We start from the raw sequence: 71437 nt of genomic DNA on the forward strand, positions 1-71437 counted from the left end.
GCAAAGCGAGACAAAACAAGAGCCCATAATTTTGGGAATCGCAAGGGATCAGGGAGAGAAAATGAGGTGCGTGGGGGGAAGGTGGTTGCCATCTGATCAATCTAAAGCATATACCCAAAGGATTCAAAGGATCAAAATCTAGAAAGTTCCCCTTAGTTTTGGGCGGGTGAGCAGAGCTGTCTGCGGAGATGGGGCGGAGCTGCAGTCGCCCCAGTTTACAGCAGGCCCATCGCTGTGGGCCTGGAGAGGGAGAAAGGGAGCACGTGGGGCGGGGATGGGGACTGGGGTGGTGGGGAGTGAAAGAAGGAGAGGGTTGGAGCACTCCAGCCGCCCTGGGCTTCAACACGCCCAGCTCTCAGCAAGGCCCGGGAACTAGTGACTTGGATCTTGGATTTTCTTAACGGATTAAACGTGGCATTCCCTCCGTCCTCCCATCCGTTACAGATCTAAAAATAGCTCGTCCCGGGGGTGCTGGGAATAGGCTCCGCCTCTCCTTGGAATGGTTGGGACGCTGCGGAGGGAGCGGGAGGCACCAGAGACCCCAGGCCTGGAGCTGCTAGCGTAAGGAGGCGATCTCGGCCCCTGACCACTGCGGGTGGACCGCCCTGGGGCGGCGGGGGCTAGCCTTCTCCCCGCCGCGGAGTGCGCGCAGCCCGGCTCGTGGTGGCTGGGGAAGCAGCATCCCTGGGCTGCGCGGGGCTCCGGGCTGTCTCTGGGCTGTCTGGGGCGGTGAAGTGAGTCAGGCGGCGGGCCTGGGGCGAGAAGGAAAGCTAGAACCCCGAGACCTTTTCCGCTGCCCCCAGCCCTGGGTGAACCCCTGGTGAGCCTGGCCGCCTGGGAAAACTATGCCAGGAATTCAGCCCGGGAGGGGAGCGGGAAGGCGGCGTGGCTGCAGTCGGAGCGATCCGGACCGTGGGCGGAAGGAGGTTAAACCTTGGCTGCCCTGGTGTCCTGCAGGGGTCCAGCCCCGCGCCGGGACTGCCGGCTCTGCCTCCCGACCAGCGGCTCCCTGGGCTCCGCTGGGCACTCCGCGCCAGCCCCTTTGGCCTGCTCCGGACTGAGGTACCCTGGGAGGGAAGGACTCACCCGGGCGTTGGAGGCGCGGAGCGGGAACGACTGATCCCCCAGGCCTCGGCTTCCCTGGGAGGCCTTGCCCTTTTACTTTTTGGGAAAAAAAAAAAAAGGAAAAGGAAAGAAAAAGAAAAAAAAATGTGATTTAGGGGGCTTGATGATTTGAGTTCTGTAGTTAAAGAGAGATCTGTTAGCGATGAGACGACTTTTTAAACAAACATGTTGGCATTTCTATTTACTCCCGGTTCCACCCCTGGGCTGGAGTTTAGCAGCAACAGGATTGTCGATTTTAGGTGGTCGTGGAAAAAAGTCCACAGGAGATTTACTTAGTACTGGGCAAAGGTGTAAAAAGCAGATTTTGTTTTTTGGTTTGTTGTTTGACAATTCTGCAACTCGGAAGATAGGGCATTCAGTCCTCAAGTCTAAAATACTTCCAAGGGGCATCAGTCAAATCTCCACACCTACTTTTATTTTAAAGAGAATCTTTGCGTGGCAAAAATTTACAATAGACTTTTGACAAAAAACGTAAACACTGTCTTTTAAAAAATACCTCCTTGGGATTGGGGCTACAGCTCAGTGGAAGAGTTGGAGATTAGCATGTGCCAGGCCAAAGGTTCATTCCATAGCTCCAGTGCACACAAAAGTGAATAAATAAAATTAAACTACCTCCTTAAAGTTACTGGGAATAGGAGGCCAGCTGCAAGGGAGAGAGCTCTATTCTTGGTGGAATGGATCTCTCCCTCTTGCTATTTGAAGGTAGTGACCATGGGTGCAGCCCCTATGAGAAATAGGGAGGAGCAGGAAAGGGGGTCTCCTTTTTTAGAAAAGGACAGAATTCAAGATCAAGTCTAAAGTTTCTATACAGTAGTGCTCCAGGAGAGCCCATGGGTCCCTGATCTCCACCTGGTCTCCTGCACTCCCTTGCCTGTGCTGTGTATAGAGCCTGTTTGCAAACTGTGGGAAGGTTTCCTTGGCAGCCATAGCAATTAGCACTAATGACGTGCCCCAGTTTCCCCAGGCAGGTTTGGAAGCCAGGGCAGGTTTGTAAATGATTGCTTGGCAGCCCTTCAGAAGCTTGGCACCCTCCAGAATCTCCTCGTGGGGGCTTTCTTGAGGGAGAAAAGACAGTACAGTGTTGTTGTTGTACTGCTATCAAGTTAAATAAAAAAACCAGGCATTTGGCCAATTTTGTGGAAGTTATCTTTGATCGATTTTAGGTGGGAAGATTTCAGAAGAAACGTAAATTCTCCAGGAACTGTTCACAGTGTGATGGCTGCCTTTCTGGGTGGTGACCAGGGGTGTGCAAAGCAAGGGTGGTAGATGGGTTTTCCCTATTGGGTGTGGGATTGCCATGGTTAGAAGCCAACTCTCCAACAATAAAGTGCTAGCACAAATATTCTTTGGGGTTATTAATTCATGGTATTGGACTGGAATTGGGAAGGGAAGTTTCCTAGAGCCCCATCAAAACATGTAGAGGTGGATGACACAGCTTCAGATTTCCTAATGACAGTCATATCTACCTCAGTGTCTATTCCCAGATGTGGAGAAAGCACTGTGCTGATAATTCAGTCAAGAGAAAGCACGTGTCCTTGTCCCTAGAGCACGTGGTTTCCAGGTAACCTTACACACTTTCATTTGGCTTATCTTCTGTCTACTGTAGCCAGAAAGCAAATTGTAGAGCTGAGTCGTGTTCAGACTAGCCCTGCAGACACGGGGAGATTTTAAGATCTCCAACACTGATCCTGTCATGATTTGCTGTAAACCCTGTCAGCCCTTGCACTTTGGTCAGGAAGTCTCAGGTACTGTAATTTCCATAATAGGAAATAATTTATATATCATCATCATCACTCCCCGCCCCCATTCCATTATTGGGAGTTAGTTTGGCGTAATTCAAAAGCTTTCAAGATAGACAGAAGTTGGTTGCTTAGTAGCTGAGTGACTTGGGGCAGGTCTCTTAGTCTCCCTGAACCTTGGTTGCATTTGTCAGATGAGGCAAATCATAGCTACTTAACAAGGGTATGTGTGGGCTGGAAATAGCACTTTTAAAGGCTGGTACAGTTTCTGGAATATAAATGTCTGATAAATAATAGCTGCTGTCATCATCATCTTCCAATTCCCACAGTTCTGCTTTACCTTTTAATGCCAGAGCCCTAGGACTTCTGAGAATTGGACCCTTGGGGTTCCAGAGGGAGAGAGGCATAGTATTTTGGGGGTACAGTAAAAACTAATTCAAAATCCTGCATAACTGGGAGTGAGAATGTTACTCTCTATGCTCAGAGTATGAAGGCAAAGGTTTAAGAGTGGCTCAGGATGCAAGCTATCACACCAAGGGCACATAGTGACAGTGTGGTACTGGGATGCCTTACTGGTGTGCCTGAGCCCACCCACAGGGCTCCTGCACTCTCTGCTTTCATTAGTAGCCATTGGAGTCAACCTGTGGACACAGGCGGTCAACAAATCTAGCATTTTACTCTGCTATTTCACTCCAGTGAGTGCACATGAAGGACTCCTAACTTCATTTTTACTCTTTACCCTAATTCTTGGTGGTTCATAGCTTCATTTCTTCAAGACCCCAAGAAGGTAGGCAGCTATTCTAAGATTTGGACAATGTTACTCAGCTCTATAGCAATCTGAGCTCAGGAAAATTGGTCAGGGGCTGGAATACAACAGATAGGAATGAGTCCTGGTGAAGGTCCTGGAAAGCTTGGAGTTGGAGGAGGAGAAACAGAAATATTCTGGTAAGGGACCTTCCTTGGTGCTCCCACAGCACCCTCTCTTAACTCCTTCCCTGGCACCTACCAGTCTGTGAGTAATTTCTGTGTTTTTCTGCCTTTTTGGAGAACAAACTCTGGAGCCAGACACTGCAGTTGGCATTGTGTGAAAGTCATTTCCTCTCTGTTCACTCTCTCAGTTTCTTTGTCTGTATGATGGGTTGTGAGAATTGAACCAGATAACACACATAAAACTTTAGAACTGTGTGTAAAACAGGTTGGATTCCACAGATGTTAACTCTTTTTATTGACAATGGCAGGGACTGTTTGCCTGGGTCACTATTCAATCTGAATGTGAGTTACGGTGCCTGGCACTTAGCAGGGGCTCAGGAATCCTGTGCTGATGGATGGATGAATGAATATTACACAGCCACCCCACATGGACTAGACTGTACACTCTGTGCTCTGGGACACTAGGAGGGCCAGGATATTTTGACTGTGGGTCTGGAAGGGCTTTCTGGTGGTAATCATGATAAGCAGGGCTTTCAGGCATGCATCCACCCTCAATAGGATCAGAAGGAGGTGGCTGAAGCCCTATAACAAGAGGTGGTGCTCAATAATGGCCAACAGTCCTGACCAGAGGTTACCTGCCTAGGTTTGAATCCAGCCTCTGGACCTTGGTCAGGGGTCTTTACTTCTCTGTGGCATAGGTAATAAGCATACCTCCCCAAGGGGTTGTTCTGAGGATTACATGAATTCTACTCTGTAAAGCTACTGAAAAACAGTGCCTGAGACTCAAATAAACACCCAGAGGTGTGAAAGTGTGTACAGAAAGTAACTCCGTGGTGGAAGTTACACTTAGAAAGGTGGTTTGGAAAGAGTCATAGATGTAGTCTTGGGATGTCGTTCTTAATGAATTTGCAGTCAGCCTACAAGAAACACCGTTCTTTTCCAGATGGCTGAAGTTCAGTGGTGGCTGCTCTTTTTAAACAGGGCACACCCTCCTCCCTCCTTTTCCTTTATCCCAGCACTATCTACTATGCTGGTTCTGAACCCCTAAGTGTGGGAAGCTACATTTCTAACAAGTTCTTGGGTGCTGCTGCTGCTGCTGCTGATGGTCCAGGGAACATACTTTGAGAACCACTGCCTTACTTTATCTTGGACTCTAAGGTGGGGAATCAGTTGCCATTTATCATCAAACTTGTGCTGTGCCTTCTCCCTTACCTGGCCCTTCAGGCATGTAATGCTACTTTCCTGGTGTTGGTAGCACTTGGGTTTGCAACTCTAGGTATATTCAGTTTAGAAGGATTGGGCCTTAGGGTCACAAGAGAGAAAGGCCAGAGAGAAAGAGATTCGGGGGTGTCTGAGGCTCATACGAGAGCAAGCCTGTGGTAGTTGAAGCTGTATTTGTGAACTCATCCCCAGGACAGTGTGCAGGGAGAATGAATCATGGGTGAACAGAAAAATCTCAAGGTTACACTGGCAGTCCTGCTTTAAGTGAAAGGTGAAAGAATAGTCACTGTTTAAAGAGGAGGCAAAGAGGTGGGAGGAGAGCTGGGAGAGTTGGTGATGGGCAGTTATTGGCCTTGTTCTTGCGGAGGACTGCTGGCAAGCAGCTGAGGCCAAAGCTTAAATAGTTAAGCAGTGAAGTTTTCAGGTGAGCTCATGGTCTATGGGAGGACAGGAAGCAGGTGTCCTGTTACCCTTGCCTGCAACATGCCTGGTAACCTGCTGTTGCTCTGAGGCACCGCTTGTTGTGAGCAGTTGTCTCCGGGGCTCCAGTGGTGCAGTTAGCTTGGAGCTAAGCATGGTGAGTACCATGTCACCCAGCTCCTTTTTTTTTTTTTTTCCTTTTGTGATATGTTAAGTAGGCCATGGGGGAGGGGTGTGTGTTTATTCAGGATGGCTGTGTTTTTGGGGTATGTTAGGGAAGAGGATCCAAGAAAAGAAGGAAAGATGGGAGCTGAAACTGAAAAGGTGGGTCTGCAGCATCCTGTGGGCAGTGTCAAGACCTGGCGAAGAGGCCTGCACTTGGTGCTGTGACAAGAAGGAGCCACACTGAGCTGGACAGTGGGGAGCAGGTGTGTGGTTGATACATCTGGGAAGCCCCCCAGTGCCTAGCATAGGGCTGGGCCCACGGAGGTGTACCTTCAATGAATGAATGAGTTGGAAGTTTGAGGGAAAAGGACTGAGATTCTAATCAAAGTAATAACCCCAAGAATCAGTGTTTAGTAGTTCAAAGTCCACAAGCTTTGGAACCAGAGGCCTGTGTACTAGCACTTCAATGCTAATCTTTCTAGCTGGGACAAGACACTCAACCTCTCCAGACATCAGTTTCCTTGTTTGTGAAATGGGAATAATAATCCTGTGCCTGTTTGTAAGTTCGTGTGTAGACTCCCTGAGTTGTGAGTGCCATGCCCTCGCCTCTCTTCCACTTCGTACAGTAGCCTGTCACTGCCTTTCCCAGATGAAGAGCTCAGCAAGCCCAGGTGCTTTCCTGGAGACCCTTCCCCTGTGCCAACCCAGCCTCCCCTCTCCTCGAGGACTTTCTCCTTCCTGAGGTCAATGGCCTTTCTTCTCTTTCTACTATATTTTCATGTCTGAATCACTCAATCCAGAAAGAACTTGATTAAATAGGGTAACATGTACCTCAAGGGAACTGCAAATAACTTAAGAGAAGTGGAAAATGAAAAACAGAAGTCCTCCAGCCTCCCTTTCCATTCTCTAGAGGTAGCCATTGCTGACAGTGTTTTGTCCATCTTTCAAGAATTGCCCATGCGGCCTGGGGTGGTGGCTCAGTGGTAGAGCGCTTGCTTAGCATGTGTGAGGCACTGGGTTCGATTCTCAGCACCAAATAAAAATAAATGAATAAAATAAAGGTCCATCAACAGGTAAAAAAAATTATATATATATGAAACCAAATTGTCCATGCTCATGAAGTCCTGTAGATAAATGAATTTATGCATGAATAATAATTATATATTTTATATAATTATAACAGATACAGATTATTCAAATTATCTCTGGTTTGTGTAAGGCCTATCTATCTGACCACCTCCTATCCATGCCATATCCATCAATTCATTTATTTATTAATTTATACTCCCATTGCCCTCTTCTCATAGGTGACCATTCCAGTGTGACATATATGTAAATAATTAATATTTATAAATATTGTTAGTAATTAATAATAAATAATTTTGTGAGCTAGTAAATATGATTATATTAATATATCATTAAACCAAATGAAATATTTATGTATATACATTAATATATGAGATTATTGTTACATATCAGTATATGTAAAGTTTTTATTTTATAACAATTCCTTTTGTATTCCTTATGGTCTTTTGCTTTCTTATTTCCTTGTACTTCATTTTTATAAACAGTATTACAATGACAAATTTTTCTCAAGCTCCTTTACACATGTGAGTTTGTCTATAAATTGTAGTTCTTTTTTAACAACCTATTTTATTTATTTACTTACTTTAAATTAAATTTTAATTTTTATTTTATTATTTTACAGTGTTGGGGGTAGAACCCGGGGCCTCGTGCATGCTAGGCGAGTGTTCTAACTCTGAGCTACATCCCATCTAAATCAAAATTTATAGTATTCACTTTAAATTCCCTCCGGTATCATCAAACTACTATTTGGCTCAATTCCTAGCACAGCAAAAAATTGAAGGAAAAAAGCTCTTTCTGGATTGAACATAATCTGTGCAGAGACATGGCAGCTCTCTTGAGCCCCTCCTGGCAGAGGTAGATATCATTTCACTTGCATTCCACGGGAGAGAGTTTAGCTATGTCATCACACCTCACTGTAGGGGAAGCTGGGAAATGTAATCCACCATGCTCCACTGGAACCCTGTGATGACAGAAGGCAAGGATTGGGTGGTTAGTAGATGGTTCTGCCACCTATGGCAAGTGGTTGGACATTGTCCTGAGACACATGTAGGGTTGCAGAAGGACCCAGTTATACATTTGACAGCTCTACCTGACAAAGTTCTCTGCCAGGGACTCCTGTGGTGGGTCTGGAAGGGTTCTCTGAGTACCTACTGTGTGCCAGCACTAGGCTGGGTGCTTCACCTGCCTCATTCCTTATCTTCTGATAAATGGGTCTTCTGGTCCCTTATGTATTCAGGAGGCTGAAAGGGAGGGATCTTGCCCAGACAGAGGTTTCAAATCTATACCCATGCAATTAATTGCAAGGCCCACACCCTTCCTTTCTACGTCATGTGTTCCTTATATTGCAACCACTCGCCCACTTGGTCTGATGCTGACCAGCTGCACAGTACATGCAGCCACACACACCTTACTTAACTTGGACTCTCTTCTCAATTTTCAGGCTCTCTTCCAGTTCCTTGGCCAGCAGCCGTGGCCTTGGTGGCATCACAGCCCGGTGGTCAGTCCAGGGTTTCTCCCCTCCATGCAGTCCACAGCCGCTACTACTGAGGGTATTAGCAGCCCCCACTATGGGGTCTACACACTCCCCACTTTCAAGTTCCAGCCTCGCAATGAGAGCCTAGACTGGAGGCGTATTAGCGCTCTGGATGTGGACCGTGTGGCTCGGGAGCTGGATGTGGCCACTCTGCAGGAGAACATTGCTGGCGTCACCTTCTGCAACTTGGACCGGGAGGTGTGCAGCCGCTGTGGGCACCCTGTGGACGTGGTACTGCTCAAGGTGCTGCGCCTGGCACAGCTCATCATAGAGTACCTGCTGCACTGCCAGGACTGCCTGAGTGCCAGTGTTGCCCAGTTGGAGGCACGGCTGCAGGCCAGCCTGGGCCAGCAGCAGCGGGGCCAGCAGGAACTGGGCCGCCAGGCCGATGAGCTCAAGGGAGTGCGGGAGGAGAGTCGCCGACGTCGCAAGATGATCAGCACCCTGCAGCAGCTGCTGATGCAGACAGGTGCTCACAGCTACCACACGGTGAGGAACCACCATAGTGCACAGGGTGGGAGGGTGGGGTCTGTGTGCCCCAGCCACCAGGCCACCTGGCCAGCACATTCCTGGGCCATAAGGCCAGTATGGGTCATTCTCACTGGTTAGGAATAGATTTTAGAGATGTTGCTTGTGGTCTGAGATACTGAGCATGTCTGATCAGGTTCTACTCTGTGTGTTTATGTATGTGTGGTAGCTGTACACATGTGAGAGCTATGTATGGAGGTGGTGTACATGGAGTATGTATGTGTATAAGCACATATACAGGGTGCATGTCTAGTGTGTGTATTTGTGAATGTGTGGAGGATATGTGTATGTGTGTGGATGGTGTGAATATGTGTGTTTAATGTGTGTAGGTGAATCTTGGAGGTACTTCAGCAACTGATATTTGTGTTTATGTAGAGTATGTGGCATGTCACATATGTTTGGACCGGTATATCATGAAGGGTGCAACTCAAGAGTGTATACATAAAGATGTACTTTGTGTGAAAGCATGGTGCATAAGTGTGTAAGGAAGTGTGTTTGTACTTATGGAGGGTGTGTGTATGGACGTATATGTGAAGAAATGAAGGACATGTAGTGTATGTACCTAGGTATGTGTGCATTTATGGAGGGTGTGAATGTGTGTGTGTGTGTGTGTGTGTGTGTGTGTGTATAGAGAGAGAGAGTGCACTGTGTAAAGATGTAGGTGTGTAGAATCAATGTGTGCCAAGGGAATAGTAGGCCTCATTTTTGGAAGGGGGCTCCACTGTTTACCCAGGTGATGGTTCATTACCCTGAGCAGCTTTTGAGCATTGGAATCTGTCTCCATGGAAAATGCAGACTGGAGACATTGGCCCTATAATAAATTGTCACAGTGGCCAGGCCCTGAGGTTTTGGGCACAGGTTATGTTGGTTTACGTTTCAAGAAACTCAAAGTTTGGGAATGAATGGGTGACTTGTTTTTTTTAGTCCTCGACAATACTTTTGACACTAGGTTCTCGTCCCCACATCATCAATTCTTCTTTTTTTGCAGGGGGAGGGTATCAAAGATTGAACTCAGGAACACTCAACCACTGAGCCACATCCCCAGCCCTATTTTGCAATTTTCATTTAGAGACAGGGTCTCACTGAGTTGCTTAGTGCCTCACTGTTGCTGAGGCTGGCTTTGAACTCATGATCTTCCTGCCTTAGCCTTCTGAGCTGCTGGGATTATAGGCATGCGCCACTGCACCCAGACCCACATCAATTCTTCAATACCAGCTGAAAGACTTCTTTTTTTCTGGTGGTGCTGGGGAATCAGAATAAGGGCCTTGAGCATGCTAGGCAAGTGCTGTACCATTGAGCCACACCCCTAGCCTGACATTGGCTTTTTTTTTTTTAGGATTTAAAATCACATATATTTCAGTTATGTTTTATTTTTTAATTGATTTTATTTTATTTTTTAAATACACTACAACAGTGGAATGCATTATAGTCCTTATTACACATATAGAGCATAATTTTTCGTATCTTTGTATATAAAGTATGTTCACGTCAATTTATGCCATTATACATGTACTTTGTTTTGCATTCTTAATATACATATATACCACAATTTTTCATATCTCTGTTTGTATATAAACTATGTTGACACCCAATTCAAGTCTTCATACATGTACTTTGTTTTGTTTTGTTTTAGAGAGAGAGAGAGAGAGAGAGAGAGAGAGAGAGAATTCTTTAATGTTCATTTTCTAGTTTTCGGCGGACACAACATCTTTGTTAGTATGTGGTGCTGAGGATCGAACCCGGGCCGCACGCATGCCAGGCGAGCGGGCTACCGCTTGAGCCACATCCCCAGCTCCATACATGTACTTTGGATAATGATGTCCATCACATTCCACCATCCTTGTTAACCCTTGCCCTCTCCTTTTCCCTCCCACCGCTCTGAATTCATCTATTCCTCCCATGCTCCCCCTCCCTATCCCACTATGAATCAGCCTCCTTATATCAGAGAAAACATTCAGCATTTGTTTTTAATGAATACTTTTTTTATGAAAAATTTGAAACATATACCAAAGCAGAGAGGATGATATGGTGAACCTTCATCTACGTACTGTTAGCCCAGCAGTTCTCATCTTGTGGCCAACGCCATTCCATGTGTATCTCCACCCACTTTCCCCCACTCCTGAACTACCTTGAAGTGTATTGGTCTATGCTTGTATCTATAATGTTTCAGTATGTATCTCTAAAGGGCGAGGAATCCCATTTTGAAAGATAAACACATCCCTATCATCACATCCTGAAAAATCAACAGAAATTCCTCAGTATCATTCCCCAGTACCAGTCAGTGTTCAGAGATCCCCATTGGCCTTGCATGTGCTGAGCATGTGCTCCATCACTGAGCTGCATTCCCAGCTCCTTAAATTCTTTGTTTCTGAAGTAGCCCAGGGGGTCCCAAGAGAAGGGGTGTTTTGATATATGGAAGATGTCTCAGGAGATTTAATGCCAAAATCCCAATTGCTTCCCTTCTGTGTAGTGCCACTTATGTGACAAGACATTCATGAATGCCACTTTCCTCCGGGGTCACATCCAGCGCAGGCATGCAGGAGTGGCAGAAGGAGGTGAGTCAAGTTGCAGTCCCCCTGACCCCACCACCCGCCAGGAACTGAGGAAGGGCATAGGCTGGCATTCAGTGGACAGGGGGACCCTGTACACCCATCTGGGCCCTTAGAGTCTCACCATCCAGATGCAGATGGGGTGACCTACTGTCCACAGAGGGGGATCCCACGGGGGGCTGGATGAGTTGTTGACTGCCTGTATGGGGAAGATGAGATGGGAGTGGATGGGTAGTTTCCAGTCTTAGCTTTGTCCCTATCTGTGATGTCATCTTAGTCATTGCTCCCCTTCTGGATTTCTGTGGACTTCCCAGAGAATGGGACAGGCAGATGAGGTGACTTTGAAGGACCCTTGCCTCCCAGCTGTCTGTGAATATGCAGTTCTATGAGGCTTGCTAGGAAGGAGCTTAAATGGGGTAAAGGAGCAGTCAGACCAGATTTTTGACTTTTCCATATACTTGAGCTTATCTTGACTTAACCACTTAAACATTTTACCATTTGAATTCCCAAATGAGTGCCAAGACTGTGTGTTGTTCCAATAGAGATCATCATACTTTATGTCTACTCTTTGAAGTTCAACAGACATAGCTAGCTGTACAAGTAAGATAAATCTAAATATGTAACATAAATATAAAAATCCCATTAAAGAAAACCTTTTTTATTTTCTATTATTTGAATTCCCTTTTTAAAATAGTATCATATACCTAGCCTCTACCTCTATTATGTGTCTAGTTGTTGGTGCATTGCAGGCTGCTAAAGTAAAACAGATTTCCATGTCTTAAATACTGGTGTGTTGATAAAAGTATATGTCTTTGATATAGAAACTTTAAAAATAAGAATATAGGAAAGAGAAAATAAAAACCATGGACAATATCACCAACAGTTAATATTTTGATATACTCTCAGTTTTTTTTTCTGTGTACATATGTAATCATAATATGCATTTTTTTTTTTTTTTTTTTTGGTACTGGGGATTGAATTCAGGGGCACTTGACCACTGAGCCACTACCCAGCCCTATTTTGTGTTTTATTTAGAGACAGGGTCTCACTGAGTCGCTTAGCAAGTTGTTTTTGCTGAGGTTGACTTTGAACTTGCGATCCTCCTGTCTCAGCCTCCTGAGCTGCTGGGATTACAGGCATGTGCCACCACGCCCAGCTTCATAATATGCAATTTTGACTATTACTTATTTTCATTTAAGAATATATCAAGCTTTGTACACTAAATTATCTTTGAAAATAGAAATTTTGATGACTAAATTCTCTCATGTGGCTATCATAACTTATTTCATAATATTCTCCCACTGAATATGTGGGTTATTTGAAATTTTCCCTATTATATATCACAGGATGATTGATATTCTCATATGTAAATCTTTGTGCATATCTCTTAATATTTCCTTGATGTAAGGAGTAGGGAAATATGTTCTTGAGGCCACTTTTGCTACATGAATGTTCATGGTGTTTTATTCTCCAGGAGTGGGCTCCCCAGAGGCCCAGCTCTGCTATTCCACACTTGCCAGAAATCTCCTTATTAAACCAAAATAATTTATACTCCTTCTAAAAATCACTTGTTTTCAAAAAAAATCCAAACTGAGAAAACCACTTCTTTTCAAAGAAAAATATTCAAACTTTTATAACAGTACCATCTATTTAGAGATCACTATTAATACTTCAAAACCTAACAAATGATTAGACATAATTGGTGTCTTTATTAATCCTTAACTCTTGCATTTATTTGTATGTACTGCAGTTTAAAAAAAATTTTTTTTGGTTGTAGATGGACACAATACCTTTATTTTATTTATTTTTATGTGGTATTGAGGATTGAGGCAAACGCTCTACCCCGAGCCACAATTGCGCCCCTGTATTGCAGTTTTATAATTCATTCTAGATTATTTTTTTAACTTAAAAAATTGGAAGTAATGCTAAGAGAGAGACTGTTATGAGTTCTCTCACATTGGTGCCCCAATGAGATAATACATAGTTAAATTATCTACATTTAATCATTTCACAGTGTGTATATTCTTCAAAGCATCACATTGTGCATGATACATACATTCGATTTTGTCTGTCAATTAAAAATTTTAAAGTAGACACTTAAAGCAATGTTGGTTAAAATTTTTTCCATGCTGCCTTTTTTTTTTTAAAATTGAAAATTAAAACTGTACATTTAAATAATATTACTTAAAAAAGACCTTAAAACTACACTTATGTTTAATTTCTTTACGTTTCCCTCTGCTGCAATGATACCCAGAAATGTTTCCATCAATAGATGGCATATGCATGCTCGAATTCTGTTTCTGGTACTCTAGTAATTTTGCACTTCCATGTGACAGTATTTTCAGAATGCTTATTTTAAATGACAGTACAATAATAGTTCCCATTTATGGAGCTGTCATGAAGGCACTATGCTGAGCATTTGCATTATCACATTTCATCCTCACTAACCCCTTCTGAATTGGGTGCTGTTGTGATTTCCATTTTGCAGTTTGGGAAACAGGGTCAGGAATGCTACGTGCTTTGCCCAAAGTCAATGTACTAGGTGGCAAAGCTGGTCCTGAACTGAGGTGTGACTGCAGAGGCAAGAAACTACCTTTCTACCCTCTCTTGTCATGAAGCCCCAGGAAAACAGAAGCAAGAGAAGCCTGTGGAGGAGGTGTTGGAAGAGCTACAGGCCAAGCTAAAATGGACCCAAGGGGAGCTGGAAGCTCAGAGGGAAGCTGAGAGGCAGCGGCAGCTCCAGGTGGGCACAGGAATCGGGGAGACTTAGGTCGCTGGCTACTTAGACCTCTGAGGCACATGAACCCCACAGGGCTGAAATTCCAGCTGTCATCAGAGCTGGGAGTCAGAGCTAGAATGGCACCTTCTTGGATGTGGCAAATGATTTTAGGTAGTTTGGAAGGGAGAATCAAATTATTTTGCCAGACCTGTGTGGCCAAAAGTAGAGTGGAGAGTTGCAGAATTCTTGCATTAGTCCGCACCCCCCGAAGCCATTGATCTTGAATTTTAACTCCTTACTCTATCCTCTTAGTTGGTTTTCTGAGAACAAAGACTGGATTTGATTCCGAAAGTTCCAGAACCCAGACTGGAAGAAATGTTTAGTAAATATTTGCTGAATGAAAAGACAAACTTGCTGCTCATTCCTTCATTTATTCATTTGTTCATTCATCATTCATTTTCTCTGCATGCATTTATTGAGCACCAACTATGCCAGGCATTGCCAGGAGTATAAAGAAAGAGAAGACAAGTCCTGTTCTCAAGGGACTTCACAATTGAGGTTTGGCTGATTTAGAATGGCCAGTTCTAGATCCAAACAACAATGGGACAAATACCCTTTGTCTCCATGGTGACAAGCATGAATGGGGGCCTTTGCAAATTCTCAGCAATATTTGCTATATTGTGGAATTAATGATTTACATTGTTCTTGCTTTTTTCTTCTTTCTTTCCTTCCTTTTTTTCTCTTTGTTCTTTCTTTCCTTTTTATTTTTGGTAGGAAGCAGAGTTCACTCGTCAGAGGGAAATAGAAGCTAAGAAGCACTTTGATGAATGGAAAGAAAAAGAGCGGACCAAGCTTTATGGGGAAATAGACAAGCTAAAGCAATTATTTTGGGATGAATTTAAAACCGTTGTCAACCAGAACTCTACGCTAGAAGAGGTAGAGTAAAAACATAAAAAGCATTTCAAAGTTCTTTTGTTGAAAACCTGTTTATTCTCAAAAATTCATTTTTTAGTTTACATTACTTTTATTTATTTTTATACAGTATATGAATGGGTATGTGTTGCTTTTGTTAGTGCAGTAGTGGTGTATATAACCACAATAACCACAGGTAGGTGGAAAGACATTTCTGTCTCTTTGTTGTTATTTTATTTTTTTAGTTGTAGTTGGACACAATACCTTTATTTTATTTATTTATTTTTATGTGGTGCTGAGGATTGAACCCAGGGCCCCACACATGCTAGGAAAGTGCTCTACCGCTGAGCCACAACCCCAGCTCTTTGTTGTTATTTATTTGGTGCCGGGAATTGAACCAGAGTCCCATGTGTGCTAAGCAAGTGCTCTGCCACTGAGCTAAACCCCAGCCCTTGGTGTTTCCTCTTTGATCCGATTTCCTGTGCCTTTTCCTTCTCATACTCTGCTAGTTCTGGAATCAGTGGACTGGGCTTTTATGTGCAAAACCAGCCCTTCAGGTGACAGGACTTTTTGTTTTGTGGAAGAGGGGAAGGAGGCCTCAGGGGTGGCCTGGGATGCCTGAGTCCTTCCCCTGAACTCTAAGAGTGTGGTTCTCCACAGCATATTCCAAACTGGGGAAGAAATGGGCAGCAATCAGGTGAGCTCAGGGTTTTGAGTATGGCAGAATTTTAGTGGAATTGGAAGTATTCTCTTGGGTTCTGTTCTTCCCTGGGAGCTTGCTTCCCCTGTGCAAGGGCTGAGCCCTCAGGACAACCCTTGTGAAGGGCAACGCTGATTCATGTGAACATTTACAGGCACGTGGGTGCTTAGTGAAGACTAGTTGGGGGTTCGTGGGTGGGGTAGGTTGTGCCCTTCTGACACTGTATTGGCATAAGGTGTAAAAGTCAATGAGATGACTAGATCTTCTTCTAAATGATATTATGCCCTGGCCTTTTCAGAAACTGCAGGCACTGCGGTCTCACAGTGCAACAGAGTCCCACCTCGGATCGCTGCGGGATGAGGAGTCAGAGGAGCGACTCAGGCAGGCGCAGGAGCTCCAGGCCCTGAGAGAGAAGATGGAGATTCAGGTGATCATGCTCTGTGCAGTCCAAGGTTCTAGAGCAAGCCCAGAACCTTGTTATCTCCAACAAAGCCTCTCATTTTTTGCCATATGGATTTAGGGGAATTGCAAGACATCAAAGGTCTGTATTTTCAGATCTTGTGCCAACTCATGAGAGGGTAGAGCAAGGTTCTCAGGCAAGGCTGGTGCTAGGTGTCCAAGGTCTGACTTGACTGACATATTTCCAAAATATATACAAACATATATGGGGTGACACCTTTGTCACGATTTTTATCCTAACCCAGTTGAAAACAATTCAGAAAGTGTGATGGTTTCCTGGATTTGAAGATATTTAGGATGGACCCACTGGTGTGATGGTAAATGAGAAACTAAACTAGCTCTCTGGAGCTAAAATACAGTTTTGATTTGTAGCATTTGCCATTTGCTGTGGTGTAAATACTCCCACTGTGGCTGATTTCATGGTAGCAAGGTGAGGTGACGTCACTGAATGAAACTGGGTAAACTTATGCACCATCTGCTCTGACCCAGCTGGTGGCTCTGGCTGGTGGGTGAATCTTACTCCAGTTCAATTACAGGTGGTCTGTGTCACTGATAATTCCATGGTAGGGAAGGACAGTTGACAGTCATTAAATCACAGGTGCTTCTGTTTCTGCTCTCCAAGGTGGTTGAGACAGAGCTTCAAATTTAACTCTCAGCAATGCAGCATTTCCACCCATAGATACTTCACAAGTTTCCCATCATAAAGCAGCCATTCTTTTTCTATGAACTTCTTTGCCAATTTTCTATTATTGCCAATTTTTCTATTATTGATGTTTTTCTTGCCCATTTGTGGGTAGTGTGTGGAAATTAGCCCAGCCCTTTATTGTTCTAGTTGTGGCTATTTTCCGAAGTTTTTCTCTTTGGTCTTCAACTCCATTTATTATGGCTTAGCCATACAAAAATAAAGAATGTTTTATGTCATTAAAATGATCAAATTATCAATCTTTTCTTTATGGCCTTTCCTACTCTTGAGATTTAAAAAGAAATGATTTAAAAAGAATTTTCTTTCAGTACTTTTATGGCTTTAATTTTTACATTTAATTCTTTGACCCATCTAGAATTTATTTCGGTTTAAAATATTAAATATGGATCCATGTTCATATTTTTTCTAGACAGATAGTACTTATTTGAACATCATTAGTCAATAATCCATCTCCCCTTTCCCTCACCAACTAAGTTTCCATTTTTTCCCCCCTCTTTGTCCGAGCTTTCTATTCTATTCTATTAGTCTGTCTGCCTAATCATGAGCCAGTACTTTTTAATTTCTGTAGTTTTCTGATATATATTTAATATCTAGAAGGGCCCATTTAATAAGCTTTTAATCTTTTTCAGAATACAGAGTGGAAGAGAAAAATGAAGAAACTACAGGAAGAGCGTATGGCTGAGAGGAGAGAGGTAGTTGTCCCTGGGTGGTCTGGGGACATGGTTCCCGTGACCTCCTCTGATGATTCCGCATCCTTCCATTCCACCTCTTCCACCCAATCCCACCTATAACTGGATGGCAGATATTTTCTTGCTAATATTGTTCCCAGATGCTGGTTGCTATCAATATAAAGAATTGGTCAGCTGATGGGTTAGTAGTTTTCCTGGGCAGGGGCTGGGGACTCCAGGCCTTGTCTTCTGAGCCCAACAAAGTCCTTCATTCAGTGCTGAGGCCCTCTTGTCTTATAAACCTCAGATCAGTCACCTGGTCCATGTTTGGGGTTTTCCTTAAAAGCCCCCAAGCCTAGAGAACCAGGTGACAACGGACCTTAGTGATATTACACTGGGGGTCCAAATGTAGAGTTCAGTTCCTGAGCCCAGTACAGGCCTCAGGGCAATGAGAACTGCTTCTGTACACACGTCCATGAGGAGGGGGTCAGTTGAGGAGGTCACTGGTTAGCCAGGGACCCAGGTTCTGCCGTAGAAAGCTCAGGAGATGACAAGGCTCAGGTCAGAGCCCGGCCCATGGCTGATGCTGCTCCCCACTTCATCATAGGGGTGTGTGGTGGCCATGTGATGGGTTTTATTTTATTTGAAATATTTTCAAATAGAAAACATACTCAAATTGGTTCCAAAAGCAGAAGAAATATACTAAGGTACACGGAGAAGTCATTCTCACCTGTCCCCTCTCACAGGTGATGACTTCTATTGCTTTCTTGTATATTCTTCTAGAGTTCCTTTATCAAATATTAATAAATAGATTCATTTTGCTTTTGCTATTATGTTAAAAGTAGCATGTTAACACATTTTCTTCACCTAAATCATGGCATTGAATGATTTTTTTTAATGGTCTCAATTTACCCTCAATGGATAATCACATCTGTCAGAGGGCCCTTTCTCTCCTGGTCTTAGGGACCTGTGTTCCATTCTTACTCCTTAGGAACACCCCACAAATGTTATTAGAAAGCCACCTGCCCAGCTCTAGAAATCCTCTACCCTGGTTCAAGTGAACCCTTTACCAGTATTTGTCTCCAGAAACAGACCCTGTGGGCACCAGACACTCTGAAGTCCCTGCAGACATTTGACCTACCAGCCATCCTTGTGTCTACCAGCTGCAGGAGGAGAATGAGAGGCTCCAGGCCTCCCTGTCTCAGGACCAGAGGAAGGCAGCTGCCCAGTCTCAGCGCCAGATCAATGCCCTCCGGGCCCAACTACAGGAACAAGCCAGGCTCATTGCCTCCCAGGAGGAGATGGTAGGTCTCTCCTCCTCCCATCAGGCCCTGCTGCCCCTAGGCCTTTTTTTCTGCAAGGATTGCTTTGGATTCCTCTGGGCTCTTTAGGTTCCTGGAGGGGAGAGAAGAACTCTTTGGCATAAGGGGCACAAAGCAGCTCCTTCCCTCCAGGCTGAAAAAGTGTCCCTTCTCTGAAAAGGGGTCATTCTTACCTCTCCACCTTGGGGAAATGGAGTGGGCTGTCATCTGGGTTGTCCCTGTCCCACCTGAGCTCCATCCCCTTTCACATGTGGACTGTAAGAGGTGTGCCAGGAGGCTGGGGCAGTGCATCTGAGTGTCTTCCAGTTTCAGTGGGTGGCATGACAACAGTGGCGGTCCCTTCTTCACCATGCTAGACAGGTCTACTGCTCAGAGCAGGATCCCCACATGTTCTTACCAGACTCTAACCTGCTCTGTTCTACCTCTTACAGATCCAGACCTTGTCCCTCAGGAAGGTGGAGAGTAAGTCTTCAGGGAATTGTTTTTACCAGTCTTGGGTTCTTCTCCCCGCAACCCCCATCAATTTATAGGCAGAGGATTGGTGACAGCGGTCTATGGGACATGTCGTGTTAGGCTTTCCCAGGGAGCTCCTGGGGCAGACGACACTGAACTTTGAAGACTTTCCACCCGCTGGCAGGCTTTCTCTTCTCTGTAAGAGTATGGAGGCAAAGGGGAGGGGCAAGGATCTTGGGGGCAGTGATTGGTGGACTAGGGTTCATGAGTAGGTTTTTAAACTCACCTTGCCTGAATTACACTATATCATGTTATCTCCACAATTTACTGTAGGGTGGGCATTATCTTTATTTTCTAGATGAGGAAACTTTGGCTTATGGAGGTTCAAGGACTTTCTATCTCGTGCTAATGAGGGACAGAGCTGGCATGTGAACTCCAATCATTCTGCCTCCATTGTCCGTGGTTGTGACCACTGCTCCATCCTGCCTCTCTCTAATAAAGATGAATTGACTGGAGGGCTTGCTCCTTCTGACCAGTAGTCACCTGGGGTGCTTCCCTTTTGTCTAAAGTTGGGATGGGGTACAGGGTACTGGAGCCACTAACTATATCTATTCTTTTCAGGGACCCAAGAGGTGCCAAAGGCTGTGGACACAGAGGAGGACTCTCCTGAGGAAGGTGGCGCTTCTTCTTTTCTGGGTGTTCAGTGCAGAAAACAGCTTTGCTGCTGTCTTGGTTGTTTAGTTTGTTTCTACTTAGCTGTCTCTGGACACTGAAGCTAGGGGTGGAGGGAATTAAGAATGTGAAATAATGTCTTTAGTACCTGTGTGTGCCAGGTATGTCACATGCATGCATTCACATGCAATCTTCTGGTTCACTGATGGCGAAACCCAGGCTCAGACAAAGTTTGTGGCTTGCTCTGAGTCTATTGACTTAAAAATGGCCTTTTCTGTTTCACTCTGCATTGTGAGTGTGCTGCGGATGGTTCCCACAGGGCCTGACTATGTGCAGGAGTCTGCCTTGCTCCCTGTTCAAAGGACTGAGTACCTGCTGTTTTCACACACCTCATTTGCTGACTGATTCTGATTTGCAGAGCTCTCAACCAGATGTTGTGAGGGGATACATAAGAGAGATGAAAACAATAGACATGCTTCCTGACCGAAAGGAGTTTCTAAAGCACAGCAGAGAGAGGAAGCTCCCTGGGGAAACAAGAATGTACTCTTTCAGGGCAACCTACTGACCAAGGCCTGGGCACTCAGTGAGACTGTGATAGGACAATTCCAAAGTTACCCAATAGATGTATCTCCAGGAAGGGTTAGACTTCTGTCACCAGAGTTCATCACAGCTTTTTTTTTTCTTTTCTTTTCTTGTACCAGGGGTTGAACTCAGGGGCACTCAACCACTGAGCCATATCTCCAGCCCTATTTTGTGTTTTATTTAGAGATAGGGTCTCACTGAATTGCTTAGTGCCTTGCTGTTGCTGGGGCTGGCTTTGAACTCCTTATGCTCTTGCCTCAGCCTCCTGAGTCGCTGGGAATACAGGCGTTTGCCACTGTGCCTGGCCTTATTTTATTAAAAAAAAAAAAAAAAAAAAAAAAAAAAATATATATATATATATATATATATGTAATTTTTATTTATTTCTTTTTTTTTGAGATAGTAGTCTATGCACTTGGGAAAAACAGTGCGAGAGGAAGCTCTGCTCCAGAGCAGTAGGCAGAAGCCTGACTTGGGAACTTGTTAGAAATGCAAATTTGCAAATTCTCAGGCCCCATCCTAGATAAACTACAGAGATCTTAAGGGCAGGGCCTAGCAGTCTGTGTTTTCATGTGCTCCAGGGCATTCTGATTCCAGTGGCTCTGTACAACTGGCTGCACATTGAGAATCACCAGGACCTGGTCTCCAGCCTGGGAGCCCAGGGCTACTGACTCCTACTCCTAAGTGTCCCCCTGGGCTGGAAGCTGGGGTATTTCTGCTCCAGGGTACTACTGTCCCAGATCTGGGCTCAGTCAGTCCTGCCACAGGTTAGCTTTTGGTCCCCTGCTTTTGGTCCCCTGCTTCTTGAAGCACACCATGTAGGGGATGCCAGGTGATTCTGATGCACAGCCATGGTTGAGGTGCCTGTCCCAGTGCAAACTTCATTGAGGAGAATCAGCCGTGGAGGGTTGGGTTGGGTTGGGGGGTTGGTGATCATGGGGTGGGGGTTGTTTTCGTGCAGATTGTTGGGCCCCACCTGCAGAATTTTTGATTCAGTGGATTTGGGATAGGAGCTAAGAATCTGCATATCTTGCAAGTTACTGGGTGATGGTGTTTGTTAGAATGTTCAGGAAGTTTTAAAAATAAACATCCAGGGTTGGGAACCCACCCTTTGAAATTCTGAAGTAATTAACCTGGGTTGGTTTCAATGTGCTGTTGAAGTTGAGATTAATCAGCCCTGACCTTGAGCTCTGTTAGAGGAGATGGATTTCTTCTATGTCCCCAGCATCCACTCTAGCCTGTTCATACCTTTGTTCTACTTGTGTAGTAAATGTCTGTTGAGTGAATTTCAGGGGTTGGTTCAGCTCTAAGCATGGTGCCTTCCTGACTGATTCTGTACTGCCCCTTTGTAGCAGTTAGCATGTTTTATTGTAATTGCTTTTTTTTGTTACCTTGTGGATCTGTATTTATAAATGTGCAGCCCATGGCTCATCTCCATGAGAATCAGGGCCTGTGGAAAATACAGATTTCAGGGCCGTTCCCCTGACTTGTACAATCAGACTCTGGGCAGAGTATAGCCAGGGAATGGGTATTTTTAACCCAGGTGATTCTGATACATGCTGCAGTTGGAGGGAGAACCCCTGATCTAGACAGCGAACTTCAAAAAAGCAGAGATCTGTCTATCTTGCTCACCAATTTGTCTCCTGAGCCAAAACAGAACTGGACCTGGCATTGGGATGAGGATGGCAGGTGGAGGATTATGGAGCTGGCAGAACAAGAGCCCAGAATTTGGGACCAGAATGGAGCTCAGGATCAAGTTACTTTCAGGGTTCAAGTGCAAAGCCCAAACGAGTTAACCTGTGGCAGGATTGACTGAGCCCAGATTTGGGAGGTCCAGACAGAGAGGGAATGAGCATACTGAAGGGTCTGGGACAGTGGTACCCAGGAGCAGAAACAACCCAGCTTCTGGCGCAGGTGATCACTTTGGAGGAGGAATTAGTGGCCCTGGGCTCCCAGGCTGGAGGCCAAGATCACTGGCAGCATGAGGGCCTGGCAGGTGCATGGGTCTCTGCAAATGGGGGTCTCAGGTGGACACGCTGACCTTGGTGATTGTTTTGGGCTACAGAGCTAGAAGACTCCCCACACGAGCAGCAGAAGGTACTGGCAGCTCTGAGGCAAAACCCTTCCTTGCTGAAGCAGTTCCGGCCCATCCTGGAGGACACCCTGCAAGAGAAGATGGAAGACATGGGGATAAAGAGGGTAGGTTCTAGGACCGCCATTTAAAGGGCCACACCTACAACTGAGTCACAAAGTGTTCTCAAACTGACAAGTGATCAATTGTTCTTTTCTTTGTAAACTCATCCATTCATTTGTTCTGACCTGGGCTCCTTTGATATGCATGAAGGGAAATCCACGTGCCTTCCAATGGCATCTTGTGAGTGGCCTTATTTGGCTATTGGTGGCCCCTACACCTTGACCCCTTAGTGTTCTCCACTCATGGGCAACTTCTGGGTTTCCAAATTGTCTGACAGAGGGAATTTAATTGGCTCAGTTTGGCCTATGGATAGGTCCCCTTTGGATAAATATCCATCTGTGAGTCCATCACCTGTGACAAACATACTATGCCCACTCAGTTTGTGCCTGTTGGTGGGACAGGCACTGAAAGCTGCATTTGCTGCCAGATAGTATTTGAGTACCATTGTGTTTAGCCAGAGCATTTACATTATCATTAATGGCACCAATGAAATCTATTATTAAGTAAAAACATCTTGTTATTAAGATTAGCTGAGCATGGCATCATTGAAAATGCCATTTGTATTTCAATGAGTGAGATTAGAGAAAAAAATAGACTCATAGGTTTAATTCAGGAAGGATGTTCACTAACTTGGACTGTTTTTTTTTTTTAACTACTGCTTAATCTAACCTTGCTCCTATATTCAGACTTAAAATATTTCTAAACTTGGATGAATCCCTGTCTTGGAATCAGAAGTCTCCGAAGATGCTCTTATGGGCTCTGGGTAGATGCCAAAACCCTTGGAAACTTCCAGTAATTTATGTTTTGCAGTTTAGTTATTCAAACATCTTTATCTGGGGATAGCATATGTGAATGGTGATAGTTCGTGGGGGTTTAAAAAAGAGCAAGTGACCGATCATCTTAGGATTCAGTGGGTATTGGAAAAGTTTGTCCCAAATAAAGCCCCTTATGCTGTGATATGCATGGAATTGTGACACAACCCTTTGCAGTTATGTTACTATGCACATTTTGGTGGGGCTCCCAAGCCCTAAATCACCACCCTTTGAGCAACCTGTGAGGCCCCTGCTCTCCCTCCTCTGCCACCTAAAACATATCAGGCGCCAATTACAGAGACCCCCAGGTCAGCCGCTACAGGCATGAGAATAGGGGAAGAAGGGCAGCTTCTGTCTGCAAAGGTGAATTTCTGTCTCTGCTAGGATGCAAAGGGAATCCCAGTTCAGACCTTCAAACACCTGGAGTCCCTACTGAGAGCCCAGCGGGAGCAGAGGGCCCGGAAGTTTTCTGAATTTCTGAGCCTGAGGGAAAAGCTTGTCAAGGAAACCATCCGCAGAGTGAAGGAGAGACAGACCGAGGCTTCCGTGTTTCATCAGGATGGTCAGCCTCCAGGTAGGCTGGGGACAGGGCTTGCTTTGGGACTGTGACCTGGGAGGATCCTGTTCTCACCAAGGCTTGTTGGCACATGAAGAGGGTGTGCAGTTCCTCCCATGAGGCGTTGCCATGAAGGGCTGAGCTGATCCTCAAGGGCTAATAAGTCCAAAAGTCTTGTTCTGGGAAAATAATTAGGAATTGGGTTGAGGGGCCACTTGTCCAGGGGTCATTCTAGCTGGAGGAGATGCAGAGCTGGAGCTTGTGGCCAGTCTGACCTCCTGCTCAGACATGAGGCCTCCCTTGCATCTGGCCTTGCTTGACTTGCTTTGATCATAGGTTCAATTTTGCTCCAACAGACAGCAGCCCAGGTGGTATCTGCCTCTGCACACCAGGCACGCCAATGTGGGAGACAAGCATTAAGGTAGCAGGGTGGAGCAAGTATCAATCAAATCAAAACTTCCTCATAGTGCAGCGATTCTCTGCCTTGAGCAGTGGCACAGAAGCTGGGCTGGGCTGAGCTGCTTTCAGACAAATCTTCAGGGCTCAAGCTTTGTTCCCTGCTCAAGTCAAAGTTATTGCTTTGCCAATTGTCCCTGTTCCCATGGGTTGACAAGGCGAGACTCTGTGTTTTGGTGGAAGATTAAAATATATGGACAACAACACTCAGGTCTCTTCCCTCAAAGATCTTGTGGACTAGGGAAACTTTCCTTCCTAGATTTGAAAGGCTGCATTTCTAGAGGATTCCTAGGTCCACTGTGTTTCTGCTGACCTGGAGGCTCTATGGAGGGCTTCTGTGGGCCTAGGTCTATTCATGCAGACGATGCTCAGCTTCCTTCATATCATCTCCTTAGGTGTGGACACATGTGGCTCAGAAGGAGGCTAATTCTGGATCTCATGTCTGGACAGACCCAATCTGAGCTCCCTAGGCAAAGAGATTTTGTAAAGTGTGGTCTGCATATTTCTGGAAACAAGATGGAAGATTTTAGCACTACACAAACCAATCTTTTTAAAATTTAAGGTTTATTTTTCTTCACATGAATTAGAAAAAAAAAAGAGTATTTCCAATAGAGCAATCCTGTGAGCTCATGCAAATTATTACTTGGACAAGTATAAAACAGGTATTTTATGTTTACAAGTGCTGTCATTTTATATAAAAATGTTAAATAACAGGACAGTTGGTATGAGAATGGGATAAAAATTATGTGATGATCGGGGAAACTATCCTATTCAGTATAAACTGCTGGTCTTGTCAAATCTCTAAGGAAAGGACAGATCTTGCCGTACATAGACATCTCTCACATGGGGTATTTGTTCTGGTTACTAACATGCTTTTCATGCTTTGGTTTGCTCATTTGTACAAATGTCCACTCATTAATTCATCTCCCCCCGCCCCCCGTTTTCATTTTAGTACAGTATTTGCTGAGGTTGACTTTGTGCCGGGACTGTCCCCTTACCTGGGAAACTAGCCAGGACTAGGTGATACAATGGAGCCAGGCACAGAGGTGGTGGGACTTCTGAGGAGGGAGGGGACAGTGACTCAGGGAAGATGAATGGAAACATCCTCAGAGCGCCAGCTTCCAAGAGAAAGGAAAGGTGTCTTTGTCCCTCTATGTGCCACCCACTTTCTCTTGACCTCTCTCCTTCCCTGGCTCCAGGTCCAGAAAACTGAGGTGTGAGAGGATGGCACTGGTTTATGGTACTTTGTAATCATTTCCTTCCAGCTCTGAGCCCACGCTCTCCTCCAAGACCCCACAGATGCTCTGCCAACGCTCTCTTCCTATCTCTGATCAGACCATGCCTCTTCTCTTGCTTGGGAGTGGAATTGAGGGATGCAGCAAAATTGGCATCAGGGGTGAATATTTGGGGCAGAGAGACTACCAGGGTTTGCATCTATCACTTTCTTCCATGGAGCTATGGGCAAGTTCCTTAATCTCTCAAAGCCCCTGTAAGGCAGAACAATGCTGTCTGAAGATGCTCTGGCCACCGAATGGATGTTGTATGAAGTGCTTTGTTTGGACCTGGTACACAGCAATTGTGAACAGTTGTTGTTTTCCTTCAGCAAGTTTGTTTTCACCTTTCCCTTCTCTTCATCTCACTCTTTGCTAGGTTCACTTCTGAGTAAATGCATTCTCTGAAAGCAGTGTATTTCAAATGTTTTTTACCTTGAGTTACTGCAGTAAGAAACTCTATTCAAACATATACGTTTTATGGAGAGCACTTGGACTCTCTGTGATGCCCTTTCTGTCCTATTCATTTCATAATCAACTGTTGGGCCCTCCCCCCACCGCCCCACAACAGCGAATCCTGATGCAATTTGGAAAACGGAGGGGTCTATCTAATTGCCAGGCACATGGTGGCCCCAGGCTGCATGTGGGAGGAGGTTGCATGTGGGAGGAGGATGGCCCATGTAGTCCTGCGGCGACCTCTGGTGGCAGCAGGACCTTCCTGCAAGGTTGCCTATATTCCAGCAGCAAGTAGGGAGGGAACATTGCCAAGACCAAGGTCCAGCTCTAGGACAGCTCAGGGTGCTCAGACCTGCTGACTCCTGTGGGTCTCCTGTAATGACACCCTGCTGTTCTCTTAGTCTGATGAAACTGTGGAACTGTGCTCCCCTCAGAGGGACTCCTGGAGTAGGGTAACTTAAATCTGCTGTGGTTATTACTGCTCACTGCAACTGAGTGCCTTGCCCATCTCCAGTGTGTCGGACCCTCTTTCTATATCCTCTCAGGCTTGAGAACCCAGCACAGGCATGCTCTAAAAGTCATTCTTTTCTGTATTTCTAGTCAAAAGCCAGCAGAGCCCACTGGATACCGGAAAGGCCCAGCCAAAGACCAGGACCCTGCACAAGGTGTTGCCGTCCAAGCTGGCAGAGTCACCCACACCAACCCTTCAGAACCGCAGCAGCCGTGGCCTTGGCCTGGCCCAGGTGTCCACCCCTACTCCACGCCCCAGGCTACACAAACCCTCCAGCATCCCTGCTTCTCCAGGGCCCGGGTTGAGGTGAGCCCTGAGCTCAGGCCTCTTACTGGTGGTGTCCCTGGCCTCAGCCACCCCTGTCCTGGGCTCCCTACAGGCTTCTGCAGAAAATGGGTTGTGGGGTAGAGATGTCATTAGGAGGTGCTTCAGGTGGGGTCCAACCCAAGCTGGGAATCCTTTGCTCCCAGGCAAGACAGGCCTATCCTCCCCTTCCCCAACTCTTCCTCCAACCCCGGTTGCTACACGGGAGGATGGGGTCCTCAGGCCAGCAGGGCTGCCTCCTTCTGAGCCCCTTCTGGAGGAGAAGCTGGTGTGATGGGTCCACTCCTGTGCAGCTCCTGGCTATCATCAGAACCCAAGGGACAGAAGAGGGCTAGCTCTAGGAAGACCAAACCATCTAGCAAGGTGGTTCACTTTGGATTTTAAAATTTTCTTTCTGGTTCATGTATCCTTCATTTCTTCTCCTTCATGCAGCAGCACGCCCCCATTCAGTTCTGAAGAGGAGTTGGAGGGGGACACTGGGCATCACGTGCCTCTCCAGCCTCCACGGACTCCTTCCAGGACAGTGCCCAAGCTGGAGGATTCCTGGGACTGGTCTGACACTGAGACCTCAGAGGAGAATGCCCAGTCCCCTGGCAAGAGCTCAGGTGGCCTGGCTTCCTCGGGTGAGTGGGACCCCTCGGGTAGCCCTTCTCTAGGACAAGTTTCTTGGGATTTCTGACTTGGCATCTCTTTGTTTGTTTAACTTGGAAAATGTGATCCTCCTTCCCCTCAGATTTTTTTTTTTTTTTTGGGGGGGGGAGGGGATAGAGAGATCTCAGGAAAAAGCTAGAACATGGGTGAGGTTTATTTGGTAGGTTTATTTGGTACCTTGTGTTGTCACTGAGTTGTTTAACTGTTGGATGTTGGAGGAACCCACTTCTTTTCTCCTCCACATTCTTACAGGTAGAGAATAAACACTTTCACCAGATACATTGAGATCAAAGTCTCATTCTGTTAAGGATGATAGGGTCCAGGAATATCTAAGGCATTAGATAATATCTAAGGCATTCCTGTTAGGGCTAGAGTGAAGAAACAGCCTAAGTGGGGTCCCCTCCAAGCTCCCCAAATCTAGATTCTGAATGTACCTGTGCCAAGGGTTGAGTTGGTAAAGCAAACCTGAGGGGCAGAATCTTAAACAGGCAGCTGTGGGAATTTTCCACTTGACCTCCAAACCGCGCCACAGGTGCAGGGAGAGGGTCAGACAGAAAGAGTGGCATTGTCACCGCCCAGGGGATTTTGTCGTTCCTCCCTTCTTCTTGGCTTCTTTTGTGGGTAGGAGAGAACAGGGTGGTGTGGGGAGAAACTGAGTGGGCACCTCTTACCCATCCGGGTGGATGAAGAAGTTCTTCTGTAGAAGCTTGAGGCAAAGAGAAAAAGTTTCCCTCTACATTTATTACTGAGTACTCACCACAGGCCCAGCTCTGTGTATATCTGTCCACAGAAGACTCTTGTTCACTCCTCACAGCCCTGACAAAGGAAAGATGTGACCCTGACTTACCACGGCCTCAGGCAGCCCTGTCCTGGGCCCCCTATAGGCTTTTGCACAAAAGGGGGAGAAGAGACAGATGTGAACAGGAGGTGCCTCAGGAGGGGTCCAACCCAAGCTCTTAAGCAGAGATGGGGAGCCTTTGACCACAGAAATGAACAGGAAGTCTTTTCAACGGGCTGTCTCAGTCTCTTCCATCAGCCTGTGGAGCACAGCAGCCCTTCAATCATACAGGAAAGGTCTTTGCCCTTTATGGCAAAGAGACAGATAGGAATTCAGCTTGTTGGTGAACAGAGCATCATACAGATGTGAGTTAAATAATATGGTAATTAGAGTGCTTAACTATCCCTTAAACTTACCATCTCCTGTATAACAGGCTACAATGACTAGTTGAGCATTCTTCTTCTCAGAACACCTGTATCCTTTCCATTCTTGCAAGTTTTTCTTATAAAACTGCTAACAGAGGACTTCAGTTGCATTTTCTCTCCGTGGCTGAGCTGAAGAGTATAGAATTTTATGTTTCCAGGGTCAGCAAGAAAAGCTTTTGGATTTTGGATTTTTGAGAGTGACTTGGAGATCTCTTCCTCCCAAAGCTCCTGTGTTAATGCAGAGGTGAAATGATTGGAATTTGAGGGCTGTAACCTAATCTGTCCATCCCAGTTTGAACTGGGATGAATGAATAGTACCTGTAGGCAGGTATGGGTGTGGCTGGAGGAGGTGGGTTACTGGGGGCGTATCCTGTAAGAGTTCTTCTTTTTTGGGACACTCCCTTTACCCACTCTTCCTGGTCACCATGAGCATAGCAGCTTTCCTCCACTGTACCCTTTCATCACGATGTTCTGTGTCATCTTGGGTCCAAAGCAATGGAGCTGGCTGACCATGGACTTAATCTCCAAAACTATGAGCTCAAAATAAGCTTTTCCTCCTCTAAGTTGTGCATGTCAGGAATTCTGGTCACAGCAATGCACAGCTGACTGACCCATACGCCTAGGTTTGCAATCTGCAAGTCCCTGTCCTTAATGGACTCTGCAGTACTTCAGCATAAGTCAAGCCTGTCAGCCCATGAGAATCCAGTAGAACTGGATCCCTGGAGAAGTGTCGATGCCCTACCAATCAGGGCCATAGACTGGCAAGGAGTCAGGAATCTCCTGAGGCAGTTCTGGCTCTGTCACTTGCTACTTGTGTGTCCTGGTGCATAGATTTTGGTTCCTTTGTTGTAAAATGAGGTGTTTGGACAACATGATTAGTAAGAGGGTAAGGAACACATAGTAAGCTCTTAACAAACATTTTTTAAATGAGTCAGTTAGCCAGGATCTATTGTAGCTTAAAACACTTTCTCAGGCCCCAGGCATTTGAGTCCTAGAAGGCTGTGTGGAGTTAGGTCCCTGCTTCCTGGTCAGCCTTCTGTCTCTATATCACCTTGGTTTCAGGCATCAGGGCCTGATAATGATCTCCATTTCTGTTCAGTTCCTGTTTCCTACATGGAGTTCACAGAAAGCCTTTCTCTTCTTCAGTCCTCCTGTGCTAATTCATAATTAATATTTATTCTTGTCTCTTGTTTTGAAGAAGAGCCCATCTGCATGTTAGTTCTTGCATCACACTGAGCAGGGGTCCACCTCAGCCTCCACTGAGAGGGGAGGATGTCTTCCTGAGCCACCATCAGCTACAATGTCAAGTCAGCACAGTGACACATTCAGAATATTCCAAGCCCCTTGGAACTGGGCATATGCGGGCCTGGGCCTTCTATCTCCTTGCCTTTTTTCTTTGTGGTTGCCCTACATTCTTCCTCCTGACCCTCTCCCCACTTCCTCTATCACATTGTAGTCTGGATGTGACCCATAAGGATGAAGCATTCACTCTCCAGCTCTTTCCAGTGACAAACCACTTGTCCCCCTTCCAGGAACGCTGGTCCAGTCGATGGTCAAAAACCTTGAAAAGCAGCTTGAGACTCCTGCAAAGAAGCCTGCTGGAGGGGTCAGTCTGTTCTTGAGGTCCAACACAGGGCTGCAGAGGGCTTCCACGCCAAGAGGGAAGCCTCAGGTAGGATGCGGGATGCTTGGGGTAGCCCTGATATTTGAAGGGCCTGGGGTGAGAGTTGGGGGGAGGGTCCCACAAGTGTCAGCCTTGACCTTCATAGGATATTGAATGTGACATTGTCTCTCTATACCCCTACACATGTGGAGAGATGGCCACTTTAGAATTCTTTTTGTGTCCATGTTAACATTAGAATCCTTTTGAGCCAGATGCAATGGCACAAGCTTATAATCCCAGTGACCTGGGAGGCTGAGGTTGGAGGATCACAAGCTCAAGGCCAACCTAGGCAACTTAGTTAGACCCTCTCTCAAAATAAAATATAAAAAGGGCTGGGGATGTAGCTCTGTGGTAAAGCACTCATGAGTTCAATTCCTAGTACCACACATGCAAAAAAAAAAAAAAAAAAAAAAATCCTTTTGGTTCATTATACAAGCATCCGTTCAGTAGGTTTAATTCTTAGTCATCTGCCTCTAAGAGTCTGGGAACTGACCACATATGGTTTCTGTTGTGGCTGCTTTATTCCTGCATTATCTCTTCCATGGTGGGCTCCTCCCAAGCCCTCACTCTATCATAACTCAAGGCTGTGTACAGAGCAGAACCCTTCCCTGCAGGGGTAGGCCTTAGAGTGGTACCATCAGAGGCGACAATGTAAAATGGCAATATTTAGATAATTTTGTTATTCAAGGCCATGGCTCATCACTAAGTGACCTGATGGCCTTGCTTCCATCAGGCTGTAGCTGCCATCAGACTTTTAGACTCAGATATGGCACTTCCCCTACCATTACCAGCCCCTTATCACCTTCCACACTCCTGTTATTTCCTTAGGTAGGAAAACTTAGACCTCACTAACTCCACGCTCCTTTCTCACCTTCTTAGTCAAAGAGGTGCATTTTGGAATACTCAGTGCTAATGCCCTGAAGCCAGAAGTAGTGGACAATCATTCTTTGTTTGTTTCTTTTCTTTCTTTCTTTTTTTTTTTTTTTTAACAGTGCTGGGGATTGAACCCAGAGCCTCATGTATGCTAGGCAACTGCTGTACCACTGAGCTGAACAACCAGCTTCTTCTTCTTCTTTTTTTAAATAGTATCCCCCTGCTCATTCTTCTTATTACTTAGTGTATTTGGTTTATCATATCCCTTTTCCCACCTCATGAAAGAGGACCAACTGTCCAAAACAGATGGAGGCGCTGATCAGAGCATACTTGCAGTTCAAGGCCCCAGGTGGTTTCTGATTGGTTGGCCTTACATGCCAGGAGAAAATACATAGAGTGTCTAATATTGAAGCCCAGGTGATCAGCGGGGGCACCAAGAGGGGAAGGCCTGGCCCGGGCTGTTGCTGTGGTCTGTGGTTGCCTGATTCCTCTGTGAACTCTGAACCCTCATTGTCTGCAGTTGAACCCCTTTCAAACTGAAGGGTCCTGTGTCCCTTCCTATGGTGCATTCAGCTCTAGAACTTGCAGAGGTTGAGGTTCTGATTTCCAGTTCTGTCCATATGGGGAGTTAAAAATCTGCAAAAATTTGAATGAAAATGCGAGCAACAGATATACACACAGATCTTTCCAAGGTTTGGTTAGTAGAGTTCCAGGGGTATTTGAAATCTCTGTGGCCTCTGAGGTCTCTTGAGCAGGTTCTCTTGAGAAGGCAGGAGTAGTGTCTTCCAAATCTGCATTTGTCCTCATTTCCGTCCTGCATGGTGCTTACCTTTCTATTGTTCTCCTGCATTTATCAAAATGCATTTTCTTCTCCCCTTACACCCCACAGCTTTCTGAAGATGAGAGTGACTTGGAGATCTCTTCCTTGGAAGATCTTCCCCAGGATCTGGATCAAAGAGAGAAAACAAAGCCCTTGTCCTGCTCAAAGCCACCAGAGAAGTCTGATGCCGGTCCTTGGAGCTCTGGCAGACCCAGGGTTTCTGGCTGGTGATCCTGACCAGAGCCTGGCTGGCAGGAAAACCAGCCTTGTCACCTGGCTGAAGCCAGCTAGGGTCCTACCTCAACAAAAGAGGCTGCTGCTAGGTTTCTTGCCTTTACTAGCTACTAAGAGGTCTTCCCTTCAGAGAGAAACAGAATAGGGGACAGATATGATCTTCCCTTCTCTACCTGTGAGGTGCCCTGCCCTAGAGGGCCAGAGGTGTTTGGTAGGGTTCCCTGAATCCCAGGGCTTGAGAAAGAGTTATAACAAGGCTTCCTGCCTCTATTTTCATGTCAACTCCAAACTGAAAGGGGTCATCCAGTCACTCTTCCTAAGCCTTTTATAAATCTGCAGGATCACTGTGGAGATGGGTCCTGTATAGGGTCCTTATGCCTGTCAATGATTGACCCAGATTCACTTATTGAGCACCCTACTATATGCTGGGTTCTCCAGCTGCTCACAGCTGATTTGGGGCACAGCAGAAGTAGGTAGGCAGAATTTCTACAGCCAGGACCAGCATGGGATGGTTATCTAGTGGCAGAGATTAGGGTGTTATAGGAGCATGGAAGAGGCTACCCAACCCATCCTGGGGTGATCTTGGAGAACTTCCCGGGATTGTGATATCTGGTAGGACCAGCATATGGGTGAGATGAAAGGAGAACCCAGACAGGGGCTTCATTTCCGCAAAGGACCACAAATTAAATTTTTGATAACATTTCAAAATCACATTATATACATAGCCACTGTATTTTTTTAGTGTAAAAAAACGTTAGTTTATTATATGCAAAAATTTATATACAAAATGATGTGTGTATTTGTTATTTCTTTATTATTTTGGGGGCTTTGCAGGGGTTGGGTTGGTGAAGAGGGAATCAAGCAATCTGTGCCTCCATTGTGTCAAGTTAAGTCTTTTGGGATGCCATTACCAAGGTGGAAGTCAAAGTTTTATTGAGGAGTCACACCTGGGAAAGGCAAAGGTGTCGGAAGTGGGATTGGATAGGGAAAGGCTGCCGAGTGCAATGCAGAATGAAAAGAGAGGAAGTGGCAGAAAGGAACAAGGAGGGCCCCTGACTGCAATGCAGGTCTGACAAGGTCTCCACCAACACTGGGGGAAGCTCCAGAGCAAGAACCACTCACTTGGGGAGTCCCCAGTAGGCAGAACCCGCTGGGTCTCATACCTGCAACTGGGCTTGTCCATTGGCTGGGGCGGTTCAGGTGAGTGAGACCTCTGCCTGAATGCTGAGGTGAACCCTATTGGCCAGCTTCATTCTTCATAGTTGAACAGCAATTATTTTTCTTAAAGGAAACTCAGTTCCTTCGTGTCTGGCACAGTAAGTCCTATTTTTAATTTTCAGTTATGGAAAATTTCAAATATACGTATGTACAAGTAGAGGGAATGTCGTCCTGGGCCCACGTCCACATCACCAGGTATCAGCTATTATCCACTCCACTTGTGGCCAGTCCTATTTCATCCATTACCAGCCCTCACCCCATCTGGGCTTCTTTTGACCTCTGGGTGATCCTGACATCTGGGCTAGACCTGGAAGCTCTTATAGGAGGAGCCAGGGAGGAGTGGTGAAGGAAAGGCATTGCAGGGGTAGGGGGAGTTTGGGGGTGTCATGATATGAAGGAAGCTGTTCAGTGAGGCCAGAGCATAGGATATGTGGAGCCTCATGTGGGCATTGGGGAAACTCCTTGTGAGCCTCACTTCACCAAACAGCTGAAAATGGGGGATGGATGGTCCCAGGAGCTATGTGGGGAGGAAGAAAGGGCAGCAAGTAGGGAGTGATGGTGGGGATCATCGCTGCCTGAGAATTCTGCCAACAAAATCACATTGTCCTATTCACTGGGTTTGGGCAAAAAGATGCTTGTCTCTTCCAAAACATCCAGATTCCACATGGCTCTGGGCACACTTCCATTGCCAGTCTCCTGCATCATGTGTGTTTCCAGGGCGACTCTGCTGTTTGACCTCAGGGTTATCTCTGAGGCTGTGGGAGGTCACACAGGCTGCTTGGAGGTACAATCTGGAAGTGAGCTGCCACTCCCAAGGCAGTCCATATTGTGTGGAATGGGTGCTGGTGAGCCATTGTTCCAGGTTCCCATGGGGCTGGGGGACATTTTGAACTTTATCTGCATAGTTTCTCAGAGTTCCTGTGGGATTAAGTCCTACTTCACCTAGCCATTGCTGCTTATTAGTGCACTTTTGATGGTATCTCTCCCTTCTTTTTTATTTTTCTCATTCTGTTACTTCTGCATCCTGTGAACACCTCTGAGATAAGTGAACCTGTACCCAAGTTTTTGTCTCTGGCTCTGCTTTTAAGGGGAACTCAGTATGTGTGAGTGTGTGTGTATATGTGGTGGTGGTGGTGGGGGGGTGATTAGTACCAACCCAGATGACTATTCTTGAATGCTCATTATTATGTTAAATGTTTCCCAATGGGTTTTCTATCCACTTTGGGGAGTTGACTACATATTACTTTGCCATTTCTATGCTGTTCATCCCTTTTTGTTTTCAAATACATTTTAAAATTCGTTGGCAAGGGAATTATCCTGGGTTATTTAGAGAAACAGACTCAACAAGATCTAGATCTAGATATGGATATAAATGTAGATATATGAAAGAAAATTTATTAGGGGATTGTCTCACACAATCATGGAGACTGAGAAGTCCCAGGATAGTCCATCTGAAAGCTGGACACGCAGGGAAGACAATAGTGTGTCTCAGTCCAAGCCTGAGGGCTTGAGAACCAGGGGAGCTGATCCTTTCTATTTCTTTAACTGTCAAAGTCCAAAGACCTGGGGGCCTGGGGATTCAATGGTGCATCTCCTAGAATCCAAGTCAGAAAACCTTCTCCATAGGCAGGAGAAGTTGGATGTGGGATGGGTGGGGGAAGAGAGAGAGAAAGCACACATTTCACATCGGGTTAGAATGGGTCTTCCTTACTCAGTTTACTGATTCAAATGCTATTTTTCTCTGGAAACAGTCTTTCAGTCATACCCCCAAAATAATGCTCTTCCAGGTTCCTGGGTATCCCTTAATCTCATCAAAGTGACCAGTAAAATTAATCATTACAGAAAGATTTGTAAGGACTGTAGAACATATGTAATACAGTATTTTAAAATGATACAATAAAATGGATGCAGAGAAATTAGAAACTACAGGTAAGCAAAAAGAACATAAATTCAAATAATCCCCCAATTCAGTCTCAACTATTATTATTTTCTTTAATTTTTAATTCTAATTTGTTATATATGCAGCAGAATGAATTACAATTCATATTACACGTATAGAGCACAATTTTTCATATATCTGGCTGTATACAAAGTATCTTCATAGCATTCTTGTCTTCATATATGTACTTTGGGTAATGATGTCCATCTCATTCCAACTGCATTTCTAACTCCATGCCCCCTCCCTTCACCTCCGACTCCTTTGCCCTATTTGGAGTTCATCTATTCCTCCCATGCTCCCTCTCCCTACCCAACTATGAATCAGCCTCCTTATATCAGAGAAAACATTCGGCATTTGTTTTTTTGGGATTGGCTAACTTCATTTAGGATTATCTTCTCCAACTCCATCCATTTACCTGCAAATACCATGATTTTATTCTCTTTTATTGCCAAGTAATATTCAATTGTGTATATATGCCACATTTTTTTTATCCATTCATGTACTGAAGGGCATCTAGGTTGGTTTCATAGTTTAGCTATTGGGAATTGAGTTGCTATAAACATTGATGAGGCTGTGTCCCTGTAGTAAGCTTTTTTGAAGTCCTTTGGGTATAGACTGAGAAGAGGGATAGCTGGGTCAAATGGTGGTTCCATTTCCAGTTTTCCAAGGAATCTCCATACTGCTTTCTGTATTGGCTGCACCATTTGCAGTCCCACCAGCAATGTATGAGTGTGCCTTTTTCCCCACATCCTCGCCAACACTTATTGTGGTTTGTATTCTGAATAGCTGCCATTCTGACTGGAGTGAGATGATATCTTAGGGTAGTTTTGATTTGCATTTCTCTAATTGCTAGAGATGATGAGCATTTTTTCATATATTTGTTGATTGATTGTATATCATCAATTTGTTGATTGATTGTATATCATCTGTTCAGGTCCTTGGCCCATTTATTGATGGGGTTATTTGTTATTTTGGTGCTTAGCTTTTTGAGTTCTTTATATACCCTAGAGATTAGTGCTCTGATGTGTGAGGGGTAAAAATTTGCTCCCAAGATGTAAGCTCTCTACCTCACAGATTGTTTCTTTTCTTTTTAAAATATATTTTTAATATTTATTTTTTAGTTGTAGTTGGACACAGTACCTTTATTTATTTTTATGTGGTGCTGAGGATCGAACCTAGGGTCTCGTATGTGCTAGGCGAGTGCTCTACTGCTGAGCCACAACCCCAGCCCTCACAGATTGTTTCTTTTGCTGAGAAGAAACTTTTTAGTTTGAGTCCATCCCATTAATTGGTTCTTATTTTTAATTCTTATGCTATAGGAGTCTTATTAAGGAAGCTGGGGCCTAATACAACATGATGGAGATTAGGGGGTTTCCTGCCGCAGTCTGGCTGGGCACAAATCACGAGCCACTGAAGCAGGAACAAACTTTATTTCTGAACTCCACCAGCACACTCCACACACGCTCCCCGGGAACTCTCCCAAACGCCACGCAGCTCCTCCAGGAACCACCAACTGGAATTCCCTCCTCCGGCACTTCCCCAACCAATGCGAACTCTTCAGGAATCCCCGTGAGAGCTCAACCAGAACTCAATGGTAACTCCGCGAGAACTCAAAAGTCATCATCTTAATGGCTTGCTGGCGTCATCTCTCAACCACCACTTCTGGCAAAAATGCCATGCGTCATCCCGACTCAGCTATGGCCCTCAACAGTTTCCAATTCATTCTTCATGTCTGGAAAGTTTTCTGATATTATTTAATTGAATAGATTGTTCATTCCTTTGGTTTGGACATCTGTATCTTCCTCTATCCCAATAACTCTTAAATTTGATCTTTTTATGCTATCCCATATTTCTTGAATGTTATGCTCATGGTTTATTAACATTTTCACTGTGTGATCTAAATTCTTTTCAAGATTATATATTTTATCTTCATTGTCTGAGGTCCTGTCTTTCAAGTGGTCTACCCTGTTGGTGATGCTTTCAATTGAACTTTTAATTTGGTTTATCGTTTCTTTCATTTCAAGCATTTCTGTTTGGGTATTTTTTAGAACATCTATCTCCCTATTAAAGTAATCTTTTGCTTCCTGTGTTTGTTTATGTAGCTCTTTGTTGAAATGATCTTTTGCTAACTGTATTTGCTCTCTTATATCATCCTTTAATTCACAGAACATTTTAATCATCCTGAACTCCTTCTGTGTTATTTCTTCTGCTGTGCTAGCCATGAATTCTAATAATGTGGTATCTTTATTTGTTTGGGGCACTTTCTTCCCTTGTCTTTTCATGTTGCTTATGTGTCTTCCCTTTTAGCACTGTGGGTCCGAGGCATTATCGTTTTTTACCTATAGGCTTATGGTACTCCTGTAGGGCTCCAATATCTTTCCTTTGTGGGGAAGGAAAATGTTAACAGATTCCAATATAAATAATATACCACCTATAAATAATCCATTGCTTTTAAGATGTTTATAGTTTGGTCACAACGTACAGGAATGTTGAATTCAATTACTATCTATAACATCATCAGTAGGTTTGTAAAAGGGTTTACAGTTTTTGATGGTGGAACTGGGAGTGAGATGTAGGATGATATTCTGAGGAGTCAGGATGTGAGGATACAGAGTTAGCATATCTTAGGAAGTGTAAAAGACAAATCTAATGAAAAGGGTTAGTAGCAGGAGAATAAATAGGAAGTAATTTTGGGTAGACAAGTATGTGGGAAGACAGTATAGTACATAAAACAAACACACAAATGTATTAAGAAAAATAAAGGATGTTAAAATAGTAAAAATTGGAGGAAAAAAGAAAAAAGGCATATACAACACAACTTTAATATACTATTCAGACATCCCAGTCCTCATAATCCTAATTCATGCAATGTACTTGGTTTCACATATGTTGGGGATGTGAGGGTGGGAGAATAGATGGGGAAAAGAAAAAGAGAAAAAAAATCTCAAAAGAAGAAATCAGGATTGTTAATTGTTTATGTTGGAGATCAGTATCTTTCCTGGTTCCCTTCTCATCCAACAGATGGGGTTGTCTGTTGTTAGCTGATATCTCCGCCTTCAGGATGATGAAGGTAACCAGGGTGGGAAGGCTGGTCCTGGTGCAGGGCACCTGGAAGTGAAGTGTGGCACCTGCCAGTCCCTGAAGGGATTCAGCACCTAAAGTGTCTCTTTTTGGGTCTGCTTGTATGACTTGAGTGCCCGGTCCTATCTCCCTGTCCTGCCTGAAGATTTCCCAGTTCCTGGTCTCTCTGTTAGTCTTCAAACCTTTGTACCCTCTCCTTCTAGAGACCTCTGTCACTGGGCTATCATGGGCAGTGCCCTGGTCACACTGCACATCCATCCCACTGAGTGCTGTTTTGAATTGCAGTTACTGTGCTGGGTTACCAGCTGCTGGGGAGAGGGGAAACATGATACTTGGCCAGTTAGAATTCCATTCTGGGAGCTGCCCCCATCAAAGATGGTGAGGAAGGTCAGAGTCAACTCTTATTAACATTTAGATGTACATGCACTGATTAAAAAAGAAAAGAAGAATCATCCAGGGTTAAAGTATATTTATTCTTCTCTAGCTTGATTTTCTTCCTCCAAAAAAAAAAAAAATAGATTAGAAATGTCCTTATATTAATACAGATAGATCAGCATAATTATGTTTAATAGTCACATGCTAATTTAAGGCAGATTACCAAAATTTCTAATTAATCAGTCATTTCCATCTGTTGTCATTTATAAATTATAAGGTGATTTAAAAAAAATGTGGACATACGTCTTTGTGCACATGAATAAGGTTTTCTTAGAAATCAGGTCATTGGGCCAACACAACAAGAGCCAGCAGTCTAAGCCAGGCTCTGGTCCAGATTCCTCCTGAACATTAACTGATTGAATCTCACAGCAATCCTTTGAGGTGGGGCCACTTGACTTGCATTTTACTGTATAGGAATGGGGACCCACAGCTGTTAAGAAACTTGCTTTGAGGTCTGCCTCTCATGAGTGGTGCCACTGGGAATTGACTGGGAAACAGCCCTGGAGCTCTGGCCTGCAGCTCCCTTGTACTTTCTTACACACTACTGAATACTCTCCAGGAAACTTAAGCCAGTTTCACGTTCTCATTGCCTCAGGGAGATAATTTTTGCCTTCTCTTGCCACTATGTTTGACAATGTGATACATGAAAAGAATAAGTCTTGTTTTTTTAAAAAAATCTTTTTTTTTAAAGATTCTAAAGTGGGGTTCTCTTTCATTCTTTTTCACATCGATCATTTCTGTTTTTTCTTTTATGAATTGCCCGATCATATTTCTAACCCCACCTTTTTTAGTTGATGTAGTTAACTTTTTTTTTGAGAGAGAGAGAGAGAGAGAGAGAGAGAGAGAGAGAGAGAGAGGAGAGAGAGAGAGAATTTTTTAATATATATATTTTTAGTTTTTCGGCGGACACAACATCTTTGTTTGTATGTGGTGCTGAGGATCGAACCCGGGCCGCACACACGCTAGGCGAGTGCGCTACTGCTTGAGTCACATCCCCAGCCCCTATGTAGTTGACTTTTCTTTGTTGCTGTTTTCTTCATCTTTTTGTTATGGAAAATATCAAGTATATATAAAAATAGAATTATATAATGACCTTGCTGTCCCTATTACTCAGCTTCAACAAATGTCAACAAATGTAGGGAGTCTTGTTTCCTGTATGTCTCTCACCAACTTCCTCCCAAATAATCATATCATTTATATCAATAAACATTTCTTTATTTATCTATGAAAGATTCTCCCTTTACACAAACACTATACACCATGACCCTACAACAAAAAATCAATACAAATATCATCAAATATTCAGCATCCTTGATTTCTCTATTTTTCTATACATTTCATAATAAGTATTCCTTTCCCATTTTCCTCTTTCCCTTCCTACCTCTCCTTTCCTTCCTTTACGCTGAAAGGAAAGTTACCATGACACTCGGAGCGACCAAGAGATCTTTATTGCGGCAGTGTCTGATTAACAGGGAAGGAGGAGAAGAGAGAGATAGAGGGAGAGAGAGGGAGAGGAAGAGAGAGAGTGGGGAGAGAGAGAGAGAGAGGGGAAAGGGGAGGAGAGCAAAGCACAAGACAGAGAGAGAGAAAGGAAAGAGAGAGAGGGAGAGAGAGAGAGTGAAAGTGAGAGAAGAAAGAGAGAGCGAGAGTGGGGCACCTGGCAGGAGAGGGTTTTTATGGCCAAAATCGAATGAAGTCTTTGGGTCTGCAAGCTGCCTTGTTGGCATAAAGTCATTGGATCACACAGTAGTTGCTAAGGGTGTCATCTTCTGCCTTCAGGCAGATGGGGTAGGGGTCAGATGTGGGTTTCTGTTGCACCAGACAGGTGCGGGTCTAGTGTTCAAACTTGAGTTGGGTTGAGTGGGGTTGAGTGTTCTACTTTGAGTGGGGTTGAGTGGGGTTGATGATAAGGAATCAGACAGGTGAGGATGAGGGTTGAGCGTTCAGCCCACTCTGCAGCTAACATTTGTTCAGCCTGCTCTGCAACTAACATACACTTTGTGTTATATTTTTTGTTGCTGAAGAAGTCAGATTGTTTGTCTTTTAGAATTCCCCTTCATCTGAATTTTGCTGATTGATTACTGTGGTGGGGTTTAGTGTATTCCTCTTTCCCCTGAACTATCTGTAAATTTGTTGTTATATCTAAATATTTCATCAGATTCAGCTTTTTTCAAGACTCTTCACAGGTGGTTGGTGTACCCTTTCATGAGGAGACATAGAAAAGAGTTCACTTATGCTGTTGATGATAACATTGATGATTGACATTGATGATAATTGTTTAAATCCATCTGTAGATTATGTATCTCTAAACTTGTGGTTTTCTAATTCTTTTGACATTTGCTTTCTGAGAAGCTACAGTTCATATAGGACAGGCAGTTCAGGGCTTGATTCTTTTTCCTTTTGAATAATGAGTTGGTTTCCTAGACTCCTGTATAGGTACTGCATGACCTCATATATTTAAATATATTTGACTTGTTTAAGTCCACTATTGCTGTTACCTTTGCTGATGATGAAATTACCCTGTCTTTGGCCAGTGGGAGTTGGATCCAGGAACCAACTTGGGGAACCACCTCTCAAGTTGGTTCCCAGATCTTTCTGACCTTAGAAATGTATGAGAGGATCTTCCAGGTTCCTCTCATACACTTGCCCAGATGTAAAATTAGTGATTTATATAAGGGATCCTGGTTTCTTTTAGAAGAAAATTATAGACACAACCCAGGTGCTAAGGGTGCCCATTGCTACTGGACATACCATTGTTTCTAAGTCCTTCTAGTGCAGAGAGATAAGAAATACCATGAACGAAAAATACATTATGAATTCATACAGTATGCATTTGCAGTGTCTGTTTAATTTCATTACTATAAGATTTTTACTTTATCTCATTGATTTAACATTTGTATCTCTTTTCTTCCACACCAAAAGTTCTGGCTCTAAACATTACAGACACAGGCAGAATAGCAAAATCACAACATTATTGCCAACAATATGAATACTGAAAACAACTTAAAATTTATTAACAATCTTTGAAGTTCTTCTCGTCCTTAGAACTTATCCCACTAAGGATGCCCAGTTAAATTGCTGCATTTTAATGTCAATTGGTATAGTCCCTCTCTGTGGTGTTTCTGCTGAATGTCTTATTTAATTCTTGACTTTTAGAGATTGCATTGTTATTAGTTTGTCTTATTGCTTTTAAGAGTTCTTTCTTTTTTCTTCAAAAATAATTTGTTTTTGATCACAAAACAGAGGGAAGGAGCAAGGGCAATAGTACACTCCCTTGATCACATCTTCCAGTTTTTGCACCTCTAAAACTTGTCCCATTCAGCAGGTGCTCTCCCATTTTGTTAGCTACAGAGTAAAGGATGGACACTCCTGCAGTCAGGCCAGCCTCCCCCACCCCTTAGTGTTCCAGGTCATTTTTTTTTTTTTTTGAATACTGCAAGTAACTGGTGGTTCTATCAATTTTCTAAAACTCATGAATGAGCAGGACGTCAGAAATGTACGTCCTGCTTTTGCTCCTGTTTCAGAAAGACCTTCTGAAACAGGAGCAAGAGACTAAGGCTAGGCCCTTCTCTTCCTCAGCTTTCCAGGTCCCAGGCTGATGCACGTGGAGAGCTGTCCTATGTCCCCCATATCTCAGGGTGGAAATGGAGGAAGGGCAGGCCAGGCCAAACATGAGGCTTAACAACAGTCTTTATTGGGCTCAGACCAGGAGTCCATGGGTCCTGAGAACCTCTTTGAACTTGTTAATTTTATTCTCCATGTTTTTTTCCCCCGCAGCCACATAAGCTGTTTTTTTTTTTTTTCCCCCCGTAATGGATCTTGGCTTTCTCTTTCCTCTTCTTCTCCAGGGAGGTTGTCAACCTCAGGAGACAGGCCTACACTTTCCTGTAGGCTTCAGACGCACAACCTTGAGGCAGCCGGAACCACCATCCGCTCCTTCTGCTCATAGGCATACGCAGATGGAATCTCATCAAACACCTCGAAAATGCCCAGAGCAGCCTGGAGTGGCTCAGTCTGTCTAGCGAGGCAGCGGGCCCGCCCAGTCCGCCGGAAGTGAGGGGGGAGGCCGGAAGTGAGACTGGGGGCCCCCGGAAGTGGCTTGGGTCCTGGAATGGGTTGGTTTTCGTTTGTTTGAGGAGGAAGGGCAGGTACTTCAACTTGTTTCTGTAGAAATTTCCAGAAATGTTGATTCCCTCGTGGCACACCACCACCACCTGGCGGTTCAGCAGTACCTGTTTAACCACAATGGCCACCCGGCGGCCCAGGAGAAGGACTCGGTCATCCAGCACCAGAACCTGCCCCTCTGCCATCTTTGGCAGCCTCAAGAGTTCTTTGTGTATTGAAAATATTGATCCTTTGCCATGTATGTTACGTTTGTCCTTTTTTGTTTGGTTAATTGTTAATTTTGTTCACGGGGTTCTTTGCTGTAGAGGGGTCCAATTAACCAGTTTTACTTTATAATTTCTGCTTTTGATGTCATTAATTTTTTCCCCCTCTTTGCTGTTTTTTTTTTTTTTTTAATTTTTATTGAGACATTCAGTGGAGCAGATAAAGGAGAATGAAAGGAAGCCCGGGACAGAAAAAAGCAAAAGACATTGGAAAGAATCTGTCATATTGATTTCTGCTTCTGGTACCTCTATTTCAAGATTTATATACATTCTTCTATATTCTATTTTCCTAGTTAAAAAGTTTTTAAAAATTGAATGTTTAACATATCTGGATTTTTTTTGGGGGTGGATGTTAACTATGAATTAGGGATCTATTTTATTTTTACAGTTAGCAGTATCTCAACTGCATATAACAATTTATCCTCTGTTTACTTTAAAAATATATCTACCTTCTCAAATATAAGTTATATGTGATTAGTATGTTTCCATACTTTCTATTTATTCCATTAATTTGACTATTTTAGGGGGGATAGTAGAGGATAGGAAAGGCAGCAGAACACAACAGACACTAGTATGGCAATATGTAAATCAATGGATGTGTAACTGATGTGATTCTGCAATCTGTATATGGGGTAAAAATGGGAGTTCATAACCCACTTGAATCAAAGTGTGAAATATGATATATCAAGAAACATGCAATGTTTTGAACAACCAACAATAAAAAATTAAAAAAAAAAATTGACTATTTTGACCCAAGTATTGCGTTTTTTTTTAGGTTTCTCATTTTTTATTGTAACAAAATATACGAACATAAAATTTACCATTTTCATCATTTTGAAGTCTACAGTTCTAGATGTTCTCATCACTATTAAATAATCAACACCATCCTTATAGAGGCATTTTTTTTTTAAAAAAACTATCCCAAATGGAAAACTGTGTACCTGTTAAACAAGAATAGCCCATTCCCCACTGTCCTCAGGCTTTGGTAACCAGGCTTCTACTTTTTATCGCTGTGAATTTAAGTATTCTGGGTACTTCTAAATGTCTTTGTGTGACCAGTTTAAGATTTAACATAACATTCTCAAGGTTCATGCTTGTTGTAGTATGTGTCAGAATTCCCTTCCTTGTTAAGGCTGAGTAATATTCCTTTGTATGAGTATGTCACATTTTCTTCATCCATTTATCTGTCATGTATGCTTGGGTTGCTTTCAAGTCGTGGCTATTGTGAATAGGCTGCTGTAAGCATAGATATGTGAATATCTCTTTGATATTCTATTTTTAATTATTTGAGTTATATAACCAGAATTGGAATTGATGGATCATATGGCAATTCTATTTTTTGTTTTCTAAGGAAACCATATTGTTTTCCATAGTGGCTGTACAGTTTTGCATTCTCACCAACAGTGCACAACGGTTCCTACTTCTACATCCCGGCAGACATATACCTGATAAATTAACACTACATGTTTTAGTCAGCTTTGCATCACTCTGACTAAAATACCTGACAAGAACAACTTAGAGGAAAAGTTTATTTTGGCTCATGGTTTCAGAGGTTCAGTTCATGGTCAGCTGACTCCATAGCTCTGAGGCAGAGAGAGCATCATGGTGGGAGGGTGTGGTAGAAGAAAGCAGCTGAGGATGAGGTAAAGGGGAAGGAGGGAGAGAGAGAGAGAGCTCACGCAAGAGAGAGAGCGTGAGCACGCGAGAGCAAGCATGTGCAAGGGCGATTGATAGCTCTACTCAACAGGTACAAAGTATGAGCCCCAAAGGCACACCTCCAATGATTTACTTTCTCCAGTCACACTACAGTTACCACCCAGCTAATCCATCAGTAGATTAATCCATTGATTAAGTTGTAGCTCTCATAATCTAATCATTCTGTCTCTGAACCTTCTTGCATTGTCTCACACGTGAGCTTTTGGGGGACACCTCAGATATAAACCATAACATTGGGATTTGTTCAGCCTTCAGATTCAGCAGCCCTTTCTTTGCATCAATTGAGCACAATAACCATGTAAAGGAAGTGTTTTGGCCCTCCGACGAGAGGTGATAGTTTAGCTCAAAAGCTTTTACAACTTCAGTTTTATTTTGTGCAGGACCAGCCGACAGGTGCCTTCCACGTGGTGGCACTGTGGGCCACAAAGCTATATGAGTGCTTTTTAATGACATGTGGACTTCACAGCAAGAGATACTGGGTTTTACCAGCCTACATCACCACCTTCGATTGGGCAGGATGGGAAGGATGTGGCAAACTGTCTTGTTCAGCCAGGCAACTCTTCTGCAATTAACAAAACAAAACAAAACTCCCAAACCTTTAAAGATAGGGAACAGAACAGACAGTGTAGTTTTCCTGTTCACCTTGTGTTGCCAAGGCTTAGCTGAGGTCATTGCACAGATAAAGCAACCAACATATGTCAGGGCTGCAGGATAGCACTTGCCCAGTGTACATGAGGCTCTAGGTTCAATCCCCAGCACCACAGAATAGACTCACAAAAACCAAAAACAAGCCCTGATGGGTTTTTCAACCCGTACCTGCATTCAAGGAGCCTCACTGTTGGGGCTTTTCTCTGGCCTGGAACTATCAAACATACATGGAATTCTACACTGAAAAATCCTTCTGATGCTACTGTTTCCTTAGTTGTGTACCATTCCATTTTATTTATAGCTCTGTCTAATTAAATTTTTCTCTACCTGCTGTGTCCCCTTTGTTCATTCCAACAATTTCTTAGACTATATTCAGTCCTAACTGAAATTTTAATTTTGGCTGCTATGTTCTTAAGCTGTCTTTGAACTAACCACCTACTCCTCAGCTTCCAAGTACATGCACATGTCACTATCTCCATTATCTCTGCTGCTTTTCCTATTGCCAATGCCACTTCTATCGTCAACAGCATTATCATCTCCACCTCTATCATTATCACCTCTACCACACCATTACCACTTCTACAACCAGCACCACTACTGCCTCCACCTCCACCTCTACCACCTTCATTACCACCACTACCACCACCAGCATTGCTACCTTCATCACCACCTCCTATGAGACCCCACCCTTTAAAGGTCCATCACCTTGACACTGCCACATTGAGGACCAGTCCTCTAACACATAGACCCTTGGGGGACAAATCTAGTCCAAATTGTAGTAATGAGCATTACCACAACCTCCACAAACACCACTGCTGTATATTTATCCAAATAATCTGAGGATTGCCACCACATGGGAAAGCAGTTCCCACTGTTGAGTGAGAGGAAAAGACCTGAGGAAGTTCATCAGTTTTATGATTACGTCTTAAGACCTTGGGAAAGTCAGGGAAACTTTTGTTTTCACCTCTATGAGGTGGGGAGGTTGGCAAAGAGGGTCCCCCTAGACTTACAGTACTCTATAACTCCATGAATGCTGCAGGCTTTAGAAATTCACTTTTACTTTTAAAAAGGTTAGTCAATTTACTAATTATAACCTGAAAGTCCTTTTGATATTTAAAAAAAGTCTCTTGCTTTTTCTTTGTTCTTTGAAAGTTTAGAGCTGCCTCATTTCATAATGCCTGAAGCCTGTATTTATAATCAGCATCTATTTCATGGTTCTGAGCCGTTTTCACATAATTGTCTTTTTTTTTTCCTTTTTGCTTTAGAATTAGTTCTTTTGTGGTTAATGTATAGCAGAAACAAATGATTTTTGAAAAAGCCCTTTAGGAATTATGGAGTTCACAGCTGTATCATTAGGATCCACGTGGTTCTATGACAGAACTGGGTCTCAGAAGGGGAAGCAATCCCATTCTGGGGAGACAGAAAGAAGCGACTGAGGTCAGTGGCAGGGGCTGTGTGGCAGATCCATAGTGATGTAGATGATGGCTTGAAGGTGGCCTGATGGGAGCCAGAAAATGGTAGTCTGGATCCTAGAGAGGAGGTGGATGAAGTATATCTAGTGAGGCCATCAGGGGCAGCAGGTCTCAGAGCACAGAACAGATGAAAGCAGAGGCCACAGGTGGTAGTCATGTTTATATCTGAGACACTCTGGGAGAAAACAGGCCTTACCCATGACTCACAGCTCAGTAGATATAGGGACACTTGGCTTTCACATGTAATGCAGGTTATATCACTGCTCAGAGAATATAGGTGAGACCACTCTCTAAGGACTGCTGGTCCTCTGTGGCATGGAGCCTGGGAGGGGTTGGGAGATTGCCCTGGGTGCTAGCAGTGGAGGATCATGGGGTAATGGAGAACTGGTACCATTGGATGTTGTAGGCCTGAGGCAGCATGGTGAACAGGATGTGGAGGAGTGAGATTTGACACATGGGCCCACACACATGGTTTTGGGCCTTTGGTAGCCAGGTCCCTGAATTTATTCTGTGAAAAATGTGTGTCGCTCTAAATTAGCATTTTAGCACCATTTTAGGGACCACACCCTGGGATCAACAACCCAGGATGCCATCCTGCTAAGCCTTTCTCCTTTCCATGTTTCTCAAGTCAGTAGGGAGTGGTGCTGCCATAGGGTTCCCCCAGAAGCCCTCTAGAAACTGAAACAGACTGAATTTGTACCCTTCCCCTCCACGAATTAGGAACATATTCTTTCTGTTGAAAAAGGAAGCTGATTGGGTGGGGGGGGGATCACATACAGTCACTTGTCAGAGCAATCTAGTTGCTTCTCCCCAGTTTGATCAAATTGCATAAAGTTCACTATTCAATTTTCCATCTTATTTGCGTGGCCAAATTCAGCTAGCTGGCATCCAGGGAGGCTCCCTGGGATAGGCTGCTGGTAAGAAAACCAAGGTACATCTTCCTGGGGTATTGATTTTTATTTTAGCCACTGTGAGGACAAAAGTTTTAACTGGTAAAATACCTTTAAAGATTTCCAAAAAAACCCCAAAACACAACATAGAGCTATATCGTGGAGCAGAAGGTAGCATGCACAGGGAATTCATAATTAGCATTGTCCACTGAGGTCTGCGACCTGTAGGCCTCTTGAGAACACGGGCTGAGTTATCTATGTCATTATTAGTGTGGAGCTATATTCATGCACTGTAACTTTGATAAGGAACAGATACAAGCAGTGGGAACCTGAGGTTAAGGGAATAACTCTATAAACTGGGCCCATTGTGCTGAACCCCCACAGACTTTCTCTTTTAAAAAGCAGTGTACCTGTAGCCCTGCCTGGCTTAAGTCAACAGGGTATATTACATTCCTTAGTAAACTACCTGTTATCTGCAGAAGAAATTCGGGCTCAAATGCTTGTAAAAAAAGAACATGAGTTACGCTGAGGGAGAAGATTCTTGTGACCTTTACACAGACCATATTCCAGAACTTGGGTAGAAAGGATAATTTCTTCTACCACAAAATCTATTCTAATTGGAACCAGTCAAAATAGCTAAAATGACCTAGAGTTGTCATGTGCAGTGGGGACTTGAGAATCTGATGTCATCCTGTTGTCAATCAAAAGTCAAGAGGTAGAATTGGATGGGACTCTATGGAAATTTCCCTGAGACCCACAATAAAACTGGAGGGGTGGGCTGTCCCTCTCTTCCCTGAGAGAGCTCACTTTTTCCTTTGAGAGCATCCCTATTCTTCTTTTCTATCCCTTCTGATAAACGCATTCCTATTACTCTGAGTGACATGTCTGATATCTTTCTGGCACGATTTCAAGTATCTAGGTTTAAAGAGGGGGTCTCCATGTTGCCTCAGTTTTGCAGCATGTAACAATTTCAGCACTTAAAATTGTTGAAGTTAGTGGTTGTCAACCATTTCCACTATTCTCATTTTTTTTTAAGAGAGAGAGAGAATTTTTTAATATTTATTTTTCAGTTTTTGGTGGACACAACATCTTTATTTTATTTTTATGTGGTGCTGAGGATCGAACCCAGCGATCCCACACATGCCAGGCGAGCATGTTACCACTTGAGCCACATCCCCAGCCCTCCACTATTCTCATTTTTAAGGGGTCTTTTCATGAAAAAGTTCCGGAACTGCTGCCAGCCTAGGATGCCCCCCAAAGTCTTTTATTTGTGGGTGGGTTGGGCATCATGGGGCTGTGTCTGCACTTCCTATGGAGTCCTTCTTTCTTAGGCAACTGTCCTTCTTTCCATTTGGGAGGTGGACTGTTGCTCAGTGTGAGAACCTGAATATTCATGTGTCCTGTGTAGATTATCACTAGAAGAAGGATGGAGTCTTCCTGCCATAGAAATTACTGAATCACAAAGGACTAAACAGCTTAGAAACTGTGAAGACTCCTGAGAGAATAGAAAGGGTTGGCCTCGCTTTTAATCAGGTTTCAATGCAGAGACAGGTGTCCTGTCAATTCCCTTATTCAGAGACACATTTGTTGTGGCATTAACAAACAAAGTCAGCATTCTCCAGAGGCCAACAAAAGCCTGATCCAATGTGAGTTTGTGCCTTTCTATAAAGATTTGCGATGGGATTCCAGGCACTTTAGATAATGGCCTTCCACTGGCTGCAGATACCATGGCTATTCCAGGGGGCCAGATCCAGTGGTTATGTTGTTTATCACTTTTTATGCAAATTCACTAACATTCTCAAACAAAGGCAAGTCCTCTTGTCATTCCTGGCCAGTAGCACAGCTGAATAAGGGCTTGGGAAGAGGAAAGCACATCTCTGAACTTGCCTCTGATTTGAAATTTTCTTGCTGACTTTCCTGAGATTTTTGAGACAACCACATACTTTCTCAAAGCCATCTAGCAAAATATTGTTAACTTAGATCCTAGATTTTACACCCAAGATTTGATGTGTAGGAAAATGGCTGCTGTTTCTTTTGAGAAATGGTAATTTATATAGCTCTGAATAGCAACATTCATTCTTCATAGACTACTTAGTATCTGGGAGGAAATTTATACACATCATCTTCAATCCTTAGGAAAATCTTGGGCCTAGATATTAGCCCATGTTGATTGGGCCACTGAGGCTAAGGGAAGTTGGTAACTGGCTCATTTTCCTGTTGCTTCCTAGGAAGCACCTAGACCCCAAATTTCCCAGGACTTCTTACCCCCACTTTCCTGCAAAACATACTTTTTATTTGGTTCCATTATGGTGAATTAAAACATCATGGGCTTTGAGCAGACAAGCATGATTCAACTCTCATTTCCATTAATCACTAGATAAATGACTGGGCAAGTCATGTAACCTCCCCGAACCTCAGTTTCCTCAGCTGTTATCATGATAATGATGCTCTGAGAGGTGTTATGGGAATGGAATGAGCTGAACACTTCAAAGTCCCCAGGGAGGTACTGGCATACTGTATAGCAGTCAGAATCTCAACAAATGATACTTCCCCTTTCTTCCTCATTCTTCTTTGTACTTGCTGTGGCATCTGGCACAGAGTAGGCACTCAAGAAATATCTGTGAAATAAATTCAAAGGATTCTCCATGGCCTTGTTTCAGAAGGACAGCCTGAAGTTGGACCATCTTCAAAACCTCCCTGGAAGAACAAAAGTTTTGAAGCATGTCAAAGCTACTCATGGTTACGATCTTTAGGATGAAGCAGAGAGACAAGAATAATGCTAAAAATTAACAATAGCACTAAAATTCTGAAGTAAGATTCACTAGGTGGAGTGCTGTTGCTCTTCAAGAAGCAGCAGTAGTTGAGGATTGTCAAGTATCCTGAAGCAAAGAGACAACAAATGTGACAAGAACAGCTCCTACGTTTGGTGGATTGTTCAACAATGACTGGATTGGTTAGAGATAGTGCACTTTTGTAAGTGTATCTTTACTTGAGAATAGAGGAAAAAAGGTTTTTGAATGTGTAACATGGGTGTTGGAGAGAATGTGTCCTCTGTGTTTCAGGAATGGTTGATCAAGGTCTCTCTAGGAAGAGATTCAGGATGTGCATGTGGCATGTATACTTCTGGTCCCCAGCCACTTCTATGTCAGATATGGCTAACTAATTGTGTCATTCTTTTATGCCTGAGTCCTTGGCATTTATGATTTGACTGCTCGTTGTCCCTTGCTTCAAAAAAAAAAAAAAAAGGACATTTTTGTGTCTTTACTGACACTCCTGAAATGGCCAGGTCACAGCACTGGCACCTTTTAATATGCAATGGAGATTTTAGTGAAGCAATTATTAATATTTTTTTCACTTCTTTTTGCAGTGGACTTTCCCTTGAACTCATACATGAGTCTGTGTACACTAGAGGACAGTTACAACAATGGCCATCCCATCACATCCAGAATTGCCCCTGCTTATCCTTGAAGTAAGTGTGTTCTTTTTCACTTTTCTTCCTTCAAAATGGGGCTTTTCAAGACATTCTTCCTCCCTTAAGCTTTCCAAGTCCACAAAACACACTTGACACAGCCGATGTTTCTGTGGGAGCCATACCCTCCTGCCCATGATATGCAATGAAGCCCTGGCCTGGGTGTCCATGCTTGGTTAGTGTTCATTGGCTGTAAGTAGTCATGTATCCTAATTGAAATGGACTTAAGCAATAAAGAAGTACTCATACAGGGCAGAGAAGAATATAGAGATACCCTGTAGCAGGCTACAGGGTTTCACAGGGGTATCTTTATATTCTTGCCCGCTCCCTCCTTCTGTAAACCATATACTCTTCACTAGCTGCTCTGGGGTAAAACTGCACAACAGAGACCACAATAAACCCCTTAGTGATCTGGCCTAAGATCACCTAAGATCTGCTGCTTCTGAAAGCCTCCTGCTTCCACATATGGAGGAAAATATGCCTAAAGGGAGGGAAAAGTTGAACTTCAATGATGACTAATTAATACTTTGCAATCCTTTTGTAAAACAGTTTCTAGGTGATTAAAAGCAAACAGTAGAGTTAGTTTCATTCCCTTTAAAGTATTATCTCTCTCCTTTCATATTTACACAAAATGTTCCCATTACCACCCTACTGTGGAAAAGTTTAACAAAGGTTTTCGATCAGCTCAGTGTACTAGGCATAATGTTACATTCTTAATTTTTTGTTATTATTCTTCTGGAAGTCCAGTACTCTTATTCCTTAGTACATTCTGAGAAATAAGGATAATGGAATTAATTTTATTCTTACCGACATTCAGTGCTTCCATAAACATGAAACAAAGAGACACACATTAGCACACAAAATATTCATGAAATGGGAGATCAAAACATAAAAGCGAATGGATGTCTAATAAATTGATAGGTTGATGAGGAATATGAATTGCAATAATTTAAAAAGAATGAGGTGGTATTACCTCCTACTATGAGATAATGACCAGGGAATGACCATTGACTACTTCTTTGTTCTTGGTACTGGTTTCACTTAATATCTGGAGAGTTACTAAAAGATGCCTTTGAGATATGGGGTTGTGAGGAAATTTTCATCTAGAAGTTTCCAATTCTACATAAAATATGTGCAAAGTAATATTTTCAAAAATATTATTTAAGATTCTACAGATTTATTGTATTGGGTTTAGAGGCTGCCAAGATTTACCTATGGCTTAGTTCTTACTTAGTTATACCATGCTTCCTCTTTGTACATAAGCAGATATAATCACCCCTTAGTATCCTCAAGGGAGATGGCTCTGGGAATACCTGTAGCTACCAAACTGCTTGGATGCTCAAGTCTCATGTAAAATGGTGTACAACTTGCATGCAACTGATATACATCCTTCTGTATACTTACCTCTAGATTAATTATAATACTTAATACAATGTAAATGCTTTGTAAATCATTGTTATACTTTATTATTAGGGAATGATGATAAGAAAAAAATCTGTACATTTTAAATACATGTTATTTTTTTTCTTGAGTATTTTTGATTAGTAGTTGGTTAAACCCCTGCATGTGGAGCCTGTGGATAGGGAGGGATGACCATATACATTTCTATACATGAGGCAGTGTGGGAATGCTGACAGGCTCAGAACTTGTGTGATGGGGGAAGTGAGGTCCAGCACCTGATAGCCTCCAATTCTCAGGCTAGCATTCTACGTGATGATAGCTAGGGTACTGTTAAAACAAGATCTGTTTCTGATGCTCTTTATTTCTTCCTGATTTATTATTTCCCTTTAGTTTGAAGGGAAATAGAATTTTTTTTTATTTCCTTAGAATTTTTTTTTTTTTTTTTTTTGTAAAACAGTTTCTAGGTGAAACTGTCTGTTTCTGATGCTCTTTATTTCTTCCTGAATTATTATTTCCCTTTAGTTTGAAGAACTTCCTTTAGCAATTTTTTTTTGGGGGGCACATAGTAGGGCAGATTTGCTGACAGTGATTTCCCCTGCTTTCTTTTTATGGGAAGACTATATTTGACCTTTAGTTTTGTAGGTGTTTGTGCTGGTTGGAATAGTGATGCCCATGGGGAAAGGGCTGAGACTCGGGGTGGGTGCTCCAGGTCCCGGCCCTTGTCTGGAGAGAGGAGATAAAGCCTGCTGATTGCATAAGGCAATCAGATGGACATACTGCGCCACAGCCCTCGTGAGCAACCAGCCTTCCTCTTGCCCTTTCCTTCTCCCTTCCCTCACCATTTTTTTTTTTTTTTGCCAACAGCAGAAGAGGACCAAAAAGGGAATGTGTTAGAGCATTCACTTCTTTAAACACAGTTAGTTCTTGTTATTTCTTATAGCAGAGCTTCTCAGCTTTTAATGAGCATGCAGATTGTCTAAAAATCTTGGTAAAATGCAGATTCTGATTGAACTTATCTGGGATGAGCATCAGGGTTCTGCATTTCTAACAAACCCCCAGGTAGTACCAAAGTGCTGGTTGATGGGCTACACTCTGAGCAGGGAGATTAGAGTTCTGAGCTGTAGCAAAGTGTTAACATGAAGGGGAGGGGCCGAGATCTGGGTCAAGGTGCAGTGTGGAAGTTTTGTAATAGTTCATGGTCTCTGCCACTACAGGGCAATATCAGTGGAAGCACAGAAGGAACAAAAGGGTATGGAATTATTTTGGGCATAATTCTGTTTTGGCAAAGAAATTGAATTTTACATAGTTCATAAACTTGGTCTTTGACCAGGTGTGATCTCAAAGGGGGAAATGTTTCTCCACTCTGAGAAATAGACATATACGTGCCTACTATGTGCTGTGGAAATTCACCATTTTTTATGTATGTATATTCTTGGGCCAGCCTTTAGAAACAGTATAATTACATCAGTTAGGGATACATGAAACTTCTAGTAAGATAAAATTCAGTGACAGTAGTATTTCTTGGTTGTGCATAATAAGAAATCTGAATCACTGGATAGTGAGTACATTAGTTGCTCTCTGTGTGCCCCTAGAACTTGGTTTCAACCCTGGCTGAATCACTTAAGAAACTTTAAAAAGAAAAAAATCCTAATGCTCAGGCCACATCCCAGAGCAATTAAATCAGAATCTGGAGAGTCAAAACCTGGGCATTGGTATTTCTAAAATCTCCCCACATGGACCAAATGGTTGAGAACCTTTGCCCTTGGCCTTCCTTCATGCAGTTTCCTCTTTTCATCAAACTCTTAACCACTGCCAGCTGCTAACATTGGGGCATATCCTTGACAGCTTTAAGGTCAGCATCTCTGTCATCCTCTTGGCCTTTCCAGCTCATTCCCAGACGCAGCCCAAGTCTATGTCTGCCTCCTAGACAGGAGGAGGGGGAAAGGGCAGGGCTCGGACTTCATATCCATCTGCTTGGATGGTATTGTGTTGTGTGGCTTCTGATATCTGCCAAAGCTGCTGAAAAGGTGACAGTTTGAGCTTTTATAGCCTCTATGTGCAGGCAAGAGTTGGGAATGGGCACGAGGTGGGACAACACATGTTGGGTCTTTTGAAAAGATTACTGTTAAGTGCTCAAGTGCTTTAGCATCCTAGTTAAGAAATAAAATATTACTTATGTGGTTGTGACCTCTTCCTCCCTAGAGGTAACTGCCATCCTAAATTTGGTGTTTATCATACACATGCATTTTTTTTTTTTACGGTTCTGTTGCATGAGAATGGTAAGGGTCACTTTCAAAATATCTACCACTCATGATAGATACTGGCCATAAACAACTGGTTCAGCCATTCCCAGTTGCTCTGGTGAGTTATCAGCTCTGTCACAGCTCTCTAAGCAATGTTTTAAGATTATATATATGTAATGTAGCTAACTGTAAGTTGCAGGCTCTTCTGTAAGTTGTTTACTCTTTCCACTGTGAAGTTCACCTATACTGGAATATATGTAACTATGATTGGTTCATATTCATTGTTTAACATTCTATTGTGTGAATAGGTCACAGTCTATCCATTCAGTATTTGTGGATATTTAGTTTTTCTACTGCCCTTTTTTAGGACTTACCTGTTCATATCTTTCACTTAACTTTTCTACTTTGTGATTTATAAGTAAATTGTTTAAATATTTTTGGGAAACTGTTTTTAAATAAACAGTTGACATTTAAAAAAATAAAGAAAAGATTATTGTTATTGTAAACATAAAAATTACATGCCCTTTTTAGAAACTTAAGGAAGAAGAAAATAAATTCATTTCAGTCTCAAGACAAAAAGACAAAAACTACTAGTTGTTTGACACATTTCCTTCCAGTTTCTCCTCTGTTTTCACCATAATTTAGATCATGTTGTATTTGCAATGATGATTTTTATCTTTTATGTAAAAAGAATGAAACTATCTCCATGTATTGTGAAGATTTCTTAACCATTGATTTTATTGTCTACATCATCTTTCATTATGGTGTTGCATCATGGTTTAATGCCTCTCCTACTGTTAGAATTAAATTTTTCCTTTCTATTTTTAGTTCTACAGACATAACAATAATCTTGCACTTGATTTCTTTGTTACCACATCCCTTTTTTGGAGTGAAGAGGATTTTCTATGGGCAGGTTGTTAAGGAATACTAAGGGATGACTGGGTCACAGAGAATGAACAGGTGGGGTCTTGGTACATGCTACCAATGAGGGTCATTTGACACCAAATATACTCTAGTGACCTTCCTGTTGGGTTCTTTCTCTCCCGTTGGCTGTGCCCCTCTGCTGATGGATGGGGACTGGTCTCTCTGCACAAAAGCTTTTGTAAGAAGACAGAGTCACATCCATTCACTATTGACTTTCAAAATTCCTCTACCTACATTCTGACCCCACCTCCACTTCTTAATATGTTTGTTTGCCGTTGGACATTTTTTTTCTTTCAATTATGACTTAATTCCTAAGACTTAAGCAAACACTCCTAGCATCATAAGGGGCCTGCTGGCTAGCTGGGCGACCTGTGTCCCATTGTGGTATTTTCTTCACCCTTCAGGCTGATTCCATCCTCCTTACCAGAGGTGTTGCCATGGCAATCTCCCTCCTTTGGGCCATAAGTGTGGGTGGCAAAGTCCTACATGCTTAATGTTTGATATTTTAAACTTTCAAAAAATTCTTTGGGGGAAAGTTCAAGTTGGCTCATTGAACAAAATAAATAAGCTTTTGTTGTTAGCAAGGGCTGGGGCGGCAGCTTTGATCATGGAGGGGAAGCCTACTCTGGTCAACAACCTGAAACTAAATGAGAAGGTCATGTCCAGGAATTAAAAACTGAAGTTTTAGTTAAATTGTTTTAAGTATCACTTGAGACAAGAAAGGAATGGGAAACCTCTCAGTGCTAACTAACATGGATCCCAGATACTGTGGGGGTAGCTCTAGTCTAAGGGGATTGCTGGTGTAAAAGGAGCCCCATCCCAAACCCAGCCTCAGGAGGGCCCGGGAGCGTTGGCTGGCACTGCTTGGGGAGACAGATACTTCTTCACACAGTGCACTTTGGGGGTCCTGGGACATTCTCTGGCTTTCTGGGTGGCAACACATTGCTGTTTTCTTTAAATACAGAGCACACTGAGAGCACTGCTGTTCTCTTTAGACACAGAGCAAACTGAGAGCATTGCTGTTCTCTTTAAACACAGCACACTGAGAGTTTTGCAAAGGCTGAATGTGTAGGCTCCAGAGGGGTTCAGGGAGCCCCAAGTCCTCTCCCACTCTCTTCATCTGTCAGTGTACCACTTACAACAGACATGCTTTTAGAACTTTGTGAAAATAGAAATTAAAAACTGAAGTTTTAGTTAAATTGTTTTAAGTATCATGCTTCTTGGCTTCATAGGAAAATTTTTCTCTTTGTAGTACATTTACAACTTCCTTCCACCCTTCTTTCTTTCCTCCCTTGCTCTTAGTTCCTTCCTTTTTCTTGCTCATTCATTTGTTCTTTTTTCTTTCTTTCTACCTCCCTCTTTCTCTCCTGTTATTCCTTTCTGCAATTCTTTGTATGTATTTATAAATTTATTTTGCCCATTTGTTGGTATTCCCTCTGGCATTGTGGCAAGAGAGTGAGACATGGAGCCAGACAAACCCTGGTTGGGATCTAGGCTTCTCTATCCATCAGCTATGCAGCTTGGCATTGCTGTCCTGGTTTTCTTGGAGCTGTAAGGCTTTGAATGGTATGGTTGGTTACCTCATTTAGGCAAGATTCTTCTTGACCTTTCTGAATCTTGGTTTATTCTCCTGGGAAGCAGAGATAACACCTATTTAACGGGGGCTTGTTTGAGGGTTAGAGAGAGTGTACAGAGAGGGCCTGTTTTGGGCCTTGTAGATTCTCAATAGATGATATTGATAACAATATTAACATTAATAATTATCTGTACTTTTTCAAGGCTCAAAGTAATCTTTCACTAGTCTTCTGTTTCTGCCATTAGTGCTTTCTCTTTATTCCTATTATCTATTCTAGGAGGCATAGTTTGTTTTTCTAATTTTCACATAACACTGGGTTCATGAAGTTTTGCTTTATCCAGTTAAGAAAAAACCAAATTTCCCCTGAATGTGAAAATCTCTGAGTAGAGTCTAATGCTACCATTCCAATTGACATTGAGATCATCTTTTTAAAATTTTTTTTAATATTTATTTTTTAGTTTTAAGTGGATACAATATCAGGCTGGCCTTGAATATGCAATGCTCTTACCTCCTGAGTAGCTGGGATTGCAGGTGTGTGCTACCACACCTGGCTGGCCATTGTATTTTATTGGTTCAGAATAAAGAGAGACCTTTATTCAGCCATGACTTTATAACTTCCTTCTTCCAAGCTGTCTGAGATGGATTTTTCTGTTTTTTTTTTTTTTAATATTTTGCTCTTAAGTTTCAGTTTTATTTTTTCTTGAGAAACAAAGATATTATTATTGAAGAATATTTGAAAAATACTGAAAAGCATAAATAAAGAAGAAAAGTATCATATCTCTATCCAGAAGCAACTACTTTAAACACATTTTGGAACATATTTGTTTTGGGGGCATTTTTCAAAGTGCTCTTTAATAGAGTCAATATTAGAAAAAGATTTTAATAATCTTAATGGCTGCATGCTAGTTCACTTATCTATAAAAACTATTATGACACTTAGAATTTTAGGATGATCCAGTTATACTGTTTTCAACAATTGATACATATCTTTGGACATATATACTTGGGATTATTTCCTTAGGAGAATTTGAAGAAGGAAAATTGCTGGATTAAAGGATGTGTACAGTGTGTCAAAATGCATTCTACTGTCATGTATAACTAATTAGAACAAACTAAAAAAAGGGACAAACATTTTTAGCTTTCTTTCACATTAGGTACAACAATAATATTATCTTTATATCTCCTGATGCCTCAAATCTAAGTTAAAAGACAGGAAAATATAATATTTTCTGTGGTAGGAACTTGTATGTTCCTTGGTCGTCAAGTAGAACCATCTCTTCCTTGAAGTTTGGTAACTTGTCAGAGGCTCAAAGATGAGACCTCTGCAGCTTTTCTTGGAATTTGGTTTCAGCCTCTTCCTGTGGTTAAATAACACTGCTCTGACTATAGGAAGAGGTTTAGGGATGGGTATAAGACTCAAATAGTCCAGTGAGTTGTATCAGGATTTTGTTTTCTCTTGCAGATATCAGAAAAGAGAGGCTTCTTTTTGTGAGGTTCCATCACTGAAACAGGAGCAATCATCACTGCTATTCTGTGGGACAATCTTCTCAAGAAGCAAACTGACAAGCTGGGCACAATGGCACACAATTGTAATCCCAGTGGCTTGGGAGGCTGAGGCAGGAGGATGGCAAGTTCAAGACTAGCCTTAGCAACTTAGTGAGGCCCTAAGCAACTTAGTGAGCCCCGTCTCAAAACAAAAATAAAACGGGCTGGGGCTATGGCTTAGTGGTTAAGTGCCCCTGGGTTCAATCCCCACATCCCCCATACCAAAATAACAACAACAACAACAAACTGCTAAAAGAAACAAACCAACAGAGGGGAAAGAAAAACTGAGGTGAGGGCAGAGAAAGGTAGAGTCTTTCTTGATTGAACAGTGCTTGAAGCCAACCCTGGCTACATATCTCCCAGTTACATAAGCCAATACCCTGTTTGTATTAAAGTTGTCATAGTTGGGGGCCTATCACTTCAGTATATATTTTACTTGCATTATTCAATTATTGTTATTATCCCCATTTTATAGATGAGGAAACTGAAACTCAGGAAGCTTAAATGCTTTACTTAAGCTAACAGCTAGGATGTGATATGACCTGGGGTTGAAGGTGGGTTGTTCTGAATTCGTAGCTCACATCATTGCTATAGCTTAAAGACTCAGTGAACCAGCTTATTGAGCTGGTCAGCCCAACCCTTGACAGCATCAGGAGGGCAAGCATTGGCCCAGGGATAGGCCAATGACATTGGATACTTCAGACTGTTGTGCTCAGGTTCATACAGACTAAAATAGTCCTTAGATCCACAACATTTCAGCCTGTTTGCTCTGGGAACCCCCTTTCATGAAGGCTTTCCAACTTGCAGAATTCACTAAGTAGGCTGAACCCAGACCAAGTTGGCCCTCAGCTGCCAAGCTGCTGCTGGAAAGATGGATTCAGTTTTGAGATGCTGAGACTTCCCACCTCTACTTCCCAAAGCTCAGGAAAACAGAACAGAAGATATTCAAATGGAACATAACAATGTTTATTAATATTTAAGTAACAAAACATGCAGGTCAATACTCAATGCATATACAATAAGACAGAGCAACAAAAAAATTATAAAGCACAATCTAACTAATGGAGGCTTTCAAACAGTTAAATGATAGAGAATATGCCAAGGGAAAACTCAACTGAGCCTTCAGCCTCAGACTGATTAGGAGTTTTCTGGTGATGGGGGAAAGCTCACTGTACTCATGGCCTTCATCTTATAGGGATGGACCTGCTAATTCCAGCAAGATTATCCAATGGGGTTTCTTCTTCCTATTGCAAATCAGAAATTGTGCCTTCAACTCAGCTCTTGAGAACCTTAGAGGTCTCCATGCCTTAGATCTCTCATTTCCTGCCCCCCTCCACCAACCAAACTGGTTTATCTGTTCATTCCTTACTCTGCTGTAAGCATGAGTTCCAGGAGTGTCCTCTCCAATTTGGCCTAAAACTGTTGCTGGGAAGCTCTCTGAGTTCACTGCTCTGGCTCTTGGTGAGAACTCTCCTTCCTTTTTAATGGGCCGTGATCTGGTCTTTATACAGCATGGTCCATTTAACCTGAAAACCCCTCAGTATTTACCAAGTCCCCGGGGGCCACTTTCTTATGCACTATTGATGTAAGGATTTTCTTTTCCTCCAAATAATAATCCAAAAATCAGATTCTTCCAGTGACACTGCTGCTCCCTGGTTTGGTGGCTTTCAGATTGCCTCTTACTTCTATTTCCCAGGGAGTCTATTCTGGCTTTGGTGCTAGGATGAGGTTCTGGTGCCCTGGAAGGAGTTAAGGTTTTCTGTTCAAAAGGGCAGTGATACAAGCACCGGGCAGGGGTGTGGCTGCAAAGAACTTGCAGTTCGGCCTGCAACTCAAATATTTCAACCACTCCAGGTGAATTTAGTGAAGGGAACAGCTCTCAGTAAGTGCTACTATCAACTGCTAGTGTGGACAAAAAATATTAAATTTGGCCTTACCATTTTTTTTAAAGAACTTGCTTTTAGCCACTTCCTAGGCATTTCTGTGTTCCATTATTTGTCATTTACATGGTTTGCATTTATTATGTATAATTGGTCTTGGAGGCTTCAAAAGGGAAGAATTAGGATCAGTGAGCTTTTCATGGAATTTGGACTTATATGTGACTATACAAAGTAGTACAATAAAGACAGTACTTTTTCAATTTTCTTCCTATGTGCAAGGGTGAAGCCAATTCACTATACACCAGGGGGCAGAAAGAGAAGAGAGAGAGGAGAGAGAAGAGAGAGAAGGCTATAATTTTGCTAATAAATTTCTGATTATATTTAGGACTTAGGTTATAAAACAGTCCTTTCTCAGCCCCCTAGACACAATTTATGACTTGCAATAGGAAGAAGAAACCCCATTGGATAATCTTGCTGGAATTAGCAGATTCCAACAGAAGCAGAAAGTTTTGGTTGCCTCAAGTAAAAATCACTTTGGTCTAGTAATTTTTAAGGTTACAGTGTAAGAAAACTCAGAGTGGGCTGGAGAGATCACACGTGTGTTTCCCTATCATTTCTTCTCCAATTAATGTTTATTAGTAGCCAGTTGGGAATGGGAAAGGCAAAAATCAAATAGCAGAAAATAATGTCTTTGGATCTACTTTCTTATGTTCCTTTCAAAATTTTTCTTGGGGACAAGCTGGCAAATAAATGGTCAATGGGTTTATTAAACAGAAGGAGCAGGAAGAGTCTATTTAAATTATCAGTGTCAGGGAGTCAAACCACATTCTATCCTCAGATTTAAAAAGTTGTATTGAAAGAAGTGTGGAAAGTGTAAGCTGTGTAGCCTCTATTTTACAAATGATAACTCAACTTTTTTGTGTTGGAATATTTAGAGACAGAGACATATAGTCAAGATCATCTGGTTTCAGGACAGATGAAATCAAGATTTTCTAACTTTCAACTCTGAGTCAAAAACAATAAGAAATCAAGGTAGAATCTTCTTGTTTTGCGGTGGGTTTTGGGGGAGGGTTTCTTCTGTCCGTTCCAAAGGATCTTGGAGCATTACACATAGTCATACTTGGAAGGATGAGATTGTCCCTCATCCTCTGTGCGGGCACCCCCATCATATATCTTCTTGTTTTTCATGTTGGACCCAAAGCCAGTGCTGGCCTTGAAGCCTCCAGACTTGTAGCCAACATTGTGACCCGAGGCATGATAAGACACGGCTTTGTAGCTAAAAGAAAAAGAATTGTTCCATGATCACAGATGTTTGTAGGAGGACAGACTCCCTGTTACCCTGGATGTCTCTAACCTATTAGGGGCAAACTAAGATGTTTGGTGATCCTGTTCTTTGTGATAATAGTTTTTTTTTCTTTTCCAGAGGGGCAGGATTTCTTGCTTTTATATTAGAGCTTCACTGTGCTAGTAGTGGGTGACTAATGGGTTCTCTCTGTTAATTAAAATGAAGATTAACTAGAAACAATGTCTAGGGGAACACTATTCTGACAAAGAATCATAGACTTTGTGAATTGGAAGATATGTGCAACCCATCTCCTCCAGTTTGCTTATTTTATGGATAAGTTAATGCAGGCTGCTATGCTCTGAATATGTACCCTCCAAAATTCACATGGAAACTCAGTTACCACTGTGATGGTATTAAGAGGTTGGACCTTTTGGGAGGTGATTAAATCAGGAGGATTTAGTGCCTTAAAAAAGGGATTGAGGTTGAAGGAGTCTCTCTTGGCCTTTTACCTTTCTGCCCTGTGAGGTCAGTGTTCCTTCCCTTCAGAGAAGGCAGCAAAAAGACACCATCTTGGAAGTGGAGACTGGGCCCTACCAGACACCAAATTGGCTAGTGTCTTGATTTTGGGCTTTCCAGCCTGCAGAATCATGAGAAATATATTTTTATTGTTTATAAATGAACCACTCTGTGGCATTTTGTTATAACAGCCCAAATGGACAAAGACAGAGGTCCAGAGAGGACAAATGATCCACTGGAGGTCACAGGACTGGTTAGAAGTAGAACTACATCAGAATTCAGCTCTACCAACTTCAGGTCTTTTGTGGATTTAGAGTAGGATTGCTCAATAGCAGTGCTGTTGACACTTTGGAACTGTATGCTTCTTTGTTGTGAGGGACCATCCTGTGAATTGTAGGATAGTTACCTTGGCCTGTACCAGGGTATAGAAATCATTATCACTTCCCCTCTGCCTCTCACCAAAGTTGCAGCAATCAAAAATGTAAAGTGTCATATATGGTGTGACACTATATCATGTACAACCATAGAAATGAAAAGTTGTGCTGCAGTTGTGTACAATGAATCAAAATGCACTCTGCTGCATATATACTTAATTAAAATAAATAAATTAATTAAATAAATGTAAAGTGTCTTTAGATATTGCCAAATATCCTGGGAGGTGGTACAAATTCTTTCCCAGCTGAGAACTACTGAGTTGTGGAATAATGGAGCTAGGAGCAACCTAGAGGGATGTTTTTCTTTTCCTTAAAATAATATAATTCCTAAATCTTCCCAATTGAAGTCTTTCTGTTCTCTTCTTTAGGAGAAGGGAAAGTTGTAATGAACTTTCAGTCAATAAAGTTCTTCTAAGTACCTGGATTAATCATTTTGGCTATAAATTATACATTAAAAGGGATTCTGAACAAATGAGGTGTCTAATTGCATTGGAAAAAGAAGACTCACTTGGTATCATCCGGTGTCAGGCCGCGGCAGGCGATACACATCATCACACCCCCAATTAGCGTGAGGCCTCCAGCGACCCAGCCCACGAACAGAGCTGCACCAAAGGTGTACCTAGGTGGTGAAATGGTGAGTGTGAATGAAGCTGACTCGACTCTCCAAGCTCTGCCCACTGCCCCTGGCCATGCCCATTCTTTCTGTCCCCATTTTGGGGGGTCCCCCTCCCTTTTCTACTGGGAAAGAGAGACTAGGAGGTTTGGCAAGAGAACTTTGAAAGGTATGGAATTTTAATTCTTTGAGCTCTCACTATGGGATACTAAGTATTCATCTTACCTTACCCTAGGTAATCCTTATGCTTTGGTTTTTGTGTTGAATATCTCCCAAGGGCCCATGTTTTAAAGGTTTGGTTTCAGGATGGTGCTATTGAGAGGTAGTAGAATCTTCAGAAGGTACTGCTTAGTGGGAGGTCCTTAGGTCATTGGGGGAGAGCCCTTGAAGGGGATGATGGGATCCTGGCCCCCTTCTTATTTTTTGCTTCCTGGCCATGGGGTGAGCAGTTTGCTCTGCCACACATTCTCCTACATTGCTATCTGGCAACTCCACTGGAGGTCCAAAGCAGTGGCTCCACGTGATCTTAGACTGGAATCTCCAAAGCCATGAACCAAAATAAACATTTTTCTCTCCATAAGTTGATTATCTCAGGTGTTTCATTATAGTAATGGGAAGCTGACTAATATACCTTACAATCTTCCATGCAAGTAGTAGTATTATCTTCTGAACGAACTAGATTAAAGTGATTACTCATTTTTTTTGTTCATTTGTTTACTCTTTTGTTCAACAAGTATTTGTTGAGATCCTGCTATGTGCACAGAATTTCCTTGATGCTGAGATATAGGGGATGAATGATGTAAGACTTGTGGGCAAGCGTAACATGTAGGGCAAAACTGAGCTTGGATATTGAAAAAGTTCTGGGAGAAAATTTACACACAACCTATTTAATTTCCTTTGGACTATGAAAAAGACATTTGGTTTGAGGGCAGCTGCCTTGGAATGAATCCTGTTCTACCTCCTTGTCCTACCTAGTGTTGTTGGGGGATGAATGGCAGACCTGTGGTCTTCTCCTGGGGGCACCTTGTTGACTTTCATGGAGGCAGCCCTGGTCTCTCTGCCCTAACATAGACAGAGCCCCTGTCCTTGCTATCCCTATAATTTGGCTGAATGGCAACATAATGCTAATGATTTAACAATAATTGCTACCATTTATTGAGCCCTTACTGATATTGTGATAAGTGTATATTTCACTACTATCTCATTTAATTCTCATAAGACTCACTGTAATAGGATTTATCATTCTCATTTTACCAAAGAGAAGATTGAGGGTCAGAGAGGTTAAATAACTCCTCCAAAGACTCAGGAAGGACTTGGCACTGTCAGGATTTAAATTCAGGTCACTCTGCCTTCAAAGTCCTCATTGTTAATTGTTAAACTATATTTTCTTCTGTGATGGGAACAATGTTCCTTTCCTCATCTTAGACACTCTCTGTCAAAGTTAGCAAACTTAAATATTCACATGGGATAGGTGAGGAATTAAATGAGTGAAGTAGTTGGATATAAGAAAACATTTAATTTTCTTGATTCTTAATGGGGGGAGCCCCATAGCCATGATGATAAATGGCTTAAGAGTTATGCCCTTTAGAGGTACTGGGGACTTAGGTAAACTGAGAATGTGATACCTCACTAAAAAGGAAACTGGCCTTTCAGCTGCAGAGACGGCTGCCCTCTGAGAATGAGGATCCAGTGCTGCCAGATCTTATATGAGTTTTTTTTTTTTTTTTATACAGAAAGCTGGAAAAATAGGTGTATGTACGTGAATGTGCACATGTGTGCTGTGAAATCTGTCCAGGTGCTCATGGTGCTTTGCCCCTTCAATCACTTTGTGTGTCCCTTCCCAGCCTGTGCATGCTTTTGCCTTAACCTGCAGGTCCCTGAGGCTCTTCCTGGATTGTGGTTTTGGGTCAGCTCCTGAGGCCACTTTGCCCTTGTGGACAGTACTGAGGCATGGAAGCCCAGCTCTTTAGTCTGGGGTGGAGACCATCCTGAGGTGTGCCTACCCTGCAGAGCTTCCGTGAGGACCAGCCTGACCTTAAGACTCATGCCTGGCTTCCCCTTTCCTGTCTTGCTTCGCTCCCTTCCTAACCAATCTTCCCTTTCTCCATGAACACTGCACGGGCATCTTCTCAGGATCCGTTCTTGAGGATCCTAACCTGGGATGCTTTGAGTTTTAAAAGTTGATGATTAATTCAGATTGTAAGATGAAAGGGTTAGGCTAATACAAAATACCTGCATGCCATTCATCACAGGTCTGCCATTCATCCCCCAGCAACACTAGGTAGGACAAGGAGGTAGGATAGAATTCTTCATTCCAAGGCAGCTGCCCTCAAACCAAATGTGTGCTGTGCAGTTTGAGAGTAGGCAGTTTGAAGTTCTGCTCCAGGGCTTAGGCTCTGCCAGTGTTGCAATGTGGCATCAACAGAGTTGGGGGACAGGTGAAGGAGGGGATATACAAATGGGGCATTGAACCCAAAGTCCCATCAAATGAGCTGCAAAGATGCTTCTTGTCAGCTGGGCGATCTTGTGTGACTTCTGGATAGAGAAAGTGAGGAGAAAGAAGAAAGGGGAAAGATAGCTGCCCAGCCATGGAGAGAGAAGTTCAGAAGGCCTTTCAGAATCCAATCTTACTTATAGGACTGAAGTGGCCTGCCCAGGGGACAAGGTAGGTGCCCAGAAGACAAAGTGAAAGAGCAGTGGTGTCAGGTGTTTGCTGTGGGTACAGAGTGAGTGGTGGGTGGCTCCAAGCAGGTAGGCTTTTCTAAGTAGGATGGTCAAACATTCTGTTTTGCCTGTGATGGAGGAATTTCCCAGGAGGTGGGAATTCTAGGGCTAAAACTGGGAAAGTCCCAGGAGAACTGGAATGAGTTGGTTAGCCTATTTCTAAGTTATCCTGGCAATCAAGAGACCTTGAAGAACATGGAGAAGGACAAGGGCAGCTTACAAGAACCGTAAGCTTCTTATTCATAAAGCAAAGCAGAAGCATAGGTGGGGATTGGAGTTCCAAGGAGCCAGAGAGTAGTGTATTTATCACCTCCTCACACCCTACCTGTACCTCATGTTGGTGTGGCTGGAGAGATACCAAGTGCATCTACTGCAGAGAGGGGAGGTCACTTTGATGTACTATTTATATCATTCTCCCCTAACAAGATCTTCTCCTTTGGGATTTCACCATTGTTTCTTGTTATCCAGCATATTCATTTGAAGTGGCTAAGTGAATATAGGTATTGGTATTGCTTTTCTGTCCTTTTAAAGTTCTACCCTTATTTGGGCCCCAAATTATAGAATGGTTTCAATTCCCTCTGCTAGACTCTGACCTCCATAAAAGTAGGGACTTGTCTGTATCTCCAGCACTGAGAACACTTCCTGGCTCATAGGTGCCCAACACATTTGCAGAATGAATGAATGAATGAATGAATGAGGTAAAGAGGCTGTTGTATAAGGAAGAAACATCCCTTTTCTTACCTTGCTCATTTCTATTCAGGCTTTTACCTGTCCCTAGCCAGGTTCTCATTATGGACTGTAGATGTAAGTTGGTGTTCATTTACATGCCTGGGTTAATAGTGCCTATTTCATTGCCACTACAATGGGGCCTGTGTAAGAGTGTTAGATAAATACTGTAAACTGTCACTGTATTTCAATGCAAATGTCAGATCAGCCTCAAGTCATATCACCAAGGATAGTTCACTGAAACGAAGTTTATGAATTTACAGATTATTCTTGATTTACGATATGGCATGGTTGCCTGTGATAAATTTTTGCTATTTCAGGCACTGACAGTCACATTAGGCATATGTGTTTAATCAGATTCTTAAAAAGTATTCACCATGGAATTTGGAGACGTGGATTAGGAATTTACCTGGTCTGAACAGTCTGTACCATCCCACCCATGGTGCCGTACATGCTAGCTGAGGACATCCAGAAGTTAGTAACCAGCATGTTGGCAAACACGGACACGCCAATAATCGCACACACACCTGTGGGCAAAGAACAAGAAAGCTCCAGAGTCAGCTTTAAGAGAATGCAATATTTCTGAGAAAGTTTATGCTTACATGAGTTTAGATGAGCAGGCTTCAGACTGTTTTCCTCTTAAAAAAGAATGATCAATCCAACCATTGATTATTGAATTCCTGTTATGTGCTAGACCGTGGGCTAGGTGCTTATCTGGAAGGATGTGTGTTTGTGTGTGTGTGTGTGTGTGTGTGTGCGCGCGCGTGCGTGCGCATGCACAGAAAGAGATATTCCATGCATGTTGGAACCAAGGATAATAGTTCAAGTGCTTTGGATCTGATCTTGATAATGTTAAGAGCTTGTCCCTTGTTAGAGCCTCAACAAGAAGCCTTTTAAGAATCTAGTCACGTGACTACCTTAGGGTTGAGCCTCTTAGGTTTGGGTTGGGGTGACGGCTAAGAGAAACAGTTATGGTTTGGATCTGAAGATCCTCTCATATGTTGCATGTTTAGTCAGCAGTGCAGCAAATTTGGGAAGTGATTGGTACCATGAGGGCTTTGATGACATCAGTAAGTTAATCCACTGATGGATTAATAATTTAAGACATTAGTGGGAGGTGGTGGAAACTTCAGGAAGTGGGGCCTCGTTGGAGGAAGTGGTTACTGGGGGCATGTCCTGGAAGGGTGTATCTTGTCCTTGGCCCTTCCTCTCTCTCTTTGTGTCGCTCTGCTTCCAGCCTGTTATGGTGTAAACAGCTTTGCTCTACCATACCTTCCACCAGGTTTTGCTTTACCTCAAGCTCAAAGCAATAGAGCAGAACAGGCATGGATTGAAACCTCTAAAACCAAGAGGAAAATAAATCTTTCCTCTTATATGTTGTTTTTCCTCAATATTTGTGTCAGTGATGAAAAGCTGACTAATGCTGGGATCTTAGCATTCATGATGGTTCTGTAGAGTATAATTAGGCCTCCACACTCAGACCTTGAATCCCAGTGTCAAAGGGTCTGAACCATGTTCCATAGGAGGGAGGAGGCACATTTTCTCTACCACAATGATTTTCCTTTTGACATTCTCAGAAGTGTGTTTGAGACTGGGAATTCATGTTTACCTGAGATAATGAACACAATTCCGGAGGTCAGTGTCATTTTGGCCTTGGCAGAGTCCTCCATGTTGCCAATGCGGATGCACTTCAGGGCAAAGATGGACACCAGGAGGCCGATGACACCCAGTACTATGCCCACTATCATTAGGGCTCGCACTGCCTGCAGCATGGCTGTGGGACAAGGGAGAGACACAAGTAGACAAATTAGACCACCCCAACACAGATGATTAGGCTCTGGGCTTATAAAACAGCAACCACAACTAACCAGCACCTCTGAGGAATAGCATGTCCATTAGCTGGGAACCCCATCATTGTCAAAGATGTGGAACTGTAGGAAAAAATGCAAAACATGTCACATGTTTTGAAATGCTAACCCATAAGACCTTGTCTTCAATGGAGAGTTTGCACCCCTCAGGGGTCACAGTGAGCACAGTGGACTGATGAAGGATATGGACACAGATGTGTATCAAAGGAGAAAATTATGGATGGTTGGAATTGGGAGGACCCTTAGAATTTACCTACTTCAGTTTCTTCAGTTTCAAACTTGATAATTTGAGGTCCAGAAAGGGAAAATGATTTGTCTAAAGTAGTAAATTATTGTAGAGATTACAGTGAAACCATATTGCTTTCACTCTTAACCAGAATCTCTTTCTTCTCTTGTCTTTCCATATGAGTTCAAAGTGTCATATAGTTGTGTCCACTTGAGAAAAATTCACTATTACTTTATAGCATAGTATGAAGCCAAGGTCACTAAATGGGAAGTCAAGGGTATATATGCCACTTTTGTCCATTTCTAAAAACAACTATGAAGGTCATGGTAAGCTGTAGGTTTCAGATATATGTAAAGAAGATCAGTATATCAATACCAGGCCTTTCAACGTGTTTACCACAGCTTATCAGTAGTCCCCATTCTAAAAATCAATTTTTTTTAAAGCTGTAAATCCTGCTAGATCCTCCCATAGTGACTACACTCCAGATATGTTCAATATTGTTTCTAGTGCATCCTTTAAATAGCAGCGGCTATCACAACACTTATTTAGTGAATCCCCACAGGTGGGCATGGGATGACAGTAGTTAGCAGGGCAGACCCACCTCTGGTCTCAGAGTTTTTGACAAAGTATGGAACGACAGTCATTACGCATGTCTGTTACAGGTCTGATGAATTTTATAAGGAAGACAAATTAGTTCTTAGTGTCTTCCAGAGGGCAGGTCTGCTAACTTGGGTCAGTCTGCTTCAGTTGACCACAGAGCTGTGTGAATATACAATGATGTGGACACCAATTGTTCTAGCACTCCAGGATATTTATCTAGCACTCCTTTTTCTTCCCTGAAGCATATGACTTCTGAAGGAGCTGCCAAGACTTACATCTGTGCTTTTCAAAATTTTAGTTTCTGTGCTGTCACAAATTGATGCCCTTGGCAAAATACAAAATTACTTGCTTGAGTGTCACAGAAATGTCAAATTATTGTAAAAGTTTAGAAATGTTTATTTTCAGTTTTGGTAGCAGAATTGTTCAGCTGGATAACAAACAGCTTGTGCAGCAGTGTGGTCCACAGGACACATTTTGAATAGTACTATTGACCCTGATCTTTCAAGCCACAACATAGTATCTTGTCCCTTGACCACAGTAAGGTAAGTCAGCATGGGCATTTGACTCAAACTGCACAGAGGAGACCCTTATGCATGATGTGTGTACTTTGGACACAGACAGCAAGCTTCAGGTCAGTCCCTCTCCAGGGGCTGAAGAACTAATGCATAGGGCTGGGAACCCACAGTTTCTATCAGATGGAGAAAGCTGTTGTATAATGACAACCAGATGAAATTCAAGAGGTAGGTACAGTCCTGATGGTTGAGCTCTGGGATCCAGCAATTCCTGAAATCCAAGCACATTCTTTCCTTGGGATCCAGGAGCTATCACAGTATCATTATTTTTTAAAATACCCTTATCTGTTGAAGCTAATTTATGTTGGGGTTCTAACTTGTGAAAGATAGTTTCCTCAATGTTTAGAAATGCTAACCTATAAGACCTTATCTTCAATGGAGAGTTTGTACCCCTCAAGGGTCACAGTGAGCACAGTGTTGCTGAAGCCTCTTGGGGATAGGTTCTTGTGTCTAGTCTTATAGCCACAAATGCACCAATTCCACAATGTGGAGTCAGAGAAGGGTATAGGAATTGGTTTTCTTCTATTTGAAATAGCT

General features: G+C 43.0%; 2 protein-coding genes and 1 pseudogene across 4 annotated transcripts in view; 1 reads left to right on the forward strand and 2 right to left on the reverse strand.

The window, feature by feature from the left end:
* Positions 1 to 507: 507 nt before the first annotated feature.
* On the forward strand, positions 508 to 32750 carry Dzip1l (DAZ interacting zinc finger protein 1 like). 3 transcript variants are annotated; one of them, XM_027934052.3, is made up of 16 exons: positions 508 to 561; positions 8128 to 8709; positions 11219 to 11303; positions 13922 to 14040; positions 14791 to 14952; positions 15927 to 16055; positions 17420 to 17482; positions 18622 to 18762; positions 19212 to 19242; positions 19855 to 19908; positions 22553 to 22686; positions 23878 to 24067; positions 26833 to 27049; positions 27500 to 27690; positions 30454 to 30593; positions 32347 to 32750. In XM_027934052.3, the coding sequence occupies exons 2-16, from the start codon at positions 8209 to 8211 to the stop codon at positions 32506 to 32508; spliced, it is 2319 nt and encodes a 772-aa protein (XP_027789853.3). In that variant the 5' UTR covers positions 508 to 561; positions 8128 to 8208; the 3' UTR covers positions 32509 to 32750. The 3 variants fall into 3 exon arrangements, with proteins under 3 accessions (XP_027789853.3, XP_027789854.3, XP_027789855.3); XM_027934053.3 differs by lacking the exon at positions 508 to 561 and having other exon boundaries at positions 8209 to 8709; positions 27503 to 27690; XM_027934054.3 differs by lacking the exon at positions 508 to 561 and having other exon boundaries at positions 8209 to 8709; positions 27503 to 27672.
* Positions 32751 to 42884: 10134 nt separating this feature from the next.
* LOC114091176 (large ribosomal subunit protein uL13-like) lies at positions 42885 to 43494 on the reverse strand (annotated as a pseudogene).
* An 18946-nt stretch (positions 43495 to 62440) lies between these two features.
* Cldn18 (claudin 18) overlaps positions 62441 to 71437 on the reverse strand; it is a 17139-nt gene continuing 8142 nt past the window's right edge. Inside the window, exons 2-5 of the mRNA XM_027934038.3 lie at positions 69244 to 69408; positions 68044 to 68161; positions 64080 to 64190; positions 62441 to 62612 (exon numbers count right to left, since the gene is read on the reverse strand). Of these exons, the coding sequence (XP_027789839.1) occupies positions 62441 to 62612; positions 64080 to 64190; positions 68044 to 68161; positions 69244 to 69408 (566 nt within the window). The remainder of the gene's footprint in view (positions 62613 to 64079; positions 64191 to 68043; positions 68162 to 69243; positions 69409 to 71437) is intronic.

Source organism: Marmota flaviventris, chromosome 8 (genome assembly GCF_047511675.1).
Source record: "Marmota flaviventris isolate mMarFla1 chromosome 8, mMarFla1.hap1, whole genome shotgun sequence".
Taxonomy (NCBI): Eukaryota; Metazoa; Chordata; class Mammalia; order Rodentia; family Sciuridae; genus Marmota; species Marmota flaviventris.

Excerpts from the sequence above, each read along its gene's own strand:
- Dzip1l (XM_027934052.3), top strand. The coding sequence starts at position 8,209 with ATGCAGTCCACAGCCGCTACTACTGAGGGTATTAGCAGCCCCCACTAT. Across the intron at positions 11,304-13,921 it reads TGCAGGAGTGGCAGAAGGAG|GAAAACAGAAGCAAGAGAAG; the intron begins GTGAGTCAAGTT and ends ATGAAGCCCCAG. Across the intron at positions 14,953-15,926 it reads AGAACTCTACGCTAGAAGAG|AAACTGCAGGCACTGCGGTC; the intron begins GTAGAGTAAAAA and ends TGGCCTTTTCAG.